The sequence below is a fragment of the Centruroides vittatus genome, unplaced genomic scaffold (assembly GCF_030686945.1).
Source record: "Centruroides vittatus isolate TY-2023 unplaced genomic scaffold, ASM3068694v2 contig_250, whole genome shotgun sequence".
NCBI classification, from domain to species: Eukaryota; Metazoa; Arthropoda; class Arachnida; order Scorpiones; family Buthidae; genus Centruroides; species Centruroides vittatus.
Genome location: NW_027121584.1, coordinates 1,540,281 through 1,612,369, shown reverse-complemented (window position 1 = coordinate 1,612,369; position 72,089 = coordinate 1,540,281). Strand labels below are relative to the sequence as shown.

The following is a 72,089-nucleotide window of genomic DNA, read 5'->3' as shown; positions in this document are numbered from 1 at the left end:
ATATTGAATTTCTGCGAAGTGCTGTCTACAGACAAAGTCTGGGATGGTTTCTTTTGGAAACTGCTTTAAGCTAAAATCAACATTTATCACTGAGATTAACCAAGGTGAAATACTATTAACTTCAACCTGTAAGACGTTGCATGTGTCCAGGTCAATCGTGCTGCTTACATTCTCCATCCTAATCTCAAATGTAGGGACACTACTTGAACAAGCTGCAAATAGTCTTTTCAGCTGTATATCTGAACAATCAGCTAACAGTTTATTCTGAGATCTCTGTTTAATGTAGTAAAAAAGAGACAACTGTTCTCTCCAAAGAGATAGTGGAGGCTCATGAGCATCCACATACAAACTTTGAACAGGAGAAGTTCGAAATGCACCAGTGCACAAATGCAATGCTTGATAGTGGATTGGATCCAGCAACCAAAGAGTAGATTCTCGCGCAGAGCCATATACGATGCATCCATAATCCAACTTAGAGCGAACAAGGGCCCTTTAAATCCTGAGCATAGAACTTTTAAAGGTACTCTGCTGCTCCCCAGGATAAACAGCAGAGTACCTTTAAAAGGTTCAGAGCTTTTAAACATCTACTCTTCAAATTACGCAAGTGTGGCAGAAACATCAATTTATGGTCGAACACAGCACCAAGAAACTTAGCCTCGTTGACCATTAGAATTTTCACTCCATTTAGGTAGATATCTGGACCCAGGTGCAAACCACGCCTTCAGCAAAAGTGAATGCACGAGGTCTTCTCTACGTTAAAAATAAAACCATTGGTCTCAGACCAATTGTCTATGCGATTTAAAGAAGTTTGCAGTTGTCTCTCAATAAAACTCATATTCCTAGACTGGCAGGAGATCTGAAAGACATCCACATACAGAGAGTGTTTCACACTAAGAGGAAGACACTTAGCTATGCTGTTAAATTTAATTAGGAACAGAGTCACACTCAAAATATAACCTTGAGGAACATCTTCTTGTGTGTAAAGCCTAGATAAAGTTGTGCCCATCCTGACTTGAAATCTTCAATTCTGTAGAAAGTTTTTTATAAAAATTGGCAAATTACCCCACAATCCAAATTGGTGCAGATCATGGAGTATTCCGTATCACCAGCAGCGATCATAGGCCTTCTCTATACCGAAAAACACAGACACTAAGTGCTGTCGTCTAAGAAACGCTTCACGTATAATGTTTCAAGGTTTACTACATTGTCCGTGGTACTTCTGTTCCTACGAAATCCACTCTGATGTGATGAAAAGTAATCCTTTTCCTCTAAGAAAAACATCAGACGTCCGTTTACCATTCTCTCAAAAAGTTTGCAGAGACAACTTGTAAGAGAGATTGGTCTGTAATTAAAGGGATTCTTACAGTCTTTACCTAACCTGGGAATGGGAATAATGATAGATAGCCTCCAAGAGTCAGGAAAAGTATGTTCTGTCCATATTCTGTTAAACAGATTCAGAAGATTACTGAGGGAATTGTCTGACAGATTTTTAATCATGCTGTAGTGGATTTTATCCGAGCCTACAGCAGTATTCCCCGAGTGAGAGATTGCTGTACATAGTTCTATTCGGCTAAATGGCACACTATATTCCTCATTAGATGGAGAGTGGAAGTTTAAATATTGTTTTTCAGTTTGGACTTTATAAGCCTGAAAATTTGTTGTATACATAATATTGCTGGATGAAGACGAAAATGTTTCACCCAACAAATCAGCAATACCTTTTATGTCATTGATTATTGTGCCATTATTTTCCAGCATGGACAGAGAGTAAGAAGCATATTTCCCATTAATTTTATGAATTTTATCCCAGACTGCTTTTGAGCTGGTGGAAGATGTTATGCTAGATACATACTTCCTCCAAGATTCCCTTTGGCTTTGCCTTTTTATTTTTCTGGCATTTGCCTTTGCTTTTTTAAAAGCAACCAAATTGTTAGCAGTGGGGAATCTTCTGAAAATCCCCCATGCTTTCTTTTGTTTTTTAAATGCTGCCTCACAATTCTTATCCCACCATGGTTTCGAATGCTTCGGATATCTGGTTGATGTTATCCCCATTGTTTTTTCAACTGCCTGAATAATACTTGATGTGACGGCTTCAACTGCATCATTGATATCAGCAGTATTGACCATTTCCTCAGTGACGTTAGCCAAAGAGGAAAATGCAGGCCAATCTGCCGTTTCAAGTTTCCAGTGTGGTGGACGGGCTGTTTCACAGCTTTCTCTGCCTCGATATTTTAGAAATATTGGGATGTGGTCACTAGAGAGCAAATTAGATCCAACCCCCCATGTAAATGCTGAAAACAAGTTTGGACTAGCTAATGATAAATCAATGGCAGTGAATGTTCTTGTTGGGGCATGGAAGTATGTCACTTCTCCGGTATTAAATATATACAGTTGTTGATTGCCTATAAATCTCTCAATGGCCCTGCCACGACGATTGATGTCGGGACTGCCCCACATTGGATTGTGGCCATTGAAATCACCGAGTAAAAGAAATGGAGTTGGCAGCTGTTCAACCAAGGCATCCAATTCATCCTCATTGACTCTGACATCTGGTAGCAAGTATATGGAACAAACTGTGACAGTTACGCCCATAGAAATTCTGACTGCCACAGCTTGCAGCTCTGTTGTTATTTGTACTGGTAAGGACAGGATGCAGTTTGAAACCAGTACAGCCACACCTCCACTGGTGCAGTTGTGGCTGTCGTCATCCTTGCAAACAGATTGAATCCTTTTAAAGAAATTTTTTTTCCAGGTTTTAGATGTGTTTCCTGGAGTGCCACGCAGAGGGATGAGGTAGATGATGTCAGGTGTTTAACGTCAGAGAAGTTGTTGCGAAAACCACGACAGTTCCATTGGATTATTTTATAATCCATTATGTGTTTGAGGCAGCATTCTTCGCAAATGTGTCCCTCTTCAATTTCACTGAGGATTTTCCTTTTGGTGGTGATATTGGTTGGGTTACCACCATATTAGTCTCTTCATCAGAGAAGTCAGAGAACTCACTCATAGACTGAGTCTCTGATTTTTTAGCTGATTTAGAGAGGGCAACTTTCACTTTTTGCTTGTTAAGTGGGTTTTTATTGGCCTTTTTCGAACCCACATTTCTTGTTATTACTTCTGTTTTAGGTAGGGGTGTTTTGGTCTTCTTGCTCTCCATTTCTGGTGTTTGTGTAGATGGCTGTATTAAACATTTTGCATGGCGAGTAAGGGATTCACTTTGAGAGACCGAGATACCTGTTTGAACTCCACAACTCTTTGTGGATTTCAAGATGGCAGTATGTCTTCTGCTTCAGTGGTGCACTTGAAGTGATCATGCGATGTGCCTCTGGGTAGGGTAAGTTGTTGACTGTTTTTACACGCTGGATTTGTTTTTCTCTCTGCCATGCAGGGCATTTTCCGGAGTAGGCAGGATGGGTGGCTTTGCAGTTCACACAGCATGGGGTACTTTTACATTCGGTACTCTCGTGACCTTCAGTCCCACACTGTGAGCATACGCTTTTCCCTCGGCAAGATGTTTGTGAATGTACAAATTGCTGGCATTTAAAGCAACGCAGCAGATTTGGAACATACGGGCGAACTGGACAGCGTAGATACCCTGCTGTAATAACAGATGGCAAAGTCTGTTTATTAAATGTCAAAATAAGATGTTTTGTAGCAATCAACTTGCCATCCCGATGAATGGAGATGTGTCAGACAACAGTGACACCTTGGTCTGAAAGACCGATCTGGATATCTGATTCATCTTCAGACATCAGATCGATCTCAGATATCACACCACTAGATGAATTCAAACTTCCATGTGGTGTGACTGTGACTTCAATTTCTCCTAAATTCTTTGTAGCTAAAAGTTTTGCCGATTGTTGAGGTGAGGCAGTTTCTACCAGTAGGTCCCCTGACCACAATTTCTGTGTTTTCTGGATCAAAAGAGAAAGCATTTCGACAAAGCTTTTTTCCAAGTAGCATGCACTATCAAGTAGAATGACTGACCGGTAGTGTTTTCATTTGTTTTTTAGGAGTGTCTGGATTTTTTGAGGTTTTAGAATCCATGATTGAGGAATGATATTTCAGCTCCTAGTGACCCCACCCACCATGGGGCCCAACAAGGGGATGCCGTCACATGAGAGACTCCCATAGACCATCACACCAGGGTTTCCCAGGAGCTATACCCTCACAATGCAGTCAAGAAGAGCACACCTTGTCTGACATGTCCGCCCGGTCTGCATCGATCGGCTGACTCCAGGCCAAGGTCAAGAATGGCTCAGCGACCAGCCGATTGACTGAAACGGAGCCTGATTTGAGCCTCCCGTTTATCCGAAGCAGGGGCCAAAGCAGTGTGTTGGAGACGTTATGTTGCCCCTCAACTACCAGGATCCCCCTTTCTGGTATACAGGTCACCACACACGGCAAACACGTGGGTGGGCGTTCAGATGCCAGGGATGGTAAAGAAGAGTTACTAAACCATCTCTAAACCCCTCACCACGAACAGGAACCCACATCGAGGGAAAAAAAAGAAAAGAGCCCAATAACAATTGGGTAGCAAGTGAAGATACCATGCCAGCATCATCAGTAATGGCTAAGTCCAAGCCAATTCTTTGGTTAAACAAAACATTAAAGATTTTAAATTAAGCACTGACATAAGACAAATCTCATTTGAAAGCTCTCCTGACAAACAAAGAAAAAAAAGGAGGAAAATTAAGGTTACTCCATTGATTAAATATGTAAGTTCACCGACCTTTAGGGGGGGGATCGTTAATCCCGCGACAGGATGGTCTAGGGTCGTTCGCGTGTGGGTGTGAGGGAGGATGACACAGACAATAAGTGTCTCACAAAGAAACCCGTTTATTTAAATATAAAACAACTCACACTATGCACAGATCGTTACAAAGGTGAACGTTCGAACGTTTTTGTGTCGATGTGTTTCCTATCGTCGCTCGATAGAAGGCCCCGGGGCAGCGACTCGTCGGTTGGCGTCGAAGGACCTTTCGATGGACACCTTGGAACACCTCTTGTCTCCCTTGAAACCTCTCGGAAAAGTCTCTTGTCCTTCCAATTCGGCGATTACTTCAATCTCTCTTTTTCGTATTGTTCATGTTGATTGGCTCCACGTCCTTCCTTTCTCTCTTCTCGATTGGTCCCTCGCTTGTTTCCAAGCGAAAAACGACCCCTGTTCGAGTCACGAGAAAGAACCACCTCGACAAATCTACTTGACACCCTCCGTTTACTCAGGTTGGAAAGAATTGATGAAACTTTGAAACTTGCACTCATATTTTCCCCATTGTTGTCTAGTCTGAGAGATTTTTGAAATTTAATGCTTCGATGTGATGTTCCTTTTCATAATTAACTTTTCCCTTTTTCCTAATTTTAATGATCTAAATTTCGTATACGAGCGACTTGTCAAAGGTCCATCTATACTGGAGGACATTCGTCTACAATCATTACTCATTACAATTATTGCATTTTATTTTACATTAGGCTCTTTTTGCCTTTCGACATCTTTCTCCTTTTTTTCATGCGTCGCGGTTTCAAATGACTAACGCGTCTAATACGATCTTTGATCGGCTTTTGTCCCTTTTAATAATGGACGATTTTCTACATTCGTTTTAACAATCTTCTAATATAAATAATTAATGTTAACCCGTTTTTGGGACTTCACAAATACAATGAAGACAAATCTAGAACAAACACTAATATCTCTCAGAAAGATTGTGATATGGCAGATGTTTCAGTAATTACAAATAAGTTTGAGATTTTAAACACAACTCCTCGAGAAGAAAAGCAATGTGAAAATTCAAATGCAATAGAGGGAACTCTCCCAGAGAAACCCAAAATCATGCAGATGGTTAGTAACAAACAAGAAGTTATGATTGTTCCCCAAAATGCAAAGCAAGCTATGCCTCGTAACTGCCAATGTAAGCAGGCTGAAAACGATAACCACAAACAGGACCTTCTAATACAGTATTTGTTACAAAACAACATAGATGTTACACTATTGCAAGATACCACACTTAGCAACAATTGGAATCCCACCCTGTTTAGAAATAAAATTGATAGTCACTTTAACTCTGGTCATATAGAGACAATAGAAGAAGAGGGGTGGTTATTTTAACCAAATAGGACATTGAAATCATATACACTTCTAGTAATAATGAAGGTCATACAGCTATGTGTGACAATTACTGCACATGCCTTTCAAGGTGATCATGGGGTGATTATAACTTTGTAGAATCTGCATTGGACAGAATTGGTTCAACCTCAAATGAGCCAGAGAAGAAAAGATTTAAGCAAAATAAAACCAAAACATGATTTGACCAACATATGGCATCACCTCTTTCCAAACAAAAGAAACTTTCCACCAGAATAAAGCCCACTCCTGGTTAGATATGTAAAACGTATCTAACAATATTATCTCTTGCACAACCTTTTCTGAAATAGAACCATCTTATCTGCCCAATTACAGTTTCATCAAACTATAGGAAAAACTAGCTGTAGACAGACAGAAATACTGGAAGTTTAATGCTAATTTACTGATGTTGATTTTATTGCTGAAACAACAACCCAGATCTCGAATCAAAAAGAGGACAACTCCTTTAGATGGTGGAAAAAAATTAAAAGTACCATCAAAAGAATTGCCATTGAAATCAGTGTGCAAAGGAAATCAGAAGCAAGAGTGCATCGTCAGAAGATAATCGATGTACTAAAAGATGCACCAGCAAAAGAAACACTACACCCAGTAAATCACATTGGTGAAGTAAAAAATGCTAAACAACTACTGAAACTCATGCAGGAAAAAAATTTAAAAGGTGTATTCATCCATTTCCAGATTGAGCTTAATAGCACAGAAGGCAAACCAAGTGGTTCTGTCAGCTTGAAAAGAAATACATTAAATGTAAAACGATAAAAGAACTAAACATAAATGGTAATATCACTATTATAGAGAGCTATTCTCCAAGAAACAATACCCACCAAAAATGCAATAAAATTTCTCTCTTATACCTGAGTTGTCACATGACAAAAGCACTTTATTAAACAAAGACATTATGTACAACGAATGTCTTTTGATCTTAAAAAGTCTATGCCTAACAATAAGGCACTGAACCCAGATTGCCTACTTGTGAAGTTTTATAAGCAGTTTTTTTCCACACTTTGGTAACAAACTGGTGCAAATGCTTAACTCCATCATATCAGAAAATCAAGTGCAAGAAAATTTCAGCCAAGAAATACTCATCTAAAAGTAATTAATAATTGGCAATCAATATTTCTATTAAACAAGAACTATAAAATTCTAACAAGAATCCTCACAAATAGGTTTCAAAAAGTCATTTCAGGACTAATTGATAGTGCACAGACCTGTGGAATAAAAGGCTTATGCATCCACACAAACATCCTCTTGGCCCAGACTATCTATGACCTCATCAAAAATGACAGATTCTTGTTGCTTCCTTCATATCGACCTCTGTCAAGTTTTTGATAACGTTTGTAAGGTATAAACGTGTAAAACAAACCAACTTTACAGAGAGAAAAACTTTAATTACTTTGAGCTATATTTCTAAACAGATTAAAGAGATTAAAAAAAAGTTAAATAAAAATTTAAATTTACAAATTTTTAATAATAGAAAGTATATAAAAAGTAAGAATGCTAAATTGTTAAAATTATTTGATTATCTATTAGATATTGAGAAAACAGAATGGCAGAAAAATCTTTTCCTTAACTTGTTTACTAGAAAAATACCAGAGGACTATATATGTTTCTTATCATGCGGTGTTGGTATGAATTTACCTTTCTTTAATAGAGTTATAGATAAAACAGTGGATATAAAATATGCAATGTTCCGACATAATCTTAAAAAAACAAGGAGAAGAAATTAAATCTAAGGTAAGTGAAGATTTGAAGAAACTAAACAACTAAAAAGGTTACATTATGGACCACAAAGCAAGGCTTTACATAGGTAAATATAATAGAATTAAAAAATTCTTTAAAAAATATAATCTTTGTTTAATAAAAGCAGATATATCGCACCAAATAGTAATAATGAATTTACAAGACTTAGAAGATAAGAAACAAGAAATTATATTGCAAGGGAATTTTAATAAGTTAGAACAAGACCCATCCATTGGAAAACAAAGAATGTTACATAAAAAAATTGAAAAAATTATTAAAAGAAGGCAACATATCAAACTAAAGAAATACTTTCTAAAGAAAATGTAAGGACTCCTAAATTAAATATTAGAATAAAAACTCAAACAGAATAAGTGTCAACCAATTATAGATTTTAAGTTCACATTATTATATAATTTAGAAATAGTCCTTACAGGTCATTCCAAACTCAGAATACAGTGTAAAAAAATGCAAATGTTTCAATATTAAAATTAGAAAAAGAAGAAATTTTGCTTGAATATAAGTTAATGAGCTTGGATATAACATTGATGTATCCTTCTATTAATAAAGAGATGATTATACAGAGTCTGTGTAAGCATGATGTTCCAAATTATTTAAAAGAATTAATTAATTTTGCACTGGCCAATAACTGTTTTACAGTAAAAGAAAACTTTTATCACCAAACTGATGGTATATCCAAGGGTTCAGTGATTGGCTCAAAATTAGCAGAAATCTACGAAGTAGATATGGATAAAACTTTATCAAACTTAAAGGGCATTATATTTTATGCAAGATATGTTGATGACATATTAATTGTATATAATAGTATAACAACAAACCTGTTCAAATATTGAAACAAGTCAATGAGATTAACTTAAATATTAAATTCACCCAGGAAACAGAAAATTATAATAAAATAAATTATTTAGATATAACAATTACAAGATTCATAGATCATCTTGAGTAATGTAAATTCGAAAAACAATGTAGTGCTAAAAAAGTTAAGGATCGCAGATGCGATCGAGACCAGGTATACCTAGGCTCTACAAAAAGATCATTAGAAGTTAGACTGAAGGAGCACGCAGCTGATGTACAGAAGCAGAGGAACACCACCGCTCTGTCCATTTATTCGTCCGATCCAGATATCGAGCCGGATTTCCAGCAAGCCAGAATTATACGCACCACGCGCAACACATTAGGTGGTTCAAAGCTGCCTACATATACTTGGCTAGCATTACCGGTAATAACTGCATAAATCAGAAAAAAGAGTTAACGCTATCTGCGGCATGGCAGGCACTGATGAGTAAGGAGCTGTGAGTTCCGCCATGCACTTTACTGCGCATGCCTAAAAAGACGCAATCTGTAAGACGTGCATTTGAATTTTGAATTTGGTTTTCTTCGAAAGACAGTCCAGAGGTTTGAATTTACCTGATAAAGAACCAGTATTTCGGTTCAAAAACGTTAGTAACGAATGATTTCCGTTGATTTTTTTGTGTTGATGGTCGTCTGGAGAGTGCACACTGGTAACAGGTTAGAGTGTTTTGGTTAATACATTCCGGTGTTGAGGCTATGATATGTACAAATAACAAATATATATATAGGGGGATAACTTTGGCATACAAGGCAAGTTCATCAATTAAATTTTCTTTGAAACAAAATAAAAGGAGACACTCTTTAAAGACTAGACAGTTGAGTTTTAATGACTGCTTGTTGAGTGTGGTGTCTGTGTTGTTCTCTGACAAGCACAGTTGAAATATTAAATAAGTTGTCTGTTTCATTAAATTTCTTATAATATTTTGCTTCCATTTATATAGAATTGGCATGTTTTGTTATAATTCCATAATAACGAAAGTTATTTTTCCTGTTAGAAGGAAGCCAAGGCTAAAGTTAAAAAATCAAGAACTTGCAGAAGGGCAATGGATTTGGAGAAATCAGATTCAAAGTTCACTAAAGGAAAGGGGCAAAAAAGTCCTAAAGAATCAGAAAATGACAATGAATACTTATTGCATATATTGCAATGAACAATATAGAACTACTCAGGAAAAGCAGATTATGTGCTGCATGAACTGTGGGTTCTTGTGGCTGTACAGATATCAATCTCCATTGTTTCTTTCTTTCATCCATTTTGATTAATCGTTCTCCCTCAATCACGCTTCCCGAGTGGTTGGTCCCTGGTTACTAAACGTAACGAGACTCTTACCTGGAGCACGAGAAAAGTCAAAATCAAAGATAAATTCCATCTTCCACCAATCACAGGACAACTTCCTTCTGCAATTTATGGTTTCTGCCTTGCAGTTTGATATAAACAATGGGTCTCCGACTACAAACGACTTTTACCTATGTTTTTTTAAAGTAATAAATTTTTCTCTAAATTAACTGTTTTTTCGCATCTTTCATGACTGGTCAGATCTGTCCAGTACATGACATTTCCATAAAAGTTTTAAATAAATACTGGAAATGACAAAAATAAACAATTTATGTATTTTAGTTCTAAAATAAAAATAATACATACATAATACAAATTGATACGATACAAACAATGATAGAAAAACTTGTTTTATTAATTTTTTATAAACTAACTCTATTCGGCAATTTTTTCCGCAAAGTCGTTAATTACTATATCATAAAAGTTGCTGGTCGTCAACTCCATCAACATATTTGAAAGCTCTTTTTCTATCGAAAGCAACGCTAGCGACGACAATTTTTCCTCCGAGTGTTCCTGGCCAATGTACAAATTTGCTTCGTGGTCGAAAAACTGCACTCAAGAGATGCACTGGTAGATGGTACCATGAAAATTAATGATATTAAATCATATAATTCTTTTAGTATGTCTTTGTTTGGATCGACATTAATTATAATATGTTATATGTTTAAGAGTTTCTTGTCAATATAGTCCGGACACGAATATAAATATTGCGATTCGCTACGTAATTTAGATAAATCAATAAATTTCCCATAAAATTTACTTAATTTAAAGAATTAAAACATACTTGGAAAAATTGTTTTTCATAATATTAAAATTATTAACATCTAAGTGATAAAAATTCTAAAGATTTTATGTCTGAAAATCTGTCAATATAATTACAGTATAATTAAATGAAAATTATAATTAAATATAACTTTGCAAAGAAACATACATAAAAATAACGTTGAATACGCTTTACTTTTTAAATCAAACAATTCACTTAGTCAGATAGCTCCCTACCCAGTGGCTAAAGGATAGAATCGTTGAAAGCATTAGGGCTGTTTCACACTATGACCAACTGGGCCGACCCGTCCGACTCCCAAGTCGTGTTGCCATGGCAACAGCAGTTGGACAGATTTAAAAAGTTAAATATTTGTAGTCGGATCAGAGCAGTCGGTGAGCTACAGCCAATGAGAGCTTCAAAGCTATAACTAATCAGAGTTTAGATTTATCTGAAGTTAGAAAATGGCAAAAGGTACAGTTTTCTCAGAAGCTTTAATAAACAAAGTCAAAAAATATCCGTGGCTTTATGATATTCGGCAGGCCAATTATAAAGGCAACATTAAAAATAAAAATAATTGGTTAGAGTAAAGCAAAGGTATCCAGCTTAAAAAATTCTTAAACTTAATATTAATGAGTAGATGTAGACATATCAAGATGTAATTTGATACGCTGAATCGATTGGTATTAAAAAAAATTACTTATGATCAACTGTTTAAAAGTTACAAACAATTTTTTATTTCCGGCTATTTGCTTCGTTTAAGAACAACTTTATTAAGAAATATGCAGGCACTCATCGATATTAACAAAACGAATTACTTTAATTCACCATAATACATTCCATCTACAAGAGAAAGCAACATTAAAAATGCTAAAATGGCGTCGTTAGCCTGCAAACACGCGTACACACGACAACCTTTCCATGACGGCCATGTTTTCTGTTTAAATTGAAAAACTTACCATGATTGGCTAGTGTTCTAATCTGTAAGATGCGTTCCGATTGGTCCTAACGAGTCGGCTACCGACATAATTGTACTCAGTGTGAATGCTTTTACCTCTAGTCGGTCTGATTATAGGATCGGTCGGGTCAGACCAGTCAGCAATGGTGTGAAACAGCCCTTACACGTGTGTAACTTCCACCAGCTAAACCGGGTGAGGTTGGCGCTCTGTAAAGCATATGCACCAATGCCCTCTGGCTGCTTTACACCATTCAGTTATTCTTGCTGTGGAAGCTATCTCGTAAGCACTTCCATTCCGCCACTGATATTCGAATATACAATAGCAATCTTATCATTTTTTTCACATGTAGTATAGAAATTTGTAATAAGATACATAATGCAGTTATAATAAAATATTAATTTTAATTAATTCAAAGTACGTTAAAATATGAAAATTAATATTTTAGAAACTACAAGGGAAGGTCATTGGAAGGTGGAAGCGGCACTTCCACCGCTTCCAATGATGGCACGCCACTGATACATAATATAATAAAAAATATATATTCATAAGCAAAATTATATGTGCATAATCCAGGTCATTTCATTTAAAATGAAATTTTTTAAAATCAAAAATGTATCTATAATTGTCCATATTTAGTTCAAATTATTTTAACTTAGAAATAGTGGGACATTGAGCAGGTTTCTAAAGGCAATTATCGTGTCATTTTTAAATGCAAAGGAAGACACAATGTTAATTGCTTTTCTTATGTAAATGAAAACTATTAATTTAAATAACTATTAAATAACACCAACAAACCTTTATAATTAAACCAGCAAATAAAGTTTTTAACATACTTTGACAAGCACTTTCAATTCTAATTGGAATCTGCTTCAGGTTAAAACATTCTATACAAAAATTTGGAATGCTTAAAGAGCAATTTAAATAACTATTGTTGTAACCTGCTGCTATTTTAAGGAACAACAATACTGTTTTAATTAATTCACAAAACCTAATTCTTTTTGTCTATATTTTAAGTGGCAAGTAATATGGCAATAGAATTGCAACCTGTGAAAGAAAACAGGTTGAAAAATACTGACAGAGAATCACAATGTCACTACAATAAAAATCCAAATCAGAAAAATGGTACAATGCTATGTTCTATTACAAATAGAAGTGTTGATGCACATGACTCTGATTTGATAATAGCAGTAGCACTCATCATTTGAGTTATGCTCGTGACCTTTTTGTAAATCTCAGGCCTGCTAATCATGTAATATATGTGGCCAAAGACTCAGGTTTGGAAGTTGAAGGTGAAAGCAATATACCCATGTATTTAAGCATCAAAAGTGTATCTTTTAATTGTACACTAAAAAATGCTTGGTATATGCCAAAAGCAACTGTTAACTTGTTATCAGTGAGTTAGCTTGCCAAGAGAGGTTTGAATGCCTATTTTGATAAAAATGAGTATATTATAAAAAAGAGCAAATTCATGTATGCAACAGCTAAGAAAGTAAACCATCTGTATATACCGGATGTGTATAAAAATGCTGTAAATATAGCTATTCTCAGAATACTTGTTGGTTATGGCACAAATGAATATGACATCCCAATGAATATACTATGAGGTATATTTTGAAAGAGAACCTAAACAGTGTTGATTTTAAATCAGTTCCAAGTGATGTATGCAATGTGTATACTCAAGGTAAAAGTCAACATCAGTTGTTTTACCAAAGAATAAATTATCAAACAAAAGATCTATTAGAGCTAGTTCAGAGCGACGTATGTGGCCCCATGGCAGTGACATCCCGTAGAAGTGCAAAGTATCTGCCGACTTTTATTAATGACTATTTGGGATGAACTCGTGTTTATCTTCTAAAATCAAAAAGTGAAGCTCTTAACTGTTTTATGAACTACACAAGATTGGTACAAAAGCAAACAGGCAAACAAATTAAAAACTTGCAGACTGACAACAGCAGTGAATACGTGAATAGTCAATTTAAAACTTTTTTGAGCAAAAATGGGATCATTCACCAGCTTAAGTCTCCATACTCACAACAACAAAATGAGAAATCCAAGTGGATGAACAGGACTCTACTAGAAAAGGTCTGTTGCATAGTTGCCAGATTGGGCTACGAGTAGCGGATTGGGCTACTTTTTAAGTGTCCTAGCTACAAAAATTTTAAATGGGTGACACACTACTTTTTGGGCTAGTACAGTGGTTTCCAACCTTTTTGTACCTGCGCCCCCCTTAAAAAAATTGTTGCGCCCCCTTAATTTTTCTAACAATCTAATTTCATAAATACTCAAAGCGCGCTCGGCTCCAAACGCGAAAGCGAGATGTTCTCGTTCCAGCAAGAGTATGGATGGATGTTTTAGCATTTGTACCCGAAAAATTCGCGGCGAGGATTGTGGATTACGTATACCTATTTTGCTGATTCATTTTTTTGACACCTATTCGATTTTTTTGGTTTGTATTCGAAAATGATATTTTGGAAACAGCTGCATGCCCCCCTTGCAACAGTCTCGTGCCCCCCTAGGGAGGCGAGCCCCACAGGTTGGAAACCACTGGGCTAGTAATAATTACCTTCAGGCTACAATTCTTAAAAATACGCTACTTTTTTATTTTCATATATAAAATCGCACAATATTTATTGTATCATACAAAACTAATAAAGTTTTATTTAATTTCATTACACTTAATTGTATAAATAAAGTTGCAACATTTAACAAAGATAAAGATACTTTGCTTCCGTTTTCTATTCGTCGTTCACTCCAGTAATCCACAATCCATTGCCACTAACACTGCTAATTTTATTAATTTTTTTTCCTCTCATATATCTATCAATATGCGCCTATTTTTAATTTTTTTTTTAAAACGAAAATATGCTACTCACAAATTTATTTGTACTTTTACTTCGTTTTCCTGTTTTTTCCCGCTTGACTTCTTGATTCTACTTCTGTTTTAGAACGTTCCTTTCTCTAATTTGACGATTTCACTACATTTTTAGTAGACGTTTCCTTTTTTTTCTTTTTTTAGGTATTCCAAGGAATACCTAAAAAAAGAAAAAAAAGGAAACGTCTACTAAAAATGTAGTGAATAGGCCCAGTGTTGCTTGGGCAAAAGTAACGACAGCGAAGATTAAGATTATTACATTATAGCCAATCTCATCTTTTTTCACAGAATGCAAGAATTAGGTTTCCCTGTTTCCAGACTAATTAGAGAATTTTTAGATGGGACTGAAAAGATGTTCGATTTCCCGCAAAAACGCATCTGTGCCTGTAAATATTGCACGTCGCTTTTTCTTAACACTTCCATTGTTAACATTTCCCTGGGTTCATATCAGGACTCCATGATGGCCAATCAATTACATTAATTTTTTTTCAGCAAACCAATTTTTAGTTGACTTTGATGCATGAATGGCAGCATTATCTTGTTGGAATTGCCAATTTTCTCTCCCAATACGTGATCCAAAAGTTATTAAATTTTAACCCTTCGGGGATGGTGACCTCGTTTCACACTCCCCTTTCCAGAGCTGACCTTCCGTGAGTCAAGACAGTGTAATCTTTGTGTATTCTTTGTTGTATAACCAGTTACGAGAGTCTAACTAGTTTTTACTAATCTCTCCGACAATCTCTAAACTAGTCTAACAGATACAACAGTTCTTGATACAGTGTAAACAGAGAGGCCTTAAAACTGAAAACAAAAGTCACAGTCGCTAAGTTTCTAAGTTCAAAAAATGAATCGCCGCACCTGCGAATGACTCGCTTTGATTTAGAGAAAATTGATGCAGATACACCAAATGTCCATATATATATATTACAAACTTATTTCATTAGTAAAAGTGCATAAAATAATTCAATTTTATTGTTTGGGCTACAAACAGTTCAAATCCGTTACTTTTTAACCTTCAGATCTGGCAACTATGGTCTGTTGTATGTTGCTCAAGGCTAAGATTTCCCAGAATACTGGGGAAGAAGTGTATTAACAGTAGCCTACATTATTAACTATATTCCACAAAGAAAAGGAAAGATTCCATATGAAAAATAGTTAAAGTGAAAAGTGAGTTTAAGGCATCTCAGAATACTCGGATGTACTGTACAACTTATGTACATATCCATAAAGCACAAGTTTCAAACACATGCATCTGTTTGCTTAGTTGCCCACCATGAAAGCTTATAGACTAATTTTCCTCAAATATTTCCAAAACAATCTAGAATCGATTAATTTTATGGAAGAAAACCTCTCAAACGGCCGTACTCTTTAAACTGCACAAGTGCCAATGTTAAATTCTTAGGTTAATGGGTTATATTTACCTATGGTGCCAAAATGGCGGCTCGTCACTGATTCCAGCAAGGAAACAGTGGGACGCACATTCTGTTCTAACCTAACCAAACCTATTCTAATAATTTGATTGCTAATAATTATGATAATTTATTAGAATAGGTTAGGTTAGAACGTGCGCCCCACTGTTTCCTTGCTGGAATCAGAGACGAGCCGCCATTTTGGCACCATAGGTTACATTAACCAAAACAAGTCTCTGGCATTGAATCTGAATCTCCTCTAACGATTTCTATTTTTCTTTTTGGGTGTACTATAGATTACTCTCTATGAAATTTCAGGACTTTGATTATATATTTGAATTCAGGGGACCAAGACGAGTTCAACGGTACCCTATTTTTGGACCGGAGACGAAAAATAAAAAAGTTATCACACTTTTTTAATGCTCTCATGCAGACGGCACCGTAGTTGCTAGTATTGCCATCTTGCGGTAAAGTCTGCAAACCGTGACGTCGGACTACGGTCATCTCCCGGAGCGTTAAACACGCGATACGAGAGCGGAGAGAGCGACGCGACTTCCGATAATCGCGCGATCGCCATTTCGGTTAATGTTACTTATGGCAGCGAACATGGCGGCCCGACTGACCTCTCCTATGGGAGCCACTACAAGCCGCCATGTGCTAAACTAGTGATCGATTCATGGTAGTTCTTGAACAAAGTAAAAAAAGGGGGGAAACGTCTACTAAAGGCAATTTTAACGGCAAGCACGCGACTCCCGATCGCGATAGCGACGCGACTCCCTATCATCGCACGATCGCCGGAAAAAAGTGTGATAACTTTTTTATTTTTCGTCTCCGGTCCAAAAGTAGAGTATCGTTGAACTCGCCTCGGTCCCCTGAGTTCAGATATATACCCAAACACACGAAATTCCATAGGGAGTAATCTATAGTATACCCTTTTTTTTTATTTTTAGTTTCAGAATTGTCGAACTCACCTTTTTACTGATAGTTTTACTCGGCTATAATACTGTGGATAACCTGCAAATTTCGTTGGCAGAGGTCACCCACTCAAAATTGGCACTTTCCGTTCAATTAAAATTTCTTCGCATTAATAATAATATGCTTCCAACTTCGTTCCTCAAAGCAGAATTCACACACTCCGTGTCACAGTTCCAACTTAAAATCGTCTTTTCTTACCACATTTTCTACATTTTCCCGCGTGTTCAACGCAAACGTTTGTATTGCCACCGACAACAGCGCCACCTCTGAAATGATGTCATCTGCATCATTTTCTATCCAGCTCTTTAAAATGGATAGATAGCAGCAATTGACACACTATATTATTCTAGCCACTGTAACAATGCATCAAAAACGTTATGTTATCTCAAAGAGGAGAATTTCCATCTCAGGAAGCCTAAAATTGCTTCCAAAGGCAGATTATCAGCCCGAAAAACAGAGTTGACGACTATACGACTGCAGAAAAATTTTTATCAATATTAGCTTTAATGTATTTTGATATAAAATTTAATATTCTTAACTTATAATCGATATAATTAATTCTAAATAATTAGGCAATATATATCTACTATTAAATCTTCAGACAAAAATATATTACATAATATTCACGCTAGATGTCGCGATAGTGTGTGACGTAGAAAGGAAGGAAATTTTGAATGTGAGAAACGAAATGTCAAAGAGAAAGAAAGAAAACTGATTAAGGTGATATTTATATATTGTAGACAATGTATTATTCTCATTCGTCCCCACTCCAAGAAATTTCTCCGACATCGAGATGTTTTGGAAATTCAAATTTGAATATTTCGGATATAAAGAATTATTTATCATTTCAGATTGAGGAAACGGATCAGGAAATAGATAAAAATGCAATAAATACGTATGGAGCAAAACTACAGCAAACGCCAAGCCATTCAAATTTAAAATCGAATATAAATCCACGTACAAATTTTACACGTGGTAGACGTAAAGATAAAGACCGCTTTGAAATAAATCGTCAACAAATGCTTACAAAAATATCGGAATGTAGCTTAAATGAAGCCGATTTTACTAATTCTAATAAGGAAAACGTTCCTTTCAATTCAATAGTAGAAACAAAAAGTAGTTTAGAAATTTCACCTGGTATTAATTTTACAAAAGATTTATCTTTAGATAAAGAAGTTAGCGGCAGTCTGTTCCGAGAGTTTTCGCTTTATAATGACTTCTCGGCATCTGTTAGAGAGATGTTACGCGAACTTGGATTAAAACCTCCGGTTAGTGATCCTCTAGAAAACATTGAATGTAATTTAAGCATCGAGTGTATACCTAAGCCGTCGTCACTTTTAGAAAATACGGTTCTGATGAGTAAATTAGAAAAAATTGACTGTATTGTGCCGTCTTTAAATAGTTCGAACTTATCTTTGAGGAATAGATCAGCAAATCAAATACTTGATTTGGAAAAAGAAATATTTCGTAGAAAGGTCAGTATAGCTGAAAAAAATTCAGTTGAAAAAATATAACCATGTACTCTATATGATTGTATTTACCAAACTTCCATCTGTTATCTGTTGTTTTGTATAATTTAAAATTTTTAGATTTAATTTATAAGGAATATTTTAATTTTCAAGTTTTTTTAATGTTTCATAATCTAATAATATTTTTATTGTGGCTTTTTATATATTTTTTGCGTTATGTAATTTATTATTTCTGGTTACTTATCAATAAAGATTAGTCTGTTTTATTCCTAATTTAGTATTTCAATAACTAATTTAGAAATTTTTCATTAATATATATAAATTTTTATCATCTATTAATTAAAATTTTTTCTTTTAACATTTTTAGCATTGTGAACATTTAATGCAAGATTTACAACAAAAGGTATGGTTAATTATTTATTTTAATTAATATTAAATTTTATTGACAATAATTGTCTCCATTTAAAGTCATTTGATTGAAATAAGAATAAATGATATAAAAGAAACCTAATTCGAAGTACCTTGTTTATTCATTTTGAGAAATTTAAAGATGCATAATTTATAGAAAAATATAACCATAATATTTCTCTACATTTTATCCATAATACCGTATTTTACGGACTATAAGACGCACTTTTTTCTTTGAAAAATTGCCTCCAAAATTCAGGTGCATCTTATAGTCCGTAGCGTCTTATAGGTATTTTTTTAAAATATTGCTTAAAAATTAAGGTGCGTCTTATAGTCCATAAAATACAGTAGATATCCAGACAAAATAAAGATTAAAAGTATAAGTGTAATAAAAATCTGTAAACAGAAATATATTCTAATATCGTATTCAGACATTACTGTATATAATGTTGTTTTTATATTTTCATTTCTCGATCTTAACCTCATTTTTATAGAATAATATTTTGTATTTTTTTACAAAACTAGTAATTATTTTTCAATATATTTAAATGTTTGTTTTATTTTTTCGTCAAAAAATACACAATTTTAAAAGCACATTATACTTTTCACCATTGAAAATTTATAATGAGAAGTCAAAATGCATTAAATCTTTTTAATTAATGAGCATAGCAGACCTTATATGGATCATATATGATTAATAAATTCTTTAAAATATAAACTGTATATTTATTAGAGAGAGAACAAAATAAGCTGTTAATAGAGGTATGAAACTCAAAACGTATTTGCCATTTACAGATTAAATAGAAATGCAATGAATTTCTAATTCTATCTATTAAAGAAATATATTTAAAATGATTAAAAAAACAAGGAAACATTAATATAAACAGATATCATACTGGATGTATTTCCTGATAAAGCTGCTGAAGACTGCCTTAACTGATTTTCATTTCCAAAGGAAACAGCTCTATGGACATTTTGCTGTTCGTAAACAGCATATTGTTCGTAAACTATAGAAGCTTACTAATAGATATTTTCTTTTAATTTTTTTTTAAGACATATTTGATAGACATTTCTAAACACAGAATTTTTTGTTACCAATTTATACAAAAAAACACTATAAACAAAAAAAAATCATAGGACTACTTACCAACTTTGCAGAATTTGGACTGCCATTGCTTAAGTTTATTTTCATTGCAGAGTTTTACATTGGATGACAGACACATACAAAATGTGTCATGTGATTCCAGTTCAACATCACTCACCTCAGCCATATGACATCTCTGATGTATTTCCTGAGAACTTTCTTCTTGCAGAAGACTTTGCTCTTTTGGTTGAACTTTTAAGGTATTACAAGATAAAGCTGTCAGTGATGTCATATTTTTTAACACATCATTCACCTCTCTTTTGAATCTGAAGAGACCTTGGACCAGTTTGATAAACATTGCATTAGTTACATTTCCAGTAATACTGTAACAATCTACAATAAAACTCACTGAATTAAGATTTGATAACGATTTATTCTTCGGGATTAATTCCATAAAAATAGAACAAATAAATTATCAAATGTTGCAAAATTGTAGCTGATGTTATAAAATCTATAATATTTGAGGCAGTCAAAGACATATATTTTTAAGTACTTAAAAAACTTTACAAATACAGGTCCATTTAATGAAAACCATCTTAAATTCTGTCTCTAGTGCTTCCAAACCTCTCTCATTAGTACTGCAGTGGCTAACTTAAAGGTAAAAGTTACTAAACAGTTTTTTAATAAAGTAACGTCACCAGACAATGCACCCATCATATATATTATAATTTGTTTCATCTGTATGGTATTTTTATAGTTGCAATGACTCGTAAAGTTGTAATAACTCATAAATTATTTTAAAAACTTTATATTGTAATATGAATTAAAATACAATTAATAACAGAAAGAAATTTTTTTTTTTATTTTAATAACTATCAGTTATCTATAAAATCGATCACATATTTTTAAGAATTAAGAATGAAATTTTTTCTTTATTACATTTGTTAATTATATAAAGATAAAATCATAATGTTAAAATAGAAAACTCAGTCAACCATTTAATAGAATAAAAATTTGACATCATAAACTTTAAGAGAGTTGAGTGCCAACCATTCAGTCACTCTTAATCTAATATTCATCAAGCTTATGCGGTTTAATACTTTATAACACTTTATATTTAAACTGTTTTGGATAAAAATATAATATCTGATTTGAAAATAAACTGCTTTAGAAATGTACCTAACAAATTTTTTTCTAATTAATTGTTTTTCCATTGAACTACAAGATATTCGTGTTGTATTTGACTAATATTTAATTGTCATAATTTGTTTTTGGATTAAGATCATTTGTCTTGCTTGAATATTAATTTTGAATTTTTTCAGCTTTTAAGTAATGAACAGGAATTTGCTTTGGTTTCTGCTGTTAATGAGAAGAAAAGTCTTGTAATAAAAGAACTCCATCAGGTATCTGCTTTTTAAATTAATTAGACCATTTTTATAGTTTTCTAAATATTGATAATGTAAAACTATTTTTTTCTTTTCTTGAATGAATAATTAATGTTTTAATTGATATTTTGACTAATTTTTAAATTTTATAATAATTTAGGTATTGGAGAATCTTGCTATTTCTTGGAAAAAATTAGAAGATTCACAAATAAAAACAATAAAAGATTTACAAAATGAATGTGATAATTTGAAAGAAAGCTTAAAACAAAAAAATGAGGTATTTATTTAGTTTGATTTAAATATTTCATTTTATGATGATGAATTATAAAATTGCTTATTGAGGATTTTACATAATAAATCGTAATACAAAATTTTAAAGAAATAAAAATAAAAAATTAATTCGATTAATATTGGAAAATACCATTATTTTTAGGAGATTGTAAATATCACAATACAAACGATATAGTCAGACTTAAATACATTATATTTTATTATATTTTAGATAGATGTGTGCACAAAATAACAAAACATTGACACTATTAGTGAAAAAATTTTGTTACATGAGTTTGTTATTGATGATTCATTTGCTTCCCACTCAATAATGTTTTTGATATGATTGACCATTCTGAAAGCATTTTATTTTAAGAATCATGTAGCTTTTAGAAAGCTCCTTAAAAGTTTGAGAGCCTTATTGATTTTCCTACATGTAAGTGAAGCAGAATATTTGACCTTGACAAAATTATTTCTTTCTCATCTTCATTACTTGTTTCTTGCACTTATTTCTTTACTTTGGCAATAATGTCATTTTCAGATAAGTGTCAACAGATAGCCAGGTCATTGACAAAATCTTTGAATGATAGTCTTTTATCACTTGTTGCTGTAGTAAGATTGGCCTGATTTTCTTTGATATAGTCAATGGATTTGAATGGAAATTCCAATTTATTTGAGGTGTAAACAAATTTTTGACCAAAACTTGCTTTTGTAATGCAATTTGCAATAGTGATTTATGGAACCTCATTTTAAACTTTGTTAATTATTTGCATTCATTACCTAACAGGTTCACTTCAAACTCACATCATTAATCTTCAATAACATGCAATAACTTTCTTATAACAAGCTTTCTGTATTCTAATTGAATGTTTTGAAGGATCCCATGCTAAAGATTGCAATTCAGAAGTTGTATTTGGTAGTGTAAATTGGACTATTATAGCTTTCATAGTGGGAATTATTGAATTTTCAATTAAATTGTATACAAAAAAGTTTTGTTTTTGACAACCATGCAGATATTTAACTTTTTCAGCCAGTTAGAAAAAAGCCTGATGTCATCCATGCTTTCTTAAAAGTCAAGATACCACTGTATAGAGCAAATGTCTCAACTCAACTTACAAGTTTTTTGAGATACAAGCTGTCTCTCTGACAGTTTTTTGCTTTGAGTTGAGAGCTAAAATTCAGGTTACAAGCAAGCTTCAGATACTCCACCATTAGTTGGTGCAGCAAATTTCACAGTGAATTATAGATTGAGAAAAAGAGGATGAAAAACTGCCATAATTTTGTCATTTTTGTTATTCTTCCAATGTCTGACAGGCTAGCTTATAGAAAAACATGTGATTAAGTGACATAGGCATTAGTTCCATGTTGTGTGCAGTGCCACTGTCTCTCATTTCCCAAATTTTCCATCTTTTCATTCTTTATCTATGCAGCAAACACCGCAACTTTCACAAAAACCAGTTTATTGCAGTACATTCTATTGTGTTTTTATACAATATTCATTATTTATAAATACATTTTTCTTATTTAAAAACATGTAACTTAAAAATTTGTGGTGTTTTGGGGGGTCCAGAACAGATTAATGGTATTTTAGTTCATTTCAATGGGGAAAATTGATTTGACATATGAGTAATTTCAGTTACAAGTTCCATCATGGAATGAATTAAACTCATAAGTCAAGGTACCACTGTATTATATAGTAAAGTCTTGGCATTGCAGAAACATCAAGGATTTAAAAGTTTTTTAATTAATAATGATAGCAGTTTTTTGTTACTTGTCATGTTCCCTTTTGAAAGAAGAGTTATGCATTCTTTACTTTTATTACATTCCTGACATGAATCATCATTGTTTTGTCTGGCAGACATTTTAAAAATAAGCCTAATTCATCTGCATTGGAAATGTCATCTGGGCTATACTTCTGTTTTCACATATGTAATTGAAAAATTTTATTGATTTGAATCAGAGCAAAAACTTTGATTCATATTTCTATTGCTTTAGAATAAAGCCAATATTTCTGTTTTTATTATCAAATTTGTTTTAAAATGACATATTTCTACTGCAGGAGTTAGAAAATTCTGAGATTGCTTTGTCCAGTATGAAAGAAAATCTTGCTGAGTTAAATTGTAAATTATCTGAGAAAGAAGAAAAACTTAATTCTGAAGTAAGTTAATAATTAAAAGTTTTTATATTTATTTAAATTATTTATAATGCTGATGAATATTTTTTCTGATTGTGTTAAGCTTAATCAGATTAAATTTATTCTTTTGCTTATATAATTACTGTCAGTTACAAATAAAAATTTACATAATAACACAAGCTATTACTCTGTGTCTTATATATAAATTTTTATATAATAAATGGATCTTGCATTCAATTCATATGCTTATATAATTAATAAAAGAGATTGTGATGCTCAAACAATTTAATTGCTTACTATATCAAGCATCACAATAAGAATCACTTTACCATATTTTTATTGCATCTAAGAAATTCTACCATTTTAATGTAAAATGGCTTTTATTTATTGGTAAAATTATATTTTAAATTATGTAATATAATGCCAATAATTTTACAAATTAATTAATTTAATTTAATAAACCTTTGAATATTAAATAATAATAATATTTAATTAATTATCATGATTAATATATAGCATATTTAAAATAATGGCTATTAAGTATAATAAGTAAAGTTAAAGGGTTTTCAGGAACATTGTATTTTAAAATTTAAATTATATAAAAGTATGATAAATATTTAAGAATGTTATCCAATTAATAAAAAATTTCCATTGTTTTTAAACTAAAGATGAACTGAATATTTTTCTGTTGATAATTACATTCTTATGTTAGAAAGTTTGCTACACAAGTGGTCATTTTAAATCATTTAGCAAAGAAAGAATTTAATTAAGAGAAATGATCAGTTGACATATAAATGATGTAGAATGTGTGATATATTTATTGTATTATATTTTACCAATAAAGAGAATTATTTACAATTCACATTAAATTTATTTAAAAAAATAAATTTAATGTGACATTAAATTTCACATTAAATTTATTTTTTTAAATAAATTTAATGTGACATAAATATATTTTATTTTTAAAAATATTGTCATAAATATTGTAGAAAGATTGCAAACTACTATTTAAAAATAAAAAGGAAAGAAATTATCTAGTTTTTTAAATGTTAAAATTTTTTTTTAATTGAAAAAAGATGCACATTTTTAGATTTTTCTAGCTCTGGATTATTTAAAATATAATTTGAACTGAAGTGAATTAAAATTACAATTAAAATGAATCGATCTTTTTAATTAAAATTGATTGAAATTTAGTTTTTTTAAAGTGTATGAAATCAAAAAGTGTTAAAAGCTCTGTATGACTTTTTCTTTGGGATAATAGTAAAAATTTATGGAAATTATTAAAAATAAACTTATGAAGATACTTTGATGCCTTGCAATATATATAAGAGTAAGCAACTGTACCTAAAGTAATAATTTTATATATTACAAAATAATAATGAAGCAAATTTTTAGGATTAAAAACTTTCTGTCATTAATAGTTGAAATATAGTTGTGAAATTTAACACTTATTAATAATAATTTTAATTTATTTAATCTTTAAAGATTTTATATAATGAAGGCACACAGAAAGCTTTGGATCAGTTAAGAGAGAAATTGCAAAAAGAAAGTACATTTGTTGAAGAATTAAAGATTGAAATTGTAAATTTACAAAAATGTTTAGAAAAGGTAAGAAATTTATTATCTATGTAGATGTATGAGTTGATTAATTGTGCAAATCATATAAAAATCAAAAATTGACATAACAAGGTAAAAGTACATTTAATGTATGAATGATTATGAATTTATTTGTGTAAAAGAGTGTTGGTGAGCTCTATGATGGAGTCTTTATTTCTAGACTCATCACATCATCATCAGACACAAAACCAGTCTCAACATATCAATTTATTTTCAATAGTATGCATATTATTTTCAAGAGCATATTATAGTATTTGTGAAAAAGAATTTCTTTACTGAAGTTAGATAACTAACTGAATAATAGGATATTAATTTATTTTGTCTCATTATCCATTGAATTTAAATTATTGGTGATTAAGAAAAATATTTATTCAAAACATTTAACAGAGTTTCAAAATTTATTGTATAGTGATAAGTTTATTTTGTTAATTTACTTTTGTAAAAAATATATTTCAGCCAAGTATTATTATAAACAACGTATGAAAGTTTCTTTCATAACAAACAAAATTAAATTTAACTATATACTCAAAATATGTCCTTCTCAACAAAAACATAATAGTGTTTTGTATCAATTCCAAATAGTCAAAGTATTAATAAATAGATTAAATTAATAAATTTAAATCAATGAACTTTTTTCTAAACATAACGTGTTTTTTTCAAAAAGTATATTAAAAAATCTATAATTCCAATAATGAAACATAAAATCTTTAAAAGAAGGAGAATCAATATACAGTGGTACCTTGGTATTCGAACATAATCCGTTCCAGAAAGAGGTTCGAGTACCAATATGTTTGAACTCCAAATCATTTTTTCCCATTACAAATAATGTAAAATAGATTAATGCGTTCCAATCCCCAGTTGATTCGCTAGTATGTTTTTTATTGTTTCTTTATTCTTTAAAATAGTCGATATCGTCGACTTAGCCATAGAATATTTGACAGCAAGATCCGAAACATGCACTCCATTTTCGTGTTTAGCAATGATTTCTTTTTTCAGTTCGATTGTTGTTCTCACTGTTTTCCTTTTCACTTGACCACTTTCACTTTTATTCTTCTTGGGACCCATGTTTAAGGGCTAATAAATCAAAAGAAAAGGATGCTAATTCAAAAAATATAGCACAGCGTAAGTTAATGTGCATGCCAAACAATGACTGTCTCGTAAAGACCAACAACTGCCGTATTATCAGGCTAGCAAATGGCTATAGTAATATTAATAATTTAAGATAATTTGGTACTAGAGTTAGGCGTTAAACGCCATCTCTTGCTACATTTAATAATTGGAATTTTAATTAAATAAATTTAGGCCTAACTGGACTGTCTCGTAACTGACGCCGCCGCCGTGGCGTCGGCGTCGACTTGGCGGGCTTTCCCATTCGAGTACCAAAATTTTGTTCGGGAACAGGAGCATTTTTTTTTCGAAATTTTTGGTCGAGTACCGATTTGTTCGGGCTCCGAAACGTTCGAGTACCGAGGTATGACTGTACAAAAATATAAAATTAATACAGATGCAGTTCAAAAGAATGATACGCTTTTATATGTTTATTAAGAAATAATAAATGAGCCTTCAATCATGTGATATACATTAATTTTTGGAATAACACATAAAGCTTATTTCAAAATGAAATGTGTAGTCTTGTGCCATTTCTCAGTGTAAGATTCAAGGATCCATTTTTCTGTGTGAAAAATACAGTTATTAGGATCATGTATCTGAACACAATGAAAAATTGTCTTTTACCTCAGTGAAAAACTTACATAATTGTATTTTCTGACAAGATGGTGCTTTGTCTCATTTTTATTGAAAGGTTTGTTATTACTTATTGAAACTTTTATTAATAATAGATTGGAAGAGCCATTGTTAGTTATGCAAAGAGCTTCACAGGTCACCAGATCTCACTTGCAGTGGTGATATTCAGTGGGTTCGCACAGGTTCGGCCGAACCCATTGTTAAAATTTTCAGTATTCTGAACCTTGTTAAACACGCGTAACATTTCTCAGTGGTTTTGTTTTTTTTAAAAAATATATTAAAATATATGTATTATACTCTGTAACACTACTAAACTAGAGCCTTATACCCCGTTCGCACCGAGCATTTCAATCTAGATTGTGAGCGAGTTCGGGGATTATGCCTTGGTGTGATCTCTCTCGACCATTTCAATCTCAGCCGAAACGAGGTTTAATCGCGATCGATACAAGAGAGTTCTTGAAACTAGATCCAGTCATAAGAGAGATCCCACAATCTCACGCGCCTGAGATAATACAAGATGGCTGTGGAACACGTGTCGGGCTATGGACAGCAAAATAAAAAGGATATTGTATTTCAAGAGATGATGACATCTGTCTATTATCAGCAGTGCCATTCGGGGTGAAAAATTTCTCTGCCTAAAAAAAAAAAAAACGTTGACAGCAGTAATATATTATTGTTACCTGGTCTTCACCCAGGGCTCGTTACGTTCCAAATATGCCACTGATTATTAGATATATCGCGAAAGAAAAGGTATTGTATTTATTTCTAGCCAAAACTTCCATTTCGTTTGTCGGTGATTGTCAGGGAAAAATTTTCTGCTAGCGAACCCTTTGTTAACTATTTTGAATATCACCACCTCTCACTTGGCATAATTTCTGATATATAAAAGACATTATCCATAGGCCATTCCTGCTATTTAATCTTCAGAAATTTAGACACAAGTTAAACATAGTGGTAATATCTAGAGAGCAAGGCCTGCTGAAGAAATTACAGGTGAAATTTAATTATTAAATATTGAGTTTGTGTATGCAATGTGATACTGTATGGTCACATTGAGTGTTTACAATTTTAAAATTTAAAACTTTGAAAGTTATTCTAGTGATTGATATATATCAAATAACTGTAGACTCACAGGCCTCGGAGTTGCTCACTTTTCTCACTTGTACTCACTTTTCTGAAGTATCCTCACTTTTCTCACTTTTCTCACTTTTTTGGTCATTTTCACGTGCTTAATTAAGATGTGGGACAAACCAAAAATAATTTTAAAGCCAAACGAATTGCCGAATTATCGGACTATCGGAATAGAATTTTTTAGAAGAAAATACACGGCCCTGAGCAGACTCAAAATTGCAACTGCCCGCTCAGTGTCGTTAGGTTATAGGAAACAAAAATTTATTTAACGTATTTAAAAAATCTTTTATGCACTTAAAAAATCCCTCTCATTACAAATTCAGAAGCCAGTGTTGAGTAAAGTTATGTATTCATGCCATATTTTCATTATTTGCCAAAATCTACCTTATCCGAATTGCATTTCCTTCTACAGAGTTTAAAAATAAGTATTCTAAGCATCCCTGCGGTTTTGGCTGTTTTCTAAGAAAATCACTAAAGTCCTTTTGCAGGGGAAAACACATTACGCAGAGGGATTAATCTCTCAAGCTGACAACACTACTGCCGCTTTTAAATTCAAAATATATAATTATTAAAATTAACACGAGATGATAGCGTAACCTCCTACCACTAAAAGAGATTTCGTTTCTGACCATTTAGTTATCCTGGTTATAGCCCAATAATTTGGCAGATTATTTGGTTTTAATTAACAATCCGGTTATGGAGTTCTCGTTTACAAAAATATTTTTTTACTTGATTTATCTTTAAATAATTTCATAAACTTGAGTTTAATAAAATTACTTTAATGATTTCATAGCATATTGTTAACGTTAAATCACATCTACATCTTCCCATAAATGTGTGTTTAAATAGACTACAAGTATAATTATTCCATATAGTAAGTGTTATTTTCATAAAATGTGTGATTACTTTGCTTGTGAAATATCCATTTTTTAATCTTCTCTTATGCCGATTATAATTGTGCATTAATTGAGAGACTAAAAAAGTAAACGAAAATGTAAATTCATATTTACATATAAAATTTACCAAATAAATTAAAATATTCGAAGTGTTGTAAAAAGTACAACACGTAATTGCTTGTGAGAAAGATTTTCACAGGCTTCCCAAAAGGTTAACAACTTTGCAACGATGTTGGTTTTTATTCATCTGCAGGAAAAAGTTTCTTGTTATTTATGAAATCATTAATAAAATATTATTTTACTTATATTATTTGGAGTATATTTATTTCAGATTTATTATTTTACTTTGAAATCAATATTTACACATCTCGAAGCATTAAAAAATAAACAGATTCTGATAATGATAAATATCCGAGAATAGCCAAATTAGTGAAATCAGCATCGAAAATCCCGTTCCCATGAAAGAGAGGATCAATTTTATGCCGGGCACTTTCTCCTGATAGAGCATCAGTGTTGGAAAGAATGCTTAATTCACTTTTGATTGTTTAGGAGGGACTGAACATGTATGACCAAAGCCCACACCTTGTACCTATTACAAAGGACGACTGAAGTTAGCTTCCTCGGTGCATAGAAATTATCAAGAATGATTAGAAAATGAAAAGAAGTTAAAAGAATAAGAGAAACGGAAAAAAGAGCACAGAAATGTTTTGAAGAACAACAAAAGAAAGCTGTTCGTAACATGAAGATTATGGAACTGCAACTTAGTTTAAACCAGAAAAATGTAGAAGAAAATGAAATACATGCGACAGTCCAAGTTTTGTTAGAAGCAGCAAACAAAAAAACTGGAGAAGGCTATTAACAGCAAGAACATGAATGAAGTACAAGCAGCACGTGTGATGCTTATTAGTGTTAAGTATTCAAAAGCAAGAGGAAGCGAAAAAGAAGGAAGCTGATAACATGCAGAATAATCTTAATAAAAGAACATCATCTTTCATGACTGATTATTTACAGAAGCCAAAGACTTTTCAAGTATTCATGGTTTACTGGAAATACAGAAGCTACTGGTTATCGGGAGACAGAAAAAAAACGCGATATAACCGAGTAATAAAAATTCTGGGCTTTTACTAAACAGATTATACATGCTATGGAATCTCTGTTCTTTCATCAGCAAGTGTTTCTGATATAAAATAAGCTTAGTTTTTCAATCCTGAATTTTATTCGTAGGTTATATCGAATTAATTGACGTTTACGTAAACATCGAAACCATGAACGCCCATTTAGCATTATTGTTTCTTTAACAATGACATTGAAAGACAAATACTGTCGATATAAAAACAAAACATCAATTGCGATTATATTATACAGTACTATATAAATCGCTTATTAGAAATTCGTGTAGTTTATATTTTTCAATCAAAATTATAAATGCTGTAATTGAAAATTTAAAAAAATGAATATTGAATATATAATAGAACATCAAAACTTATAAAATTACAGAGTAAAAATTCTCTAAAAAGCAAAATAAAGTTACTACTGTATAAAAATTTTAGAAGTTTTTGTTCAGAATTAGAGAGATCTTTTCCTTACACATCATGCAGTGAATTCGAAATTTCACATCTTTATGTGAATTGACGCAATACCATTAATTCACATAAAGGTATGAAATTTCGAATTCACAGAAACTTGTAAATGAGGAGACTGTACTTAAAACTAATAAATAAACAACTTTTATATCAAAAGGAAACAAATGACAATGGATCTATCCACCTGTTCTGCATATTTAGCTTTTTCTCGTATTTCCTTGCAAATAGAAATTCAGTGGCAATTGGTAATTTAAAATTAATTGACTCAAATGCTTTTAAAATTTGGGGACCAAAAAAACGCGATATAACGAGTGGCTACTATATTACAGTATATACAGAAATTTTTAAAGTGTGTTTAACCATAACAGAATAAAAAGAAAATAACAATTTTTACTGCTATTTTGCTGAGTTTTCCTTCTGTGTTTTCACTTTGTTTTGTCACTATTGTACTCACTTTTTATTCACTTTTTCTGTATTTCAACTCACTTTTCTCACTTTTTCAAAGGGGAAATAGCACTCCTAGGCCTGGACTCACTAATTACTTTTTAACATATGAAAATGTACTTTTTTCTTATTGTCCTATATTACAAAAAAAATTACTTTTCATTTTAATAATAATCTCATCTGGAATGAGCAATTGTTTATTGTGACATGGCTGCAATTTTTAATTCATTTCATATAAAATTTATGCTCTCTACCTCTAATTAGTACTGTAGTGTCTTGCCCCTGTACATCAAGCTTTTTCATTAGCAACGGAGTCATGCCAGTCATCTATTAACTTCTTTCGGGGAAAAAGTTTTGAAATAACTTGACTTCCAATTTGCATTAGAAGTTCACATATAGTTAATTGGGGTTTCCTGTTCCAAAGGTTTCCATATTGGGGTTAGATAAAATATGAGACTAGGATTTTATCTATCTAACCCCAATCTCAAGATTAAGGAAAGACAGATGGATGACAGAAGGAATTTATGTCTAAAACTTTTTCAAACTGCAGTCCAGAAAACTTTCATGTCCTCTAAATGGAAAGATGCATGTTTTTTATTTCAGTTTTATTCATTAAATATTGTTTTATTATAACAATAAGTATTATTGTTATTGTAACGTATTTTTTGCCATATTAACTAAATAATTTTTGTAATTGTCTTTCAAAACACTTAAAAACATTTCTCTTAATCTGTATAATTCATGTATGGGACACAGTTCATTGCATTCCTTGAATTCTTTAATATAATTAGATATTTTATCTTATTGTAACAAACAACAACTTCTAAAATAAGATTTTTAATAAATTAATTTTCTTTAATTATTTTTTTATATTATAAAATCTAGACTATTGTTATGATTACTGTAAGTTTTTAACTAAAACTAATAAATATATACTATTTAACAATTATTATCTTATTCTAGGAGCAGCACATGTCTCTTCAAAAGATGTCAGAATTTGATCAATCTAAACAAAAACTTCAGCAACAGTTATCGGAAGAAATAGAAAAGAAAAATGAACTGAAAACAAAATTAGATGAAGTTGCATTCAGTTTAGAGATGATGAGTGCAGATAATTTTGCTTTAAAAGAACAATTAGAATTGATTACAAAAGAAAAAGTTCGTAAATCAATTTATACTTATTTATTAATATTATATAAAAATACAATAAGATCCTGCTTAACGCAGGGGATGTGTTCCTAGACAACAAAGCACTAAACAAAACAGCATTAAACAAGGTCATTGTAACATAAAGTAAATAGGGAAAGAGGAACACATGACCAAAAACACAGATTTTTACTTTAATTTTAAGTTATTTTTATATTAATTTCCTTAATAATGTATGCACACTGCAATGTAAAGTTCATTTTTGTGATGAAGGTTCTGGCTCTTCTGAAATTCTTGTTTTTTGCGATAAAGTCATCTAGTGTCATTTGTTGCATTTTTTTTCTTTCCTTAAGCAAATTTTGGTAGCAAGAGATTGCATCCAAAATGCCTTGTCTTGCTTTTGCACTGTTTTCAAAATCTGGATCATTCACTACAGTTTGATCAATGATTTTGGTTATCATTATCAAACTTTTACTAAGGAAATCTGGAGAGAAATTCTTTGGGTTCTTCATTTTCAGAATCACTATTTTCCAGTTCTACATGAATTCCTTGTTCTGCCAGTTCTTGAACGTTGTTTGTAAGGCTCTCACCAGAAACCTGCAGTAACTCCTTGATATCCTGCTCATCTACATCTTCTAGTGCTGTATATCAATGAGAAGAGCCTATCGCTGTACAATACAGTGATAGGCTGTTCTCATTGAAAATTCTGTCATAACTTCTTCCACACTTCGTTCGTGCAGTTATCAGTTAATTCTTGCCAAGCGAAGTTGATATTGCCTGTGGCATCCATGATGTTATATTTTTTCCAAAATTGCACCAAACAAACATAAATTTAAGGGAAGTACAGTGCTACGATGAATTGCCACCTTTTGCTGATTGGTTTGTGTTTGGGAATAATCAATGAAATGCCACGATAATTTGAATCAGCATAAGTTTTGAGCTTTTTTAGGCTTCGAGTAGATTGCGTTATATCAAGTCATCATTAATTGAGGTAGCATTAAGCAGGATCTTACTGTAATTAGAATAATTCAAACATTTAATTATTTTAATTAGTGTTACTGAAATTAATCAAAAATTGTTATGAAACTAATTACTTATTTGTTATACTAATATTTTTTAAATAAAATTTATTTATTTATGAAATTATCAATAAACTCTTACAATTTAAGTATAACAATTCTTTACAGATAGTAAAAGTTCCTAATTTTACTCTTGAAAAATTGTTTTAATATTCTGAGTTTGTTTTTTATTATGTTGATTTTATTGTGTCACTTGATTCCAATTTAAAATATTTTGGTTGCTCTTATTATAATTTTTACATTTCTGTATATTTACTTATTAATGCACTTTTATTCAAAATTTTCCCAACAATTAGCTATTGCTTGAACTTTGCAACTTTTGAAGAATACAATTATTAATAATGGTTTTTTTTTTATAAATGTATGATTTTTAATTTAGTCAAAATTTTTTACATGTGATAATTATACATAATTTTTGATATAGACTATATAAAAAGAAAACTTTGTTTTGTGCTTAGATTAATTAACATTTATTTTATGATTGAAATTTTTCATATCTAATATATTTGCATCAGAGAGAATACAGTCAAACCTGTTTTTATGCGGTCTTTCTTTGTGCGGTATAGTTGGCGACTAGTCTCGTGCGTTTTGTCATGTCTCACGTTGACTTATTATAGCTAAATAAACTTATTATAGCATAAATGAACTTATTATAGTAATATTATTGCATGAATATGTGAAAAATGAAATAATTTATTTTTTAAGTCAACAAAACACCATCTGGACAAAAATATGTAAAACAGACGATAGACAAGATGATGCAGTCAAGTGCTGACATCTGTTGACTACATCTGTTTTAATTACGTTAATTAAACCTTCAAAGTGCTTTCACATTCCTGGACCATTAAGATAAGATTCATTTCAAAGCGTAAATTGAAGGTAAATGTACAGTACTGTATTATTTTTTCTATTTAGATATAAAATTTTTGGATTTTTATTTTATGTTTAGACATAATCCCTAAAAATGAATAAGGGCAAAAACAAAGCGAAGAGGAAGGTAATTTCTTTAGAAACTAAGACTACGATTTTAAAACGAGTTATTTTCTATGTGAGACTTTTTTATGCGGTCTCTATTCACCGCATAAAAAAAAAATATTTTTTTAATTGTGTTGCGAAAACTATTTTTTATAGCCACTCGTGAAGTTTTGTGCAATTTTTTTTATGCGGTCCCTATCCACCACATAAAACCAGGTTTGACTGTATTGCTTTCTTTGTTATCAAGAAAGTAATTACACAAATAGTGCTATTATTCCATAATAGGGATATAAGATTTAAATAAAATATTTTGATATACAGTGATACCTCGGTTATCGTCAATTTTTTCCACAAAAAATTTGTCTCGGATTTCATCGGAGTGCCCACATGATGTTGCTGCTAATTTTGCAAAAACAAAGGGTGACCCACATGTTTTCCTGCTCAGTGTGGCATTGTTTCTCATTGTGTGAACATTACCCCGCACGTCTAGCCAAACAATCCTATTACTTTCTTTTCCCTTTTGATCCATCATGGGACCAAAGAAAGTTTCCACAGCTAGCAGCCCTTCGAAGAAGAAAGCTAGGAACACAATCAAGTTGAAGGAAATCATTGAAAAATATGAGAATGGCATTAAGATTGCTGAAATCAGCCCTTCTCAGCTCCTCCTATACGACTATGATTTTAAGGAAGTCATCATCCACAATAAGTTCCATTGTGGCAAAAACGAAAGTAATAAAAGAAGCTAATGTAGTGAAAGGCCTTGAATGTGCTAACAAAACACATATCACAAACAATTGAAGATGTCAAACAGTTATTATTAATTTGGATCAACTAAAAACAGTTAGATGGTGATTCTATTTCGAAGGCCATTGTATTAGTCTTTTATATTCATTTTAAATTAATTTCTTATTGTTTTGAGTATTAAACACTATATTTATTCTCTATAAAATGTGTTTTTGGTATGTATTTTAGTGTGTCTAGAACAATTGGATTTACATTAATTGGTATGGAAATAATTGCCTTGGTTATCATTGTTTTTGGACAGATTATCGACAAAAGCCAAGGTGTCACTGTATTCGTGTTTTCATAATAAATTTTATCACAGATTAATAATGAAAATATAAAATTATTTATTGAAATTACATTAAAATTAAAAATGGATATATTTTGAATTTTTAAAATTTTTTTTGTAAATTTGTAAAAATTTCAAAAATTTTTCTTAATTATATAAATATTTAAATTAAATGAAATTTGTTAATAACAATTAGTCTTAATTTTTAAAAAAATTAATCTTTTATTAAAGCATAATTTATAAATTTTTAAGTTAAAACTATTTTTTAATTAAAGGAAAATTAATAAAACTATTATAATACACAATATGTTATGACTAAATTTATGTAACAATTAACAATTGTATTATTTTATTGTCTATGGTAAAATAAATATTTGAAAATCTATTATTATTATAAGACTTCATTATAACTAATTTATTAAAAACATTGTACTTCAAAAAAAATTAGAATTTTGCAGAGGAAGAGCTGAGAAGGAGAGAGTCTGAATACATTGGTCAAGAAATTGAGTGGAAGTCTAAAATGGATAAAAAAGTAATCTTTTTTGATATATTACTGTTAAAAATATTGTTAATTATAATTATAAATATACACACATATATATTTTAACTATGAAGACGCCTACTTCTTTAAGAAGTCTTTATTTATTAGAAAACCTGCAGTATTAAAGCTTTTTGGCTTCTGTTACAGTCTAGTTTCCACATAATGTTTTTCATTAGCTTTTCTGTCTTTCAAAATTTTGTTGACAATCTTTAAGCAGTGATAAATTAAACTTTTTCTATTTAGTGCTGCTCTCTTTCCATGTAATTTGTATTTTACATGCTAACTCATTTCAATAGAATTAAGTTTTGAACTTTACACTAGCTAATTTTAGGTATTTGTATTGTCAAATTAGTCTGTCACAACATAAGTAATGTGATACATAGTGTTGGTAAAGATATGAGCTTTTTTTTATAGAATTACTATAACATACTTAATATAGAATTTTCTAAACCATCTGAATAGAACTTGACATTTTAATTTTCTCTAAAATAACTAATAATCCAATAAAGATTATAAAATGCGATTCCACACTTTTACACTATTTAAACATATGATATTATAGGTTTAATGAATAGAAATGTGTAAATGTAATAATGTTTTATTCAAGATAAATGAACTTGAAATGAAATATGAAGAAAAAGAAAAACATCTTAAAGAACAACTAAAAGCAAAATATGAAGCAGATATTAGTGCATGTACTTCTGAATATGAAAACTGGAAAGAAGAAGAACTAAGTAAATATGAAATTAAATTTCGAGAACTGAAAGATAATGCATCAATACAAAATGAAGAAATGCAACAACAGTAAATTTTTATTTTCATATTTTCATTAATATATTATTTTTATAATTTTTATTTTTCAATATATATTACACTGATTACAAATGATGATTATTTTTATATCTTAGGTTAAAAGAAGCTGAAATGGAATCTGCAAATCTCAGATACAAAATTGAGAAAATTGAAAGTGGAAGGTAGGTTATATTAGACATTATTTTGGTAATAAATACTTTAAAATTTTAAATGAAAATCAAACCACTGAAATTATTTATTTATACGTCTCACATCAATAAATTATTCACTCTAATTGCCTCTGGACAGTTTTAATTATATTTTACTTTACTGTATTTTTACATAAATATAGAAAATAATATGACAATAGAAATTATATTATTATTATTATTTATTATTATGCATACTGGATACACTCCTTGATGCGCAGAGCAATACCATCTCCCAAAAAACAAAACACTTAGATACAATGAACATAAGATCACAAAAAAAATTATACAATAATAAGTTATATAAGTAATAATTTAGATTAAGGTTTAAAATTAAAATGTCATAATTAAAGTTTAAAGCTTGGGAGCATCTGTCAATAAAATACAATATGCCAATAAAAATAAAACAACCAAAATTGAGCAAATTGCTTATTTATAAAAAAAGAAATAAGTTAGTAACGAAGACACAGCATTGCTCCCAAACAACACCAGCAATAAGGCCAAATTTATAGGAGAGGAATCACACCCTCTAAAACAAAAAGTTAACAGATTTTCTTAGAAAACAAAACACTTTGAATTGATAACATGGTTCTGATAATATTTTAAGAAATAAAGACCTGGTAAGAACTTCGCAATCAAAAATTTTTTCACGTAGCACTTTAAGAAGCCCACATTTAGCCAAAATATGTCAGGCATCCACAATTTTTTTCTCGACACAAAAGTTACACAATTCTCTCAAATAATTACAGTAGAGACTTGTTAATCGGAACCCCGGTAATTGGAATCGCCAATAATCGGAACGATTTTCAGTCGGACTGTGTCGTGCTGAATCGAACATTTTTGATACTAAATTTACTTCTAAAGTATAATTTTATGTTTTTATATTCTTCAATATATTTATTTTGTTTGTACAAAATGCAGAAATAATTTTTAATGATATGATAGCCTCGATTATTATTATAAAAATTTTCGTTAGGCTTAAAATTGACGAAAATTCAACACGAAGCGACACGCAATGGAGAAAAATTTGAACATTGGACAGGTTAATATATTTTTTCGTACATAAACCGTAATCGGAACAAATCACTAATCTGAACAGCCCCAGTCCCCAATTGATTCCGATTTTCGGTTCTCTACTGTATGGTTCTCTTCTCTACTTTAAAAAGTTTAACGAATTTCTCCTAGTCTGTATAAATAAAGACAAGATACAGTAGAGCATCGATTATTCAAATACCGATCAACCAAAACCTCGGTTAACCGAAAGCGTTCCAGTTGGCAAATTCAAATTTCCACTACTGCTGTGGAGCTGCAATATTTGGCTATGTCTTGGGCTACTCCAATATTATTTTTGTTGGTGTGCATGTTTTAGCTGGCAGCACTAGCACACCATGAGGGAGTGTGCCAGTATTTGAACGAGACTTTTTTTCCCATTGTGAGTGGCGAGTTTTGCTTGTTTTAGTGTGGTGTTTTTTTGAGGACACGTGTGTTGGGACATGTGTCATGCTGAATCGGAATGTTTTTGATACTAGATTAACTTCCGAAATATAATTTTTTTTTGTTTTTATATTTTTAAATATATTTATTTTGTTTGTGCAAAATAAAGAAATAATTTTTAACGGTACAGTAGCCATGATTATTTTTAAAAAATTTCATTAGGCTTAACATTGATGAAAATTCAATGCAAAGTGACATGCAATGGAGGAAAATTTCAACATGGGATAGATTAATATATTTTTTCGTACATGATCAGTTATCTGAACAACTCCACTCCTTAATTGTTTCGGATAATCGATGCTCTACTGTATTAAGGGAAACATCTTGATTATATAAAGAATTATCAAAAAAAGTGACATTTAAATCCTTATAACCAACAATTATATATATATATATATATATGCTATTATTTATTTTATCATTTATATTATATAAAAGATTATCAAAAATGTTAACAAGGAGAAGAGACTAGTCCATGAAATCCAAATTATCATTTATAAGATTAATTTCATGATTATTACAGGTATCAATAAAATAACATGTCCAATCTATAGACTTCTTACCAAGTATAAATTTCAGGCAAACCTTACTCAGACGATAATCATCAAGATTAGAAATTCTAATAATCCAATTACTTATCCTACTAAATATTATAAATTTTATAGGAGTCAATGCACATTCCATCATAATTAAATAACCTGGTGTACAATGAGGTAAACAAAATAAGTTTTTAATGAATTCAGTCTGTATACCATCACCATTGGCCAAGTTAAAACCCCAAATCTCTAAAGCATATAACAACGAGGGCAAAACCACAGTTTTCAATAGACGTAAATAATCAATCAGATTACATAGTTTGACAGATTTTCCTAACTGAATAATTTTATTTTTCAATAATCTAGCATGAGTTTTTTATTAATGTAATGAATTTGGAATAAACCATTAGGCGAAAAAGTAACACCCAAATATTTGTAGTTAGACACAACTTGAATTAGAGAACTCTTAAACCACCATTTATCTGCCCTTGCACTCTTACCCCCTCTTCGAAAAACAACAACCTTAGACATATTCAAATTCAATTTCAAACCATTTTCATCTAAATAAATTGCCAATTTATCAATCAAGTTTTGAAGCCCAACCACAGAATCAGATAAAATTACAATATCATCTGCATGAGCAAGTATTTTAATTTGGAAACCATCTATTTCTATACCATCCCTGAAAGAGTTAATAATGCCAAAGAGATCGTTCAAAAAAATACTAAACAAGATTGAGCTCAAAATACAGCCCTGCCAATCTCAGAGAACATTAATGGCAAACAGTTACCTCCAACTCTTACCATAAGCAAGGAGTTTTCATACAAAGCAAAAAGTAAAGATACAAATTTATAACTGAAACTATAATGCAACATTTTTGACCACAACAGATTTCTACAAACCCTATCAAATGCAGAAGATAAATCAACAAAAAATGAATACACCTTCCTATGTTTCCTTAAAAAAGTTTTCTGAATAAACATGTACAAAACAAAAATATTATCCAATGTGGAATAAGTAGCCCGGAATCCTGCCTGATTTTTCATGCAATATATTTTTAACTTTTAACCATTGAGTCAGTCTTCTATACAAAATAATACAAAACAATTTTGAAACACGTGATGATAACCAGATGCCTCTATAATTACCAAGAACATCCTTCCTACCATTCTTAAAAATTAGAATTAAAATACTCATCTTCCAAGACTCCAGTATTATCCCGGTATCAAATATCTTTGTATTATCAAAAGATGTAGTCTCAAAATTCCATTGAGATCCCATCAAAACCTGGAGATTTATTTGACTTATATCTTCTCAAAGTATCATCAAGCTCACTTATAGTAAAGTCATGGTTCAGAAATTTATCATGCCAATTCCTACAATAATTAAAAATCAAAATATCTGCAAAATAAGGATTCAAGGAACCAAATAAATTAAAAAAGTGATGAAACCAATCATCAATAGGAATAAAGCCAAAATTACAAGACTTAGCCTTCTTAACATGTCAGAAATAATTCCAAAAAAAGTCTATTATCTTTCCTAAAACAATTCTGAATTTTACCAGCAAATAACTTTTTTCCCACGATGCAAAACTGCTTTATCAAACTTCATAACATAACAAAACACAAACGATCTTAAGAATCATTGCGCTTCCTAAATGATCTCTAGATTTTATTCCTATCACTAATTAACATCCTACAGTCCAAATCAAACCATGAAAAAGAATCTTATGTCTCCTAATATTAAATCCCCACTTACAAGCCAAACTAAAAAGACAATTACCCAGGTCTTCCATTGAATCAAACTTATTCAAGACACACATTTTCTCCACAATCAACCTCAACTCATCCTTTCTAGATTCGTCCCAAAATAATCTTAATTCTCTGCCTCTTCACTAAAAAAACCAATGTATCATTGACACAGGCCAGTCATAAAATCAAAGGGCTATGGTCGGAATCCAAAAACTGATCCATTGTAAGAGAGAGAACATCTTTCCAAATTAACAGAGAAACTATGACGAAATCAATAACAAAACAACCACTATTAGAGATAAAAGAATATTCACCTGCTTCGTCACCTAAACATCTCTCATTAACAATAATCATATTTAAATAGTCACGTAAATGAAGCATCTTCTTACCACAAGAATCAATCACCAAGTCTTTCGAATTCCTATGCATAGGACAAACAATACCAAAAGAATTACAAAATGAGTCAGAAATTATATTCTTTAATCCAATCCTAGCATTAAATTCACTGGCAATCAGAACATTCCTATTATTATCTAATATCAAACCAGTTAAAGTATCAAAAATAGACTGGCAGTCATTTTCCCTAAAATAAACAAAACATACCAAAATATTACTAAGTTTGGCACCAAATTTAACAAGTATTAGAAAGTCATCTTGATAGACAATCACACAGGGAAAAGAGAATCTTATTGCTAATAACCAGCCAATTACATGAATTATAGGATTAATATTTTAAAACAAAATTTTCTCAGTATGAATTCAAAAAATTGTCATTTAATATTAACCATAAATATTAATATTTATGATTAATAAAATTCATTATTCAAAGTTTAAAAAAATTCTATCAACTTTTCTTTTGAAGTAGGTTTTTATTCTTTCATTCTATTGTTGTAGTATAAAATTTGCAAAGACAAAGTATTGGTTTAACACGTTGACTGCCATCTACGAGATGACTCGTAGTTACCGTTTCTGCCTAGGACGCCACCTACGAGTTATATCGTAGTTTGTTTCCTTGCCATATTTGTGCAGCTACGATGTAATTCGTAGTATATCAGTGTAAATATGAATAGATAGCTTCAGGGGCAAGAACAAAAAATCAAGTTTGGCTTACATGAACAGAACATTTATTAATAAATGAACAGAAAATATAATCATAAAAAGTTTATTCAAAATCGAAAGCAAAACAATATTTTTATTGTTTGTGATAATTTATAAAACAGAAATATAAATTTAAACGAACAGAAAATATTATAAAATGTTTATTCAAAATCAAAAGCAAAACGATATTTTTATTGTTTGTGATAATTTTTAAAACAATCTTCTACGCAAAGGGCTGGCTTCTCAAGACAGATTGGACAGAAATAACGCGTTTCTCGGCGTTTTTTAGCTTTGGTACAAATTCGACATGGCTTTGTCAGATGTTGTTTTTTCTGAGTAGATGGGATACTCTGTAAATAGTGAAGCTTCTGCAATTTAATTTTTTTTGAAACTGGTTGAATCTCTTCTCCAATCAACGCTTTGACGAATGCTTCTCTAAACTTTATAAGTTTTATTTTAGAAGAAGTTGCTTTTTGAAAGAGTTTGTGCGCATTATGTATATATATTTCTATAATATGTAATGCAACCTTTTTGGGCCATCTAATAGTCTTTCTTAGAGCTGTGTAGTACGATAGCATTTGATCTGATCGTCAATGCCAGACATTCCATGATTATAATCTCGAATTATATTCGGTTTCATCGAACATTTTCCATTGCGATTGAACACCTCTACCATTTCAACAACGTGCATGTTTGAAATGGTAAGGACTTCTCGTTTGTCTTTCCATTTACATACAGTAACAGGACTATTTCGCTGCCAAATAAACTCCCCCATCCTCACCAAAAATTTTGTCAGATTCTGAATCACTTAGATTAGTGTAGTAATCAAGGTGTTTTTTAGTCAGTGGTCTTTTCTTATCCATTTTGGGATATTTATAATTTGATTATAAAAATGAATAAAAAATAACACTCTCAAAAAAGACGTAAATGTGATGTGCTCGCCTCTATATCCGATTTATTACTAATGAATTTAGACGCACATCTCCGATTAGCTGTAGCGAAGTGACAGGACGAATCGTGTCTGTGCACGAATTAACTCGTAGTTTGGCTTTAGCGAAGAGCTTTCTGTTACATAAGCCAACTACGAGATAATTCGTAATACCTTTATTTTAAGAAAAACACATTTTATATGCTATTTGATTATTACTATGTACTCTGATTAAAGTTTTTAATAATATAATATAATTAAATTAAGTTGGCATTTTACAACAGAATCCTAAAAAGTCACGTGGCAGTCAACATGTTAAAAGCTTAAATGAAGAATGTACAGTATATGCAAAAATGTAGTTTTAAATTATAAGTTTTTCAATATATATGTAATGGTAGATAGTAGGCTAGTAGGCTTGATCAAAGAAATACATGCCTAAAGAGATTACTAAAGTATCCCTTTGAGCAATATTTCTAGGATATTAACATATCTTAGTTCATCTAGATAAACTATTTTTCTGAATCACTTCCAAATCTAGATTTACTTTTAATAATTACAAAATTTCATTGCTTTGTGAATTATTAATTGACACCAAATTTACACCTATATGATATATGAGATTATCCTTTTATGTTGATAGAATTAAGAAAATCCAAACCACTAGACTTTTATTATAAAAATCATTTTCCTAAAACTTTCTGCCTACTGTAGAAAACAATACCAATATACCAATTGCTGCTAAGAGATTAGATTATAAATGATGATATAATTTTTCCTTTAGCAGTTAGAAATTGATAATATTTATAATTATATGCAACTATAATTTGATGTTCTGTACTAAAACTTTCATATTATATGTTAACTGTTTTTTATTTTCGTAGCAATTTAGGGTTATTAGTTTCAAGTTAACTGTTAGTTGAAAACTTTGTAGTTTCTATAATAAAGGACAGCAGTTACTTTTTACTTCTGCACAATTTGTTGCTGAGCTAAAGGCAAGATTTTTTTCTGCAAAGCACGAGGGATTTTGGTCTACCAGGACATATGTATCTCATTATAGGCTATTAGTTAACATGTTATGGATTTAGTGTAAACAGAAAAATTATGCAACCAAGAATTCTGCAGAAGTTAGTGAGTTAAAGGAGGAAAAGATTTGATTATTAACAAAATGCTCAAAACTCAAAATGGTGAACTCTAAAAATGATGTTCACAAAACTTAATAAAACAAAATATCAAGCTTCTTTGAATTAGGTCATTAGTTAATATCATGTTTTATGAAAATTTTTCTCAAAGAATAGAATAATTAATTACCACCACCTTTGGTCAGACCTATGCACAAGATTTTTAAAAGGTTAAGGTTTAAAAAAAGAAAAACATTTTAACATAATTCATTAATTTTTATAATATAAGTATATAAATAACACAATATAATAGATCAAGGAGGAATTGAACAGATACAAAATAGTATAAGTCATTTACAATATTGTGTTTTATTTAATTTGTTTAATCCTTACTAAGTGGAATTAAAACCTCCATATGAATGACTTTCCTTCCAGTTAATCTAATCTGTCTTGATTTGATGTTCTCAGTTGATTCTTCAAATGATTTTCCATTTTAACTTCATTTTGTTAAATGATTTATTAAGGACATTTCCATTAGATTTGTCTAAATATTCTTAAATGTAAACCAAATATGAAATAAGAACATTCACTCTTCTAAGAAAGTCGATTGCACATTTAGAATCTTTCTATTAATTTGCCTATATTGATGAAAAATTGGCAGCATTATTTGTTACATATATGTTAGTCTTTTATTTTTCTAATTGTTTAGAAATTTTTTCAAAGCTCATTTTCTTTTTTCAGCATAAAACTACTTCAAGATAGGATATTTTTAAACTTATTGTATGAATTTAGTATAATTTTACATTAACTAGAAAAGATATGAAGAATAAAGTAGTCTCTTTCTGATTAAATGGATTTGTTCTAAAACACTTGGTTAAATGCCTAACATACAAAAGCAGTTTGGAGGGGAAACATTTCGTATATGATAATAATGGAAAAAGTTTGAAGACAATACAGTCAGAGATTTCGAATGCATGAAGAATATATTAATGTGTTAAAAATTGATTCCAACTGCAAGATTATATGTGTTTTTTTTTTTTTTAATGATAAAATGCACAAATATGATGCACAAAATTTTTAACTGGTATATTTGAAAATTAATGTAAAAATTAAATATGTTATCTGATTTACATTTGATGGTTTAATGTGACATGTTATTTATAATATTACAAGCTTCTATTTATGTGCTTTTCTAGAAAAATAAGTCTATATTGATTGATTGATTAACTTTTATTTATTTATTTTTACAGAAGTCAGATGATATCACAATTACAATCATTTTTACAATCCATGTGGAAGAATAGCTTTCAATTGTTTTATGGAACTTTTGACACATCCCAAGTTTGTAAATTCTTGATTATTTGACTATAATCTTTAATAATAATAATAATAATAATAATAACTCTCCCGTGGTCACCACCTGGTCGTGGTGGGAGAGCCCAGTAATTTTACTGATCCATAGGGCAATGCAGGCTGGAGCATAAGCTCCTGGTAGGGACACCCATGCCAGTAAGGTCTATGGGGAGAAATGAAGCTAAGAGTGACCACACCCACATTCTGTGGAGATATTCATCATGGTAATAACTAGATCAAAGTGTGATACCGGCTCGGACGTCGCTCGGGTTAACAAGGTCCGCGTTCGTGGGTTAGGCAGAGGCTCACGTTCGAAAAATAGGTCACAGTCTCCCTTGGTTACCGGTGGCGAAAGCAGCACCAGCCCAAGCATGGCTACTGCAATGCCCTCAACAGATGTGAGGAACCAACCCAGCCTTGGTGTTTCTGTGGCAATCCATCCACAGACCACAAAGGCTGGAAAACCACGCCAACGGATGAAATGGACAGTAGAAATGAACGAGTTTATCATCCGTACTTATTACACCATCACAAAACTCGAAACAAACATGACAGCATACAGACAACAACTACACCATAGATTCACACAACAGTATCCTCATCTCACTGTCACCGAACAAAGGGTTGTTGATCAAAAAAGAACAATTATACACAACAACCTTATTCCACAAACAACACTTGAACTTATCAAACAACAGGTTGCTGATCAAATACATCAACAGACAGAAACATCTAACATTAATGAAGATCATGTAACCTGTCAGGATAATCCAGCAACAAGCATTGATAATAACACACATACAACAATTACCACTAATGATACTACAGACACTTCCTCATCCATCACTGATAACATAGACATGGATTTAGTTAATACACTCTCACATATATTTGAGGAAACACTCACTAAATATACAGGCACAGATCCCACACAAAGACCACGAATACCAAAAATCAACACGTCAAAGGAAGTAGGAAAAACACTAAATTATGTAAACACTCACTTACTATCACACTACATTCATTCAATTTCTACACTCGCAGACATTCATACATTAGTTTATGCTGGGGCAGTCACAGTAGTGACACACCATGGACTGAAAGTACAATCACAGACAAATACACAGAAAACACAATTCTATCACAAGCCTGCCTGGCAGAGAAGAATAGAAACACAAATAAATGACATTAGACAGCAATTAGGCAGGCTAACACAATACACTAAAAACAACATAACACCCAAATTAAGGAAACAGCTCAAAAACATTTTCAAGAAAATAAAAACACACACAAAACATGAACATCACAACACACGCATTACAGAATACATTGATACACTAAAACAAAAACTTGCTGCCAAAGCACGTAGACTTAAACGATACAAAACATGTACACTACGAAAACAACAAAATAAATTATTTACAAACAATGAAAAACTCTTTTACAGACAAATTAATAACAAAGCAAACACTGATACACAGCACAGTGGCACACCAACAGAAGAAGAACTCACAACATATTGGTCTTCTCTTTGGTCCAGTGCTGTCACGCACAATGCTGAAGCAGGCTGGATCGAGGAGGAGAACAGAAACTTGCACAACATACCAACTATGCCCTGTGTTGAAATAAACATACATGATTTCCAATACACTGTTAACAGAACACACAACTGGAAGACACCTGGTGTAGACAACATTCACAATTTCTGGTACAAAAAGTTTACATCACTGCACCAGGAACTAGCTAAACATCTAACACACATCATCATCAATCCACAAGACATGCCAAATTTTCTTACCCAGGGCATCACCTACATGAAACCTAAAAACAACAATACCACAGACCCCACACAATACAGACCAATTACATGTCTTCCAACACTCTACAAATTATTGACATCCTGTATCGCAAACAAAATATACAAACACGTTGAAGAACACGACATTCTAACAGAACAGCAAAAAGGTTGCCGTAGAAACCACAGGGGATGCAAAGAACAGTTACTCATAGATTCAGTCATTCTACGGCAAGCACACAAACAACACAGAAACATACACATGGCATATATAGACTACAGAAAAGCATTCGACAGTGTTCCACACAGTTGGCTGCTACATATTCTACACATGTACAAAATACATCCATCACTCATTGCATTCTTTCAAAACACTATGCAGCACTGGAGAACAACACTACATCTCAGGGTTAGTAACACTTCCATACAAACAAACCAAATTTTTATTAGGCGAGGAATATTTCAAGGAGATTCCTTGAGTCCTCTCTGGTTCTGCTTAGCCCTGAACCCATTATCCAACATGTTAAACAACACGCAATATGGTTACAATATCAGACACGAAAAAACAACACAGTTTACACTGTCACATCTCATGTACATGGATGACATAAAACTTTATGCATCCACACAAAAACAACTTCATCAACTCCTACAAATCACACATTCATACACCAAGGACATACAAATGGAATTTGGCCTAGATAAATGCAAAACAGTTCACATAGAAAAAGGAATCCTGAAGAAAGAAGATTTTGCGCTTGGAAATGGAGACATTATTGAATCCATGGAAGAGGGCGAGTTCTACAAGTATTTAGGATTCCAACAGGCCAAACTAACAGAACATACACAAATAAAGCAAAGATTAATTAAAGAATACCAAAGTAGGCTAAATGCTATTCTCAGAACACAATTAAATGCAAAACACACAGTTAAAGCAATAAACACATATGTCATCCCAGTACTCACATATTCTTTTGGAGTTATACATTGGACTCACACAGATCTTGAGCAACTCCAAAGGAAAACAAGAACAACACTTACTAAGCATAAACAACATCATCCTAAATCCGCCACAGAAAGATTAACCCTTCCACGTAAAGATGGCGGACGTGGCCTGATTGACATAGTTAACCTTCACTACAAACAAATACAGTCACTGCGAGAGTTTTTCTACAAAAAACAAGAAACATCACAATTACATAAAGCAGTAACTCTAGCAGACTCGAATAACACACCATTAAACTTACACTCACATCATATGGACACAACACAACATATAAAAAGCATAGACACCATTAAGCAATCGTGGGCTCGAAAGGCACTCCATGGCAGGCATCCTTATGATCTGGCCCAGGATTTTGTTGACAAAACTGCGTCAAACAGCTGGTTAGCTCGGGGATGCCTCTTTGGGGAGACGGAAGGATTCATGATTGCCATACAGGATCAGGTCATAAATACTAAAAACTACAGAAAACACATACTCAAAGATGCAACACTCACAAATGACACATGCAGAAAATGTCACGTCATGCCAGAAACTATACAACATATCACCTCTGGTTGCAAGCTCTTGGCACAGACAGATTATTTACACAGACATAATCAAGTAGCAAATATAATACACCAAGAGCTTGCAAAGAAACACAAATTAGTAGACATCCACGAACCATACTACAAATACATTCCACAGACAGTATTGGAAAACAACACGCACAAAATGTACTACGACAGAGCCATAATCACAGATAAAACAATTTACCACAACAGACCAGACATCACACTCATTGACAAACACAATAAAATCGCATACATTATAGACATATCCATTCCAAACACTCACAATATACAAAACGCATGCACTGAAAAAATTAGCAAGTACACAGAACTTGCCCAGGAAATAAGGCATCTGTGGAGGATGGATAGGGTGCTTATTGTACCTGTTGTTCTCTCCTCTACAGGTGTCATACCACACATGCTACACAAAAGCCTGGGCACATTGGAATTGAATAGAAACACATACATCACACTGCAGAAAGCCACTATATTGAATACATGTCATATTGTGAGAAAATTCCTGAATACAGACACACACACTGATACATTTCTTTAATTTCTGTTTTGGTTACTATGCCTTGACTCTGGTCCGGCTTAGTACACAGCCACCGGTGTTAACCGAGTATATCTCACTTAACCCAACATAATAATAATAATAATAACAACAACAACAACAACAATAATAACAATAACAATAACAACAATAATAACAATAATAACAACTCTCCCGTGATCACCACCTGGTCGTGGTGGGAGAGCCCAGTAATTTTACTGATCCATAGGGCAATGCAGGCTGGAGCATAAGCTCCTGGTAGGGACACCCATGCCAGTAAGGTCTATGGGGAGAAATGAAGCTAAGAGTGACCACGCCCACATTCTGTGGAGATATTCATCATGGTAATAACTAGATCAAAGTGTGATACCGGCTCGGACGTTGCCTGGGTTAACAAGGTCTGCGTTCGTGGGTTAGGCAGAGGCTGACATTCGAAAAATAGGTCACAGTCTCCCTTGGTTACCGGTGGCGAAAGCAGCACTGGCCCAAGCATGGCTACTGCAATGCCCTCAACAGATGTGAGGAACCAACCCAGCCTTGGTGTTTCTGTGGCAATGCATCCACAGACCACAAAGGCTGGAAAACCACGCCAACGGATGAAATGGACAGTAGAAATGAACGAGTTTATCATCCGTACTTATTACACCATCACAAAACTCAAAACAAACATGACAGCATACAGACAACAACTACACCATAGATTCACACAACAGTATCCTCATCTCACTGTCACCGAACAAAGGGTTGTTGATCAAAAAAGAACAATTATACACAACAACCTTATTCCACAAACAACACTTGAACTTATCAAACAACAGGTTGCTGATCAAATACATCAACAGACAGAAACATCTAACATTAATGAAGATCATGTAACCTGTCAGGATAATCCAGCAACAAGCATTGATAATAACACACATACAACAATTACCACTAATGATACTACAGACACTTCCTCGTCCATCACTGATAACATAGACTTGGATTTAGTTAATACACTCTCACTTATATTTCAGGAAACACTCACTAAATATACAGGTACAGATCCCACACAACGACCACGAATACCAAAAATCAACACGTCAAAGGAAGTAGGAAAAACACTAAATTATGTAAACACTCACTTACTACCACACTACATTCATTCAATTTCTACACTCGCAGACATTCATACATTAGTTTATGCTGGGGCAGTCACAGTAGTGACACACCACGGACTGAAAGTACAATCACAGACAAATACACAGAAAACACAATTCTATCACAAGCCTGCCTGGCAGAGAAGAATAGAAACACAAATAAATGACATTAGACAGCAATTAGGCAGGCTGACACAAAACACTAAAAACAACATAACACCCAAATTAAAGAAACAACTCAAAAACATTTTCAAGAAAATCAAAAACACGAACATCACAACACACACATTACAGAATACATTGATACACTAAAACAAAAACTTGCAGCCAAAGCATGTAGACTCAAAACATATATGCTACAAAAACAAAAAATAAGTTATTTACAAACAATGAAAAACTTTTTTACAGACAAATTGGTAACAAAAAAAATCTGATACACAGCACAGTGGCACACCATCAGAAGAACTCACTGCCCATTGGTCTTCTCTTTGGTCCAGTGCTGTCACACACAATGCTGATGCGGGCTGGATCGAAGAGAACAAAAACTTGCATAACATACCAACTATGCCTGTGCTGAAATAAATGTACACGAAATATCAAATATGCTGTTAACAGAACACACAACTGGAAGACACCTGGTGTAGACAACATTCACAATTTTTGGTACAAAAAGTTTACATCATTGCACCAGGAACTAGTTAAACACCTAACACACATCATCATCAATCCACAAGACATGCCAAAATTTCTTACTCAGGACATCACCTACATGAAACCTAAAAACAACAATACCACAGACCCCACACAATACAGACCAATTACATGTCTTCCAGCACACTACAAATTATTGACATCCTGTATCACAAACAAAATATACGAACATGTTGAAGAACACATCATTCTTACAGAACAACGAAAAGGTTGCTGTAGAAATCATGGGATGCAAAGAACAGTTACTCATAGATTCAGTCATTCTATGGCAAGCACACAAACAACACAGAAATATACACATGGCATATATAGATTACAGAAAAGCATTCGACAGTGATCCACACAGTTGGCTATTACATATTTTACACATGTACAAAATACATCTCATCATTGCATTCTTCCAAAACACTATGCAGTACTGGAGAACAACACTACATCTCAGGATTCATAACACTTCCATACAAACAAACCAAATATTCATTAGGCGAGGAATTTTTCAAGGAGTTTCCTTGAGTCCTCTCTGGTTCTGCCTAGCCCTGAACCCATTATCCAACATGTTAAACAACACGCAATATGGTTACAATATCAGACATGAAAAAACAACACAGTTTACACTGTCATGTGTCATGTACATGGATGACATAAAATTTTATGCATCCACACAAAAACAACTTCATCAACTCCTACAAATCACACATTCATACACCAAGGACATACAAATGGAATTTGGCATAGATAAATGCAAAACAGTTCACATAGAAAAAGGAATCCTGAAGAAAGAAGATTTTGCACTTGGAAATGGAGACATTATTGAATCCATGGAAGAGGATGAGTTCTACAAATATTTAACATTCCAACAGGCCAAACTAACAGAACATGCACAAATAAAGCAAAGATTAATTAAAGAATACCAAAGTAGATTAAATGCTATTCTCAGAACAGAGTTAAATGCAAAACACACAGTTTAAAGCAATAAACACATATGTCATCCCAGTACTCACATATTCTTTTGGAGTCATACATTGGACTCACACAGATCTTGAGCAACTCCAAAGGAAAATAAGAACAACACTTACTAAGCATAAACAACATCATCCTAAATTCACCATAGAAAGGCTAACCCTTCCACATAAAGTTGGCAGATGTAACCTGATTGACATAGTAAACCTTCACTACAAACAAGTCACTGTGAGAGTTTTTTTAGTAAAAACAAGAAACATCACAGTTACATAAAGCAGTAACTCTAACAGACTCAAATAACACACGATTAAACTTACACTCATACACAACATATAAAAAGCATAGATGCCATTAAGCAATTGTGGGCTCAAAAGGCACTTCATGGCAGACATTCTTATGACTTGGCCCAAGATTTTGTTGACAAAACTGCATCAAACAGCTGGTTAGCTCGGGGATGCCTCTTTGGAGAGATAGAAGGATTCATGATTGCCATACGGGATCAGATCATAAATACTAAAAATTACAGAAAACACATACTCAAAGATATAACAATCACAAACAACACATGCAGAAAATGTCACATCATGCCAGAAACCATACAACACATCACTTCTGGTTGCAAGCTCTTGGCACAGACAGATTATTTACATAGACATAATCAAGTTATCAAATATAATACACCAAGAGCTTGTAAACAAACAAGTTATTAGACATCCACAAACCATACTACAAATACATTCCACAGACAGTATTGGAAAACAACATGCACAAAATGTACTACAACAGAGCCATAATCACAGATAAAACAATTTACCACAACAGACCAGACATCACTCTCATTGACAAATGCAGTAAGATCGCTTATATAATAGACATCTCTGTTCCAAACACTAATAACATAAAAAATGCTCACACTGAAAAAATCAACAAGTGCTTAAGAAATAAGACAGATGTTGAGGATGGATAAGGTATTTATTGTACCTGTTGGCCTCTCCCCTACTAGTGTTATACCACATAGGCTACTCAAAAGTCTAGAAACATTAAATCTTAATAAAAACATATACATGGCACTACAGAAAGCTGTAATATTGAACATGTCACATTGTTAGGAAGTTTCTAGAGACACAGGAGTTCAATATAAGTTTTAATCCATTCCCAAGTGAAAACAGATGATTATTCAGAAATCAGAATTCAGAGAAACTCATAAGTGTAATCGAATGGAGAGTGGATGTTGACACATATACCAATAAGACAGAAGCTGATTGTTTGAGTAACTATGCCTTGACTTTAGTCCAGCAAAGCACTTGGCACTAGTGTTGGCTGAGCATGACATTTGCGACATAGTAATAATAATAGTCATATTTATGAAAACTGTACATAAATAATATAACATTAATTAAATTGAATGTTTTTACTAGTTTAACATACATGCTGTTTATAACATATTCTATTGATAAAAATTAACCTATATCAGATTCCCAAATGTTCATGCATATTCATTTATATTTCACAGTTATGAAATCTTAGTGTATATATTTCGTTATAATAGTATTGATAATATAATTATTATTAAAGTTGTAATCTAAAACTATTTCCATGTCTTTAAAACATTCTGTGGACTACACAATGTAATATAACAAAGTATTAAATGGGCAATAAACAAACAGCAATTGTTCCTATATATATATGTAAATTATTATTGTATGAAAAAGTGAAATTACTTTCATTGAATAGAACATTTATTAATATTAAATATGATTTACTGATTAGAGAGCAAAATAATTAAAAATACAAGTAATATTTTATGATGATGTAACATTAGAATATAATTAAATATACCATATTTACTTGCATATAAGATGAGGTTTTTATTCATTTTTCACTGCTTCAAAAACCTAGGTTGTCCTATATGCACAAGCGAAGGATTCTTTGTGTTTTTGCAATAATTTTTGCCAATCTTGTCTTTGCATTTTTTACCAGATGCTTGCTCTCTGATGTTTAAAAACAACTATTTTATCTGGATCATTTGAATTGTTCTTGTGTATTGTCAGGAGTAAAGATGAATAGCAATAGGAAAAGTAAAGCTTTTGAATTGAATTCCAAATTGAAATTCCAAAATCAGCTTACCAGTGCCAAGCAGTTCTGTTCCCTGAACACTGGGAGTTCAGTCATGGGTTTGTGCCTTGCCAGGACAGACTGACCACAGAGTTTTCTGGGTTTTCTCTACATCTGTAATGCCTGAATAGGAGCCAGTTACCCTTAAAAAGACTTCCTGGAATCCCGAAGCAGATCGCTTAAGTGTTGCATTGCCATAACTTAACAAACCAAACAAACAAGCAAAATTCCAAAATCACACAGGAGTCCAATATAAGTTTTAATCCATTCCCAAGTGAAAACAGATGATTACTCAAAAATTAGAATTTGGAGAAACTCATAAGTGTAATTGACGGAGAGTGGATTCAACTGGCAAAAAAAAGTTTCCAATTGTCCAGCTTTACATTAACAAATTATGTCGTCAATTTTAAAGATTTTTCCTTAAAGTTTAAAATACTAATAATTTTTGCAGGACAATGTGTGCATTTACATGCATTTGATAATATTTTATTTGTGATTAAACGAAATAAAATTAGAATTGTATTAATATATCTAATTTTCTTTATTTTGATCTTTAAAGTCACATCTCGTACTATATGCAAGTAAATATGGTACATTGTATATATAACGTACATTTTTTTGAACATATTTTTTTTTATTAATATATTAATGTATTCATTATAGAGATTAATTAAATAAATTTAGACTAAAAATTTGTTATTTAAACAATATTTTTTCTTATCAGAAAATAAATAGTATAAGTTATAATACAGATTGAATTGCTTGTATTTCAAGTTATTAATGTTTTGGCTAAAAGATATCTTTGTAAATTGTTTTTGTTTTATCATATATTTTATCATATATTTTATAATACAGCAATGTAAATGCATAAATAAAAGCTTTATAAAGTGAAAAGTAAATAAAGCTATATTGCCCTCACTTACTGACATTGACTAACTGACTTATTAACTCATTAATATGAAATGTTTCAGTAGAAACAAACTTGTTTTAGAAAAATGAAAGAGTTTATATGAACAGAAATATTGATTATATTATGAGAGAGACTGAAATTGAGAAAGTCAAATATTTTAGGCCCTATGAGATATCAAAGGTCAACCTCCAATGTCTCATAATGTGTTACAATGTCTATTGGATGATTAAGTGCCACCTGCCTATTTTTCAATTTGCTCTAGATTGTTTTAATAATGATATTTTTATTTTGTATTACTACCATTAATTATTTTTTATTAGATCTTAATATAAATAATTTTAATTATTTAATTTTTTTAAACAATATTATTTATACAAAGTGTTTCTGAAATAGTGGGAAAAACTTTGGTAGATGATTCTTTACAGGAAAATAAAGAAAAAAACATATAAATATGTGTTTAGAAATGGGGAGTTTTTGAGAAATCAAATGCTTTATGATAGTTTCAGGTAGATGACAGATTTTATTACAAAACTCTCTTATTAATGTTCTTATTTAATTTTTGACTAAAGTGATATCAGCTCACTTTGTCAACATGCACTTGCTGAACTAAATCAAACTTATAATACATGTACAGGTGAATAGGCAGACTGGGTAAGGTGACTTGGCCTCCATGTTTTCCCACTCTGAATCCTTTGGATTTTTATCTGCTATATGATATGCTAGGAAGATGTTATAGCTGCTTTAGCAAGAATTGAAAGATGTGACAGTGGTAACCAATAGTAGGAATGAGAGGTCACATCATGCCTGATCCATCAATCTAGCGTGGTATTGCATAGTTCGTATTTTTTTTAGTAAACTGTAACTTTTAACTGAATAAACCATGTTCTAAACTATTGATAAATTTTGCACTATAAATTCAGATATTATTAAACACCTTATTTGGAAGAATGTCACATTCATCTTTCACCAAAACAAGTTTAGTGTATGCTGCTCCCATTGACAATGCAGAAATATTGATGTAATGCATTGTTTATATCTGCATCATCATATATAGGAGGCCTGGAAACTCCAAAAAGCACAGAAGTCTATGCTCATGTAGATCCACATATACATAGACACACATGGAGGGTATTTTGAACATTTGTTATGTAAGAGTATGTAATAAAATCTGTCTTGCACCTGACATGGTCATAAGAGGTTTGATTTCTTGAAAATTCTCATTTCCAGACATATGTTTGTGGTGTCTGTGGATGGCTGAGCTGAGCATTAAGAGGCGCATGTAGAACTCAGTTTAAGAAAACACAAAGAACTTCTTATAACATATAAGGACGTACACTTTAATATGATACAGAGGACGTTACAACACAAAGAACACTAACAAATCGTCTTGAGGCGGACACGTCGTAGCTTCTTCCTTTCCTACTCTTACTGTCGTCTTCTTTTCACCTCGGGGGAGAAGAATGCGCTTAAGCTTCGTTTTCGTCTTTTTTCCGCGTGCGCCAGAATGGGTGTGCACGACATTCGGCTTGACCATGTCGCTAGTGCGGGGGACGGGCACCACATTCGGCCGTCCTGGATTCGTCTGGACCTCCAGCGACACTAAAATACAAACGAAAAACAAAGAAAACAGAACTACAAAAATATAAGTCTTTGAAAAGTAAAAGTTCTAAGGTTGGTCGTCTTTTAAGTCCGTCAAACGTCTGTCTTCTTGGAAAATGGATAAGAAGCAGCTTTCGTCTTAAGGCTCATTAAGTCTTCTTCAAGCAGCTCTTTCATCTTTAAACGTCGTTTGTCGTCTTCTCATTAGCATTCTGGAATAGCATTCCACGGTTTCAAAAATTCGGAACACATTGTCGTGCCATTTGGTCCTTCGTGACATCCTTCCTTAGTTACGTCATAGGTGTTTCCTTCTTTAACTTTCACGATCCTGTAGGGTCCAAGATACTTTGGTTTTAGTTTCAATTGCAGTCCAAATTGAGTTCTTTTGATGGCAACCAAGTCATTAACTCGATAAGGTCTAGATTCTTTTCTTCTTAAATTGTACGTCTTCCTATTTTCCTCTTGTATTTTAAAAATCTGTTGCTTAGCGTGCTTTCTAAGTTCTTCTCTCTGAGCTTCAAAATTTGCTTGAAATTCAACTTCGATCATTTCCCTGAGCTTTTCCAGTCCATTCACATTCATCCTCGTTCCAAAAAGTAGTTCAAAAGGTGTAGTGTCTATGCTACGCTGATAAGTGGAATTAATCGCTCGCTGCAGTTCATTTGTATACTTGTACCACTGAGCTGGATTATTTATTGATAACTTCGAAAGGATTGATATAATAGTCTGATTTATACGTTCTACTTGCCCGTTTGCTCTAGGCAGGCCAGTAGTTATTAAATGATGCTTAATGTTCTCTTTAGAACAATAGTCAGCGAACTCACTAGAGGTAAATGCTGTACCTCTATCGGATATAATTTGAGAAGGGTTCCCAAATGCAGCCTTTTGTATCTCTAATTTTGCAATAGTTTCAGCGGATGTAGTGGTTTTCATAGGATAAATCCACACAAATTTGGTAAATGAGTCGATGACTGCTAGAATGTACTTATAATTCTTATGTGTACTTTCCAATGGTCTGAGGTGATCAATATGATAAGTTTTTAATGGAATATCTTCTTTATGAAGTGGGTGTAAAAGTCCTTCCTTCTTTCCCTTCTTACGATTCACTAGTAGACAATGAACACAATTGGCTACAATTTTCTCTACTTTCTGTCTAAGCTTGGGGATAAAATAATATTCTTCGATGTTTTTCTCAGTATATTTAATTCCTGTATGTCCCTTTTCATGAGTGTCTCTTATAATCTCTGTTTGCATACTTTGCATACTTAAAAATTTTTAACAGTTCTTTAATTGCTTTTATTTCGCTATCATTATCCTGGGCTGATTTTAACTTGGGTATAATATTGTTGACAGAAATACAAAGTACATTTACGGGAGATCTACTAAGGGCGTCGACGTGAGCCATCTTAGTACCGGAACGATGCTCAACAACATAATTGAATTCTTGTAGGATCAAAACCCAACGAGCTATGCGAGTGGATAAATCTCTCTTTGCCAGAGTCTTCTCAAATGCAGAACAATCGGTGACTATTTTAAATGGAATTCCCAATAGATATACACAAAATTTCTTTAAAGCCTCTATTATAGCAAGAGCTTCAAGTTCATAGCTCGAATATTTCTTTTCGGCGTCTGTTGTCTTTCTACTCATGAAATAGGTAGGATGAAATTTATTATCATTTGGAGATTTTTGCATTAAAATTGCTCCATACCCCTCTAAGCTTGCGTCGGTGTGTAGCTCGGTTTCATAATTAGGATTATATATTCCCAAGACTGGCTTCTCAGCTAACAGTGTTTTAAGTCGATCAAAGGAATTTCTCTCCTCTTCACCGAATTTAAACTGACGGTCTTTCTTCAAAAGGTCACTCAACGGCTTAGCAATAACGGAATAGTTCGGAATGAACTTCCTGAAGTATCCACTAAGTCCTAAAAAGCTTTGAATTTTTTTCCAAGTTGGTTGGTTCTGGAAAATTGAGAACAGCCCTAGTTTTTAAAGTAGATGGGAAAATTTTACCTTCTTCTACTACGTGACCCAAAAATTCAATTCTCTTTTTTAAAAAATGAGATTTCTTAAAGTTTATCTCTAGTCCATAATCACTGGCAAGTTCTAAGACTCTTTCAAGTCGCTTGATTCCTTCTTCAAGCGAGGAAGACAAAATGATGATGTCGTCCATATAAGGTAATACAATGCCATCATTAATCAAAGGTCGGAAAATGGTGTTGATATACCTTTGAAACACAGCGGGAGAGTTGCAAAGTCCAAAGGGAACCTTAAGGAATTGATATTGTCCTTCATGTGTCACGAATGCAGTATACTTCCTGCTATCTTTATTTACATCGACATGGAAAAATCCATTTTTGAGATCGATTGTACTAAAAATTTGTGATCCCTGTAGTCTGTCTAAGATATCTTCAATTAGTGGGAGGGGAAACCTGTCCTTTACAATTATTTTGTTCAATTTTCTGTAATCTATGCATACACGGGCGGTTTCATCCTTTTTCTTTACGACCACCACTGGACTACAATATTCTGAAGAACTTGACTCTATTATTCCTTGCTTTAACCATTCAGCGACTTGAGTTTCAACAATCCTTTTCTCGGAAAATGGCAATCTACGCGGCTGATGAAATATCGGTTCGTGATTTTTGACCAAAATATTTAGTTCTACATTTGTTCTCTCAACTTTATGTGGAACATAATCCAAAACCAATTGTTGCACCTTACTTTTAAAAATATTAGGAACGTCTGGTTCAATGTTTACGTCGATTTCACCCGTCGTAGTTAAATCGATTGGCAAAATAGACAAACAGTTTATTTCCTTAACACATCGAGTTTTATTTTTTATTACAATACTACTTTCATTAATAGTTGTTTCGCCCTGCATTAAAACATTAAGGCCTACGATGGCGTCACAAGTCATTACATCGTTTGCTACTACGCACACATCAGCACGACACTTAAAATCATCAATTTGAATATCTTCTGTAAAACAGCCTAATGGGTCAACTACTGACTTTCCAAATCCATTTAAAGTGGAATTAGTTGGGAATAACCTCCTAAATCCTAGTTTATCGAAAACAGATTTTCTAAGTAATGTTGCTTGACTCCCAGTGTCCATCACTGCCTTTATACTCATGTTACCAATTACTGTCATTTTAAACAATTTCAGTTCTATAGCAATATCTAAAGTGGCAAGTTCTGGTTTTGAATTTGATTTTGGGCATTCAGAAGCCTTGTGACCAAACGCTTCACACTGAAAACACTTTAAACCTTTATCTTTATGAATACAATACTTGGAGATATGATTTCTCGAACCACAATTATAACAAATTCTGTTGCTACGATTATCAACATAACTATTCTGCTTTACGTTATTTTTATTCACATTTTCGTATTTTGCATTAGATCTATAATTTTCATACCTTGGTTTATTTCTATCGAAAGTATTATTATTTCTGTTATAAGAATCATGTCTAGGCTTCACTCTGTCGAAAACACCCTTGCCCTTAACAGAATCACCTTTTATTACTTCATAAACTTTAAGTTTTTCTTTAAATTCTGACAAGTCTTTACATCCGTATAAAATAATTTTATTTTCGTGTTTATCGTTAATCCCTTTAATCACATAATGCATTAAAGCACCATCATCTATTTTTCCGAAATTACACAACTCTTTCATCTTTAAATAATATTCCTGAACGGACTCAGAGTCTTGCATTGTGCGCTTACTTAAAATCTCATGCAACTTAGCTGAATTAATTTCAAAAGAGAATTCATCTATCAAGGCTTGTTTTAGTCTTTGCCACAAATTAATCTCAGGTACTGTTCTTACGAATAAAGAGGTGTTACCACCAAGGGATCTTTTCGCAAAAATGAATTTTTGTAATTCAGACAAACTAAATAATTTAGAGATATTTTCAAAATGTTCGATCCAACAAATAACATTCTCGTGCGATTCTGCATTAAACTTAGAAATGGTACTTTCGATATCGGAATAATTAATGGTAACACCATTGGGAACGGAACTAGCGGCAGCATTACTTTGTTCAGATTGGATAAAGGAATCGAGACTGTTTTTATTTTTATCCATATCGCACTGCATTGAAAGTTCACCTCCACTTTCATTTTTTTCATTTGGTTCCTCGGCTTCAGACTCAGAGTCGAACAAAACGTCGAGTCGGACATGCTGGGCTAAGGACTCCAAAACACACAAATCGGCTAGAATTCTCTTCGCCACTTCCGACTTATTACCCTCGAAAGATATGTTTAGAATGTTGGAAATCGTGATCAGCTCATTCAGGGAAAAGTCACTTTCTATACTTTTCAGTTTCATATTAAAATCGTCACTGTCTAAAGCAAACGTGAATCCACTAAAATTTCTTATTCTCTTTCGATTTGAGCGATCACCGTCGGTATTAAAAATAAATTTATGGAGAATTTTAATTTTATCAAATTTGCAATTTTTCAATGCAACGCTTATTTCTTTTATGTCATTTAGGATCATTTTGAAAAATAAAAGTCTACGTACCCCTTACTCTGCTTCCAAGATGAGTGTTTTTGTATCTAAAAGTGCAGCAACTATTTGTAGCAAGTTTCGTGGAATTTCCTGTCACCCCGCACTTCCTCTCTAAAAGTATGTGAACCTCGGCCAGGTGTCAGACGGGTGACATAACTTACGACCCTTATGTAAACTCTTGTCCACTTCCCTACTCGCCTTCTCTGCTGCTCTCAAATAGCTTAGACATCGAAATAAAACCTTCCTTTTTGCCAACATCAACCTTGGACTATCTGAATCATTTTATAATCTTCAAACACTATGATTTCGATAATCCACAATCACTTAGATCACTTTCAGTCACTTGCATCCCACTCCTGAGAAAATGTGGTGTCTGTGGATGGCTGAGCTGAGCGTTAAGAGGCGCATGTAGAACTCAGTTTAAGAAAACACGAAGAACTTCTTATAACATATAAGGACGTACACTTTAATATAATACAGAGGACGTTACAACACAAAGAACACTAACAAATCGTCTTGAGGCGGACACGTCGTAGCTTCTTCCTTTCCTACTCTTACCGTCGTCTTCTTTTCGCCTCGGGGGAGAAGAATGCGCTTAAGCTTCGTTTTTGTCTTTTCCTGCGTGCGCCAGAATGGGTGCGCATGACATTCGGCTTGACCATGTCGCTAGCGCGGGGGACAGGCTCCACATGTTTATATGCTTTTTTCTTTATTTTCCTGTGATGAATCATTCCCAAAGTTTGTCCCACTATTTTAATACCTTGTACATACAAAACTAATATTGTTTAAAAATCATTATAAATTATAACACAGGTGAGATTATCACAAAGTTATGTGAAATGTTGAGATTGGACTCCCAAAGTTGGTCAGAAACAGATATATATATATATATATATATATATATATAGTTACTAGGTGTATAATGCTATACATATACATATACAGCATTATTACTAAGTGCTTTTCCCCTAGTATATACAAAATTTATTAACAAAATATTTTATGCATCTTAATATATTTTTTTATATTCTAATTTTTATGAACTGGTAATCTAAATTTATCTCAATTTTATAGGGAGAAAATCCTTCATCTTTTGATGGAAATAATGCATCATGTTTTGATTACATAAAAAGTTTGTCTGATGATCTGGTTTATCAATCTACATCAAATAAAATGAACTCTAAATCTCAATGTAAAGTACATAAAGATTATACTGTAACTCCACTTACTTTAAATCTTTATGATAATTCTGATTTTTGCAAATTCCCTGAAATGGATAAAGAATTCTCAATAAATGAACCGAAAACTTATCATCAGTATCAAAACATTTTAGGCACTTACTCTGATATGAATAGAGATCAACATAAATGCTGTTCTACAAATGAAAAAAATCCAATAATTAATTCACTAGATTTCATTGAAAATGTAAAATGTACAAATTGCCAAAAATATGCTGAAATATTACATAATATGTGTTCTGAATGTAAAAAGAAAATTTCTGTGGTTCTATGCAAAGATTGTTATAATTCTCAACAGTTTAATGAAGAAGGTATGCTATTAATTTTTTGTTTCATAGTTATCTTATTAAATTTTAAAATAAAGTTCCGAGACAAAAATAACTATATTAATTGGAATAAGATGCATTTTCACTGATTACAAGTAAAATAATATATTGAGTAAGTTATTCAAGTATCTAAATGAGAGAAGTTATTAATTACATAGATTTATTAATCTTCTAAGTATGAAATATTAGTTTGTAACCTAATCAAATTGTAACAATAATTAATTTAATTACTAAAATTCCAGTTTATCTATCACCTTATATTCATACTGCTAGTAATTTTACAAGGTTACAAAATAATTTTCATATTTAGAAAGATTAAAAAAATTAAATAATGACTTTTCTTATTTATATATTTTTATAATTAAATTATTTAACATACAGTATGTTCTTTATATGCAAGTAGTGTCCAACTTATGAATGTATTTTCTTTCAGAAATCCTGTTGTAAGTCATATTGGTTATAAATTGAGCATAAAAATAATGATGATAATGGGACGTGATTCCCAAGATCATAAATAAGTGTGTAGTACATATTGTGTATCTACTATGTTTCAATTAGTTAATATGCATATATATAATACAATAATTCAACACAATGCAGTACAATGACAGTATTTATGTATACTGTGATTTAAAGTGACGCTTAATATTTTAATTAATTACAGTATTTTATTAAAACGATTCATGAACACATGCAGGTAGTCAACCATATTCAAAGGAATCAAAAATCAAACAGAGAAAGTATTGTAATCTTCATATGGAATTGATTTTATTTTCATGTTAATTTTAATTAATTTAATTTATTAGGGGCTGTCCATAAATTACATCCACATTTTTCTTGAAATTTTTACCCCCCCCTCTTTCCCATTGTCCCAGTTTGTCCAAATTTCCATAATCCTCTCCTCTCTTCTGACATCCAACAAAACTCAACCCCTTCTCAAAATCTTTACCACTTTATGAATAATACACTCAAACCTGTTTTTGTGGCGATTTGTTTTGTGCGGTATACCAATTTCGTTGAAATTCATATACCGCACAAAACAAATCATATAAATAAAAAATCACACAAAAACAGGTTTGAGTGAAAATGTATAACCTGTATAAAATTTAACAAAATAAAACAGATATCCATTGAAGTTCTACTCTTCCCCTTCCCCTTGTCCAACTTGTTGTAACCCCCTTCCTCCCTTCTAATGTTGATGTCATTTATGGACAGCCCTTTATTAATGCATTTTAACTTTATAAAATTGAGAGTAGAATATTAATCCAGAGAGACTGTCTGTTTGTGTGTATATATACAGTAAGAACCTGCTTAACACTGGATGCATTTCTAGACAACAAAGTGCTAAGCGAAACAGTGTTAAATGGGGTTATTTTAACATAGAGTAAATAGGGATAGGGGATCTTGCAACCAAAAATAAACAAATTTTACTTTAATTTTAAGTTATTTTTATATTTGTATAATAATATATGTTAACACAAATATATGCACACAGAAATGTAAAGTTCATTTTTTTGTGACGAAGATCCTGGCTCTTTTGAAATTCTTGTTTTTTGTGATAAAGTCATCTAGTGTCATTTGTCGCATTCTTTTTCTTTCCTGAAGCAACTGTCGGTAGCAGAAGATTGCATCCAAAACACCTCGTTTTGCCTTTCACTCCTTTCAAAATCTGGATCATTTGCTACAATTTGATCGATGATTTCAGTTATCATTACCAAACTTTTACTAAGGAAATCTAGAGAAATTCTTTGGGTTCTTTGTTTTCAGAATGTCTATTCTCCAGTCAGTGGCGTAGCCTGGGTGTCAGCCGCCCGGGGCGGAGGAAAATTTCGCCGCCCCCTTATTTAGGTATTTTTTACAAGATATTATTATTTATTGTGAAATTTTGCCGCCCCCTATAAGTGCCGCTCGGGGTGGGCCACCCCTGCCGCCCCACTACGCTACGCCACTGTCTCCAGTTCTACCCAAATTCCTTGTTCTGCCAGTTCTTGAATGTTGTTGTTGGTAAGGCTCTCATCAGAAACTGCTATAACTCCTCAATATCCTGCTGGTCTACATCTCCTAGTCCTGCTGTATCGATTAGGTTGACAATTTGGTTGACCTAATGATACAGCAATAGGCTCTTCTCATTGAGAATTCTTGGATACCTTCAGCCATAACTTCTTCCACACTTTGTTCATGCATTTAACAGTTAATTCTTGCCAAGTGAAGTCGATATTGCCTATGGCATCCATGATGATATATTTTTTCCAAAATTTCACCAAACATAGATTTAAACAAAGTACACCTTTTTGGCACCTTTTTGCTGATTGGTTCGTGTTCGTAAATAATCGTATTATATACGACTTAATGAAAATTCGCAATAATTTAAATCAGTGTAAATTTTGAGCTTTTTTTAGGCTTCGAGTAGACCGCATTATATCAAATCAGCGTTAAGTGAGGCAGCGTTAAGCAGGGTCTTATTGTATATATAAAATCCAGTTATCAGCCAATCAAGCAAACTAATTTTAATTGAATAAAATAAAATATTTTTAAGATTCATTATTTTAGTGATTTTTTTAATTGTATTCAACATTAAAATATTGGTATATTCATAAGATTTTTTGAAATTTAAATTGATTTTCTTATGGCATCTTATAAAATGAGTCTTATTTACTGTACATGCAAAAACATAGTTAAATTATTGAACTGTTTTTATTATTAATGTCTTGTAGCAAAAATCTAATAAGCAAAATATTATTGCAGATGAAAGGATAGCAGATTATATTCAGTTACATAGTAAAACTTCAAGGTAAAAGGATTTAACTATTCAACTATAGTTTATTTATATTATTTTAATTTATTTAAATAATTTTTCTTTTGCAGTGAAGAAAATGCTAAACAACAAAGTTCACAAAAAGACAACTATCATATACAAATGGTAATGTTTTATTTTTCCGTGTTAATTTAAACTTTTAAAATATGTCATTTCAAATCAAATTCATACAATCATGACTAATAATTAGAATTTCTAGATGACTAATTTTATTCTTGTTAAATAATAATATGAAAAATATAATAAAGAAACATAGTTATCAAATAGTTTTGTTATATTAATTAAATAGTTTCAATGAAAACTGTTTAGTCAATTGATTGTATTACAATTTTTATGAATTAATTTGAGTGCATTTTATGCCAAATAAGTTTCAAATGTTTGAATGATCACTTCAATTTTTATGAGAGTTGATGAGAAAAAATATTTTGTTTTTTCTCTTCTGGAGTTTTGAGCATTAAAATTGCTATTTTAACATGTCCATCAAAAGTTTGATGAAATTATGAACTCAATGAGATGGGTGTTTTAATGATGAGAGAGAAAGGCTAACATATTGAGATTAGAATACTCTAAAAAATTTCTGGAAATTTAATTTTTTTTAACCTGAGCCTAGATAGTAGCATAGTAGTAGACCTTTTGTAGTAGCATAGTAGTAGACCTTTTGTAGTAGCATAGTAGTAGACCTTTCGTAGTAGCATAGTAGTGAGCCTTTTATAGTAGCAGACATGTAGATTAGATACATTGGCTATACAACCATCAAAAACTAAAGAAAAAAAACTTTGATATACTATACAAATACAAATTTATTTAATTAGAAGTTTATCTATTACAATTATACATCATTTTATTTCCATTGCACTGTTTAGCTATTATCAAAACAACATGATTCTCTGTAATTTGCATTAACTCTTTGTCTTTTCTTTATGATTGAGGATTTCCCTCTAACAGGCTTTTACTTATATTTCATTCTTTTATACTAAACACTAAATAATTGTTACTTTCATAATCAATATATTACATATTTATTGGATTTATGAGAATTAGATTTTGTTGTTTTTTTTTTATAGTTATAAAATGAATGTAAAATTTTTATATTATGTAATTTGATTTTAAAATTTTATGTTTTTAGTAAAGAATAAAATATTAATTATTTTTTATTTTTAATATAATTGTAGTTACAAGCAGAGAAACCTGATGTATATTCTCAACCAATCACAAAAGAAATTGTAAATATTCCTTTTCTAAAGCCAAATTCTACAAATTGGAGTGAAAGGAATTCGTTGGAACAACTCACCAGTACAGTGGAAAATAATTCTGCTAAAATTGTTAGGAAAACATGTGTCATTTCAACAAAAACGCCTTTAGAAAAACAAAAAATATTGTTTATGAAAGAGGATCATAATCCAGTAAAAGACTTTAAATCAATTTATTCTAATCCAATTAGATATGATAGCAAAATTAAATTTAGAGCCATGGAAAAATATAATAAATTGCATCCATGGAAATAACTGCGATTTTAATTTCCGACTAATTGAAGACTAAATTTTTATAAAATTTAAAGATATATTTATATTTTTTAATTTTGCATGGATTTCAATTTTGTAATTAGTTTTATTTATAAGCCTTTACAGTGCAGTAGCAGTGTACTAAAATTTATTTTATTTTTCCCCAGAAAACTCTTATGATTTTTTGTATGTTACATGAAAGAATTAAAAAATTTGAAAATGAGTTCTTATAAGAATGATTCTTTTGAATAATGTTCTTGAATTTTAATTCTAAAACTTTAATTTTTCAAGGTCTAAAATTGTCAGTTGGCCATTTATGCTGTTTTACAGCATAAAATTAAAATTAGATTTTTAACAGCAAGTGAATTTTAACAGAATATGAACTTCTTATCTGTAAATTAATTATTGTATGCAATTAATTTTTTCTCTGACAAGCACATTTGAGTCCACTCCAAAGACATGTTTATGTTTGCAAAACATTATAGGTGTTTTTCATGTTGTTAATCAAATATTGATTGCATGATTGCTTTCGGCATATATTCTTTTCCAAAGAAGGCTTTATCCGTTAGAAAACAGCATTATCAACAATCTATTAGATTCTTTGATGGAGATGCTAAACCACTAGCCGTTTCAGTCGAAGATGGTAAAACCGGAAAAAGAGGATGAGAATCAAATTCGGACTCTCATGTAGAATTCGTGTGCCCGGACATTTTATCTAAACTCAGGTAAAAATGGCCCTCATCTCCCCAGAGAATTATCCACAGCCGAGCATCGTCCACCTCTATCCTGGCAAGAAATGTCAGAGCAAATGTCAACCGTGTAGCATGGTTCTTTGGTTTTAATTCTTGCAGGCGGCTCTTGTATGGATAGAACTTTAGAACTTTTAGCAGAACTTGCCATACTGTCGAAGGTGTCATTTCCAATTGTTGTGCCACTCCCAGGCACTGCTACTACCAGCAATGGTCCCCTATGAACCTTCAACAAGCACAGTCTGTGAACCTTCAACAAATTCTTAGCTGTTTTGCTACAACACCGCCAAATCCACCCCTACAGGCGAATTTTGCTGCTACTATTTTCTTCGCGGAATCTCTTTCCCATGTCGTCTTTAGTCACTCTCCCAAATTTGGCGACAGTCCGGCTGTTAGATTGCTCTACAGATGTCTCTGAGTACTGTCAGTTTAAAAAGAAAAAAAACACTATAATTATCCGTATTGTTTGATAAATGCCCATTTATCAATTTATTTATAAATTTTCCGTCAAGCTTTCTTTAATGCTTTATAGGTTAAAAAATAATTTATAGGATGATTGATGAGCGATTAATTTACGAATTCAATATAATAAATTTCAATTATTATTATTAATTTAAATAATTTATTCCGTTTATTACAAAAAGAAATAATTTTTCGTAGTAATAAACGTTAATTAACGTGAATTTTATATATGAATGATTTATCCATCAGATATGAAATTACATTATGAAAGCGCCTCTATTGGCCATTCGTAAAATTAGTTTTGTTTTGAATTTTTAAAAAATCGAAATGTCAGCTGATCAGCGCCAAGGTAAATCTTCATTTTAACTTATCGATTTTAAAGTAGTTGCACGTTATAACAACTAAATATGATGTATTACATTTGATTTCTCTGGTTATTAAATATGAAATACTGTATTTATAATTTAGAACCTGAAGAATTATCCAAGTATGACGTAGATTCGGAAGGCCCGCTATGTACTGCCGATCGGATCAAGATTCCGCCCGACATGTCAGAGATTATGAAACAGTTCACCAAAGCAGCAATTCGAACGCAACCTCCCGATCTTCTTTTTTGGTCTAAAGCATATTTCCAGGCTTTATCAGAGGGTAATCTGCCGCCAGTCAAAGAAAGATTTGAAATTAAAATTCCTCTTGCTTATGGTTTGAGTAGAGAGATATTACAAACGCTGCATAAACAGTTAGGTCATAAAAAGAAAGTCAAAATTGATTTTTTGAAAAAAAAATGGATGGATTTCTGTTTACAGAAAGAACACTTAATACTTCTGTTAAAAAAATCGGGTTACGTGGATCAACAAGAAGTTAATTGGTTAGAATTTTTAGCCGTTGCTTGCATGTCAATTAACAATACCATGATCGATACTATGATCATGATATGCGAAATCCTCACGGATGATCCTAGAGGTGGTCCTGCTAGAATACCTTTCGTTATATTCGAACACTTGTACCGTTTTCTAGCCAATATTAATGGAAGAATTCCTTTAGAACAAGTGGAAATTGCTATGAATTATCTTGCTAAGGAATCTAGTAGACAACAAGAACTGATCAAACCTAGAAACTTTCTGTTTCCGGATTGTCCGCCTATCAACGAACTACCCATTGATAAAAGTGAATCTGAATTGTATTGGAAGGAAGAAGAATTAAAAACTTTACATAAACAGTTAGAGCATAAAATAGGGGAAGAAGAAGAATTAGGGGTTCTTATGGGAACGGAGGAAGAATATCTTCCGTCAATGGAAGAAATCGTGCCTCCTCAAGATTTTGCATTACTGTTTAAGAGGAGATTCCATAGATGGAGAAAGCTTAATTAATAGATCTTTTAATACTATACAATAAAAAAATAGTTTAAACTTTAAATATATGTCATCTATTTTAATTATGTGATATACAACTTTTAAAATTAATATAATTTGGATATTTGAATAAGCAATTAAATTTTTAAAAGGAGCATTAGAAGTTCAAAATTTAAAAATTGTGTATAAATTTCTTTGGATATTTTTAATAAATTTTGATGCTAAATACAGCATTTTTTAATGTTTCTGTTATTGATATTTTAGAAAATATCTGATTACAGGTAATATCACCTGAGATAATCTAATGAGACAATTATAAAATTTTTATTCAATAACTGAGATAAACTTACAAAATACATGAGCTATATATATATATATCCTAATTTTAGATAAGATGCTATAGTGAAGAATTTAAAGCCGAATTAATTTTTTTATTCTTAATAATAAATGTTTCTGATCAAAACTTGTTAACCTGGCGAAAATTTTAAGTACAGTATTTTAAATTAATCAATATTAAATTTTTATAGAAAATAAACTTGTCAGCTGAAGATTGATCCGGATTCAAAGTGGTATATTGATCGAAAAGTCAAAAACCTACAACAGATGTTAAAATCGTTAATCATAATAAAATATTAGAATAGTCTCTCACACTAATTGCTGACAGCTCCAAAATTTTGATATAATTTAATAAACCTAATGAAGAAAAGATAAACCAGCCAAAATTCCATTAGTCATCATGAAAAAATATTTATAGATAGTTTAAACATAATTTAACATCTATACAAGTATATGAAACATTGGACTGAATGAAATTAAACAGCATATAAATGACATTTGCAATAAATTTTAAATCTAAAATATATTAAACAATCTATCATGTATATTAGGTACCGTACATAGATTAAATATTACCTAGAAATGGTGCGACAACCGTCAAGCCATGGATCAAGTTCAAATTCAGGTTATTGCTCGGACATCGTAGTACAACTATAAGCAAATTGCTGAATAATTTATTTATTCTTGCATTTTAGAAGTCTTCTTTTTTTGTATTCATTACGAGTCTGCTAGCGTAGTGAGTACAAATGTATTTCGCATATTCAATACGAATCTGTATCTATTATTTCGGTTTTTAAAAAAACCTCTCTATCTACACGTCAACTTGTTGGATGATAGTGGCTGTGAGTAAATCTTGATTGTTATTTACTTTATAACTTATAATTCCGTTTATTTTACACATTAGTACTTAATTTTTAATTATTATAAACGGAGGCCGGATGGCCAAGCGGTCAAGGTGGCAGCCTACCGCTCTGGTGGGCCCAGATTTGAATTTGAACGGGTCGAGAAATCCCCAGGAATTTTTCGGGGGGTAGTCCGTCCGGCTATGTCGGGCCCCGTCCCTCACCACCCGGTCGCCCCATTGTGGGCCTGGCCGAACCCATAATAGGCCTACTAAAAGAGGCCCTCTTTGTGCCCACAGGGTGGAAAGAGTTAAAAATATATATATATATATTATAAACGCGTATCGTCTAGTGTATCGACGCATAGTGGAGCACGACTATTAAAAAGTTAGCCAAAAGTGGAATTTTCAAAACGTCATCGAGTCACAGTTTAAATCACTGTTTGAAATTATACAATAAGGACCACCACTTTATTCATCACCACTATTTATAATCTGTAGTTAATGCTACATATTTCTCCAAAACTATCAAAATGAGAGTGATTGCCTTAGGTGTTTTCAATTGAGGTTTGTTTCTATTATAAAATTGCTTGCCCAATTGGTGTAGTTAATAGTAATCATTTGATATAGACGTAATTCCTGTATGTAAGTACAGTCCATCATTATTTTAAATATAGTAGCTTTTAAAACTTATTTCAAAATATTTAAAATTAAATTTTCATTTTAGAAGCTATATCGTTTATTATTATTAACTTTTTTCACTTTTTTTTTTATTTTTGCTTTATTTCCAAGCTAGTTCCAGCCGAAATTTATATTAGACTCAAATCCTGGTCTAAGTTTTATTTTTAACAATTACATGTGGTAAAAGACGTGGTTTCAATTTTTATGCTACTTTTATTCACATAGTAAATTGTATGGCATTACTTCCACGCTTTGAGGACTTATTTCTAGGTTTTGTTTTTACTAGATTTATTTCGTGATCCTTCATTCCTATTTTAATAACATAAATTTTATAAATATAAACAAAATTCTCATACTAATGCATATACACGATTCACAAAAGTTACATATTGGTCTAGACCAGGGATTCCCAGCCTTTTTCGGTTCATTGATGGCAGACGAATTAGCAAATCAGTCTATTGTGGGTCCTGGAATCGAATCCGGGAGAGCATCCCAGAATTTTTGGGGATGATCTGTTGGTGCCTGGATCTGGCCGAACCTATGACGGGCATAGAAAAAAGCCCTTTTACAGATTAGTTTCCACAGAGTAGAACGAGTTTCGGCCCACCAGTGGCCAAGTGGTTC

At 32.0% G+C, this 72,089-nt stretch overlaps 2 protein-coding genes across 2 annotated transcripts; both read left to right on the top strand.

The window, feature by feature from the left end:
• The first annotated feature begins 17,788 nt into the window (after window positions 1-17,788).
• Window positions 17,789-67,196, top strand: LOC136971409 (putative leucine-rich repeat-containing protein DDB_G0290503). The gene is made up of 15 exons (XM_067265863.1): window positions 17,789-18,532; window positions 18,894-18,929; window positions 21,341-21,421; window positions 21,564-21,680; window positions 23,733-23,831; window positions 25,293-25,415; window positions 32,185-32,379; window positions 35,942-36,025; window positions 36,642-36,838; window positions 36,943-37,008; window positions 45,211-45,301; window positions 62,238-62,712; window positions 65,473-65,518; window positions 65,593-65,647; window positions 66,715-67,196. The coding sequence occupies exons 1-15, from the start codon at window positions 17,801-17,803 to the stop codon at window positions 67,045-67,047; spliced, it is 2,730 nt and encodes a 909-aa protein (XP_067121964.1). The 5' UTR covers window positions 17,789-17,800; the 3' UTR covers window positions 67,048-67,196.
• A 1,321-nt stretch (window positions 67,197-68,517) lies between these two features.
• LOC136971411 (ropporin-1-like protein) lies at window positions 68,518-69,835 on the top strand. The gene is made up of 2 exons (XM_067265867.1): window positions 68,518-68,604; window positions 68,724-69,835. Exons 1-2 carry the CDS (start codon window positions 68,583-68,585, stop codon window positions 69,623-69,625), a joined length of 924 nt encoding a protein of 307 aa, XP_067121968.1. The 5' UTR covers window positions 68,518-68,582; the 3' UTR covers window positions 69,626-69,835.
• The last annotated feature ends 2,254 nt before the right edge of the window (window positions 69,836-72,089 follow it).

Coding starts and splice junctions, on each gene's coding strand:
- LOC136971411 (XM_067265867.1), top strand. CDS start 68,583: ATGTCAGCTGATCAGCGCCAAG. Junction 68,605..68,723: donor GTCAGCTGATCAGCGCCAAG/GTAAATCTTCAT, acceptor TTTATAATTTAG/AACCTGAAGAATTATCCAAG.
- LOC136971409 (XM_067265863.1), top strand. CDS start 17,801: ATGTATTATTCTCATTCGTCCCCACTCCAAGAAATTTCTCCGACATCG. Junction 36,026..36,641: donor AGTCTAAAATGGATAAAAAA/GTAATCTTTTTT, acceptor GTTTTATTCAAG/ATAAATGAACTTGAAATGAA. Junction 65,519..65,592: donor TTACATAGTAAAACTTCAAG/GTAAAAGGATTT, acceptor TTTCTTTTGCAG/TGAAGAAAATGCTAAACAAC.